Source organism: Microcebus murinus, chromosome 15, assembly GCF_040939455.1.
Source record: "Microcebus murinus isolate Inina chromosome 15, M.murinus_Inina_mat1.0, whole genome shotgun sequence".
Classification (NCBI taxonomy): domain Eukaryota; kingdom Metazoa; phylum Chordata; class Mammalia; order Primates; family Cheirogaleidae; genus Microcebus; species Microcebus murinus.
The window spans coordinates 8,074,017-8,146,105 of NC_134118.1; the positions used below are offsets into that span (position 1 = coordinate 8,074,017).

Consider the following 72,089-nt stretch of genomic DNA (forward strand, 5'->3'; position numbering starts at 1 on the left):
GGCCATCCAATCCATCCTCCAAATGGAAAAAAGAGCATCGGAGGCCGACAGCTTGAATACGTTATTATAGACGTATTTTTCTCACGCTGGGGAGAAAAGTGACTTGGGGAGAGAGAACTGTGAACGCATATGATATAAAGCCAAATGTCTTGAAAATGGCATGCTTTGTTCAACGCTATTTCAATGTAATCGTTAAAAATATTTTTAGGGAGACCAAGGTGTCCGGGTTTCTATGGACTGAGCTTCCATTTGGAGATTCCAGCATCAGGTTTTCAGCTGAACTTTGGCCTTGAACTCTTCAGCCAGCACAAGGGCCTGCCCATCTGTGGGCCCATCAGTGAATATTCGCTTTCCCCGGAGTCCACTTTTACAGTCCTCATTCTCCCTGTTCCCTTCTCCCGGTGCTCCGACCCCTTCCCTGTCTCTGGCCTGCCAGCTCGGCTCCCCCTCCTGCCGCCAGGCGCCAGGCGGGGCGGCCTAGGGGCTCCCACAGGCCGCGTGGACGCCAGGCTGCATGGAGGCCGGCCGCAGCACGGTCAGCCCGTTGCCATGGAAAAGTCAGGATTCTGCTGCTTTAGTGATAATTAGGCCTCCTTTCCGTATGTTTTATTTAAGCAAATGAGTTAAGAATGTTTAGCCTTTATGGAAATGCTAAACCCTCAAACTTATATTTTTGTTTTGTTTTTGTTTTTGACAGAGAAGCTAAGCCCCAAGTTCTCCCTGCCTGTTGAGAGGGAGAGGACTTCCGTGAAGCCTGCTTCGTTTGTTTTCTGAGCAGGTGTGTGAAGGTGAGCACGCACACAGGTTTCCCAGAAAAGCACTCCAAGTGAGGGCAAGACAAGGCGCTTGTTCTCTATGTGAACACAGGTGAGTCAATTCTTAAGAGAGCTCCTAGAAAACGTCTAATAGGTGTGCTGAATTCACGGATTAGAAAGGTGGAGGACTCAGAGAAACACTGGTCTTCCGTTATGAGCAGAGCATGTGTGACATATTGCTTAGGTATTGCCACTTGTGGTTTCCTAAAGTCTTTTCCTAAAGACTCTTTGGTTCTTTTTGTCTTTGTACATGTAGTTTTCTTTCTCATTCCATTCTAACATTAAACCATTTATTTCTGCTCAAGACTTTGTTCAAACCTTTTGTTCTATGAAGTCTCAGAAAGAGTATGCTACCCTCTTTGCTATAAATGCAGTGTCTTGTAGATGCATTTTAGGACTGAGCCTTTTATTAGGTATGTGATTTTAAGCAAGATTAGTGCTTTGGTAAATAGCAAAGTTTTAATAAATACTGACAACTGTCATATAATATTGTAACTGATTTTTTTTTTTTTAGAGATGAGGTCTTGCTATTGTCTAGGCTAGATCCCAACTCCCAGGCTCAAGCAATCGTCCCATCTCAGCCTCCTAAATAGATGGGATGACAGGCTTGTAACTAATATTTTTTAAGTGTTATTATAAAAACTTCAGGCAGGAGTGGTGGCTCACGTCTGTAATCCTAGCAGTCTGGGAGGCTGAGGCGGGAGGATCACTCAAGGTCAGGAGTTCGAGACCAGCCTGAGCAAGAGTGAGACCCTGTCTATACTAAAAATAAAAAAGAAATTAATTGGCCAACTAAAAATATATAGAAAAAATTAGCCGGGCATGGTAGCGCATGCCTGTAGTTCCAGCTACTCGGGAGGCTGAGGCAGGAGGATTGCTTGAGCCCGGGAGTTTGAGATTGCCATGAGCTAGGCTGATGCCATGGCACTCTAGCCTGGGCAACAGAGTGAGACCATGTCTCAAAAATAAAATTTATAAAAATTTATAAAATTGTCTCAAAAATTTATAAAAATTAAAAAAACCCAACAACTTTAAACACAAAAAAGTTGAGAGAATAGAATAATAAGCCTCCAAGTCCCAGAAAATTTGACTACTTCTCAGAATATTATGTTCTTTTTAAGAGCAAAGGATAGGCCAATTTTGAATTGAGTTCTGTACTCTGGGAACTACTAGTAGATTAACAGGGCACAAGCAAAGGGAAGTGCATCCTTGCATATAATATATGGCAGGGGGAAAAGATCATTGCACTCCTTGTTGTAATGAAAAGCTTTAGGTGGGAGAGGTAAGAGCTGACATATCTGAGATTGACTTGGATCTTGTCCCATGGTCCCTTTTATGTTATGTTCCAAGATACTCATAAGCCTCAGAGAAGCATCGTGGTTACAGGCTCGGACCCGGGATATAGGAATGGATTTGACTTGGCTCTGTCACTTATGAAAAATGTAAGCCCTTATTTCCTCATCTGAATGAAAATGAATCAAATAATAGTACTGCCTCAGAAGTTTGCTTTGAGAATTAAATGCAATTAGATACATAGAGTACTTAATACATACTATTTTTCATTGATTCTGAAACTCACACTTTAATGTCTCTGAAATATGTCTTACAATCAATGATGCCATGATTTAATTGGTAGCATTATTTTTCTCTCTTGGTGGTTCACAAAATAATGGTGAGTCTTATGATTAATGGCGTCTCAGATTCCATAAAATATTGTAGTAAGTGCTTAATGGATATTAGCAATAAAGGTGATGATGATTGTAGAGTTGCCTTAATCTGCTCAATTTGCTCTATTTCTTTTGCCATTGAGGAACCATGTGATCTTGACAAGTCTTTTAATTTCTGTTGAGGTTCAGTCTCAAAGTTGAATGAGATGATCATTTGTTTCTTCTTCTAGGCTTGCAGTCCTGAGATGTGATTTGTTCTCTGGGGGCAGAGAAGGAGAGGAGAGGACCGATGTAAGTGTGTAAGAATGTACAGGGAGCCTCCCTGTACTGCTGAGCAGCCTACGGAACAAATGGGACAAGTCACTGTCTCCATGAAGCAGATGACTCTTTCACACAGCTGCTCTGGCACACCTAGGACCTCTGGCCATCAAAGGGGGTGTGTGGGAAGGAAATTCCTGGCTTCCTGTTTGCTCTGATGATGCTCACGTGGCTCTGGGAAATTCTTCTCAAGGAGTGTGGCTATAGTGTCAGGATAGCAAGATGGCAGAGTGGACAAAAACACATGAGTTAAGACATTCACTGGGCATTGGATCTTCTAAAATGCCACCCTCATTTTGTCACCATATTGTCATTATTTTAACCTTTTTAAACTAAAGTTTTTTTTTCTTTTCTTTTCTTTCTTTTTTTTTGAGGCAAGGTACCCCTCTGTCTCCTGGGCTAGAGTGCAGTGGCATCATCGTAGTTCACTATAACTTCAAACTCCTGGGCTCCAGTGATCCTCCTGCATCAGCCTCATGAGTAGGTGGGACTATAGGCACACACCACCATGCATGATCAATTTTTCTATCTTTTTGTCGAAATGAGGTCTTGCTTGTGCTCAGGCTGTTCTCAAACTCCTGGCTTCCAGCAATCTTCCTTCCTTGGCCTCCCAGAGTGCTGGGATTACAGGTGTGAGCCAGTGTAGACTAAAGTTTCTACTATCATAATTGCCTCTCTGGGCTACACACCAAAATTTGGAGCATTGGCAAATGTTAAAAAAATATTCAATGTGACATCTCTGAATGGAGGTGAGAAGGAATGTTTTTCCAGCCTTCTCCAGTATCACATGGACATGAGATCATCGTCCGGCTCACGGACTCCATGGAGAGGTGGAAATCCCTGGTGTTCTAGCCTTAAGGGAATAAATAGCATTCAGAGGTCATGGGGTGATGGGTAAAATGATAGCAGGACAGATAGGGAACATGGTTGGGACTGGTCCTGGGATATTTGACCAAGGAGGGCAGTCTCTAAAAGAGACACCAGTGAGGAAGTGAACATGCTCAGGCAAATGTCATCTGCTTCGTTATTTTGTGTAGGACCATCTTGGATAAACCTAGGTATGATGTCTGTATTTCATTTGTGTTTTCTCAGAGTACGTTCATTTATAACATCTTATTTTCACATAGTTTTTTGAGGCATGTAGGACAACCATGACCAGTGCTGTTCACAAATGAAGAAGCAAATGTGAATTAGCATCACAACAGCTCTGGAATCAACCAGGATTGACACTGGCTTTCCCGCTCTCCCGACTCCCAGTTCCATCCTTTCTGCTCTTTTAGCTTTGCCTTTGCAGACACAGGGCAGGGAAGGCAGCTTCCTCACATTATAATCCAGGTCCCCAAATGCAGAACTGATCTGATGTATTTCTGTCATTCTAGTGCCATAAATTTAGTCCACATTGTCATTATTATGTGTAGTAAAGACATTTTTCTTTCTCTTTTAGAAAATGCACTCTGGTCTTCAGCATACAGACTAGATCTGAAAAGAAATGATCTAAGAGGACTAATGCTTTCTGCTTCTAGAATATGCTGAATTTAGTTTTCTCCTGAAAGACTTTCTAGAAGTGATGGTTTATTTTTGGCATGGAATGTAGCCAGAATTGCAGTGGGAAACAAAGAACTCTGAAATGAGTGAACTCTGTCTCCAGAAAGGGCATTCATTGGTGAGAAAAATTTTGCTAGCAGGGCTGAGATTTCCTTCTTCTAAGCAGGTCAAATCAATTCCAGGCGTCAGTGTTTTCAGTATTCAGTTTTAATCAATATCCAGAACTTTAGGAGAACTATCCCTTAAAAAATAATTAGTAGTATTGGGGGTACTATACACTATTCTGGACGTGAAAATGCGCAGCCTCTGAGGTATGCTTTCCCTGGACGCTAATATGGAGAAGGCTTTGCTTTTCTTTAAAGATTCCCTTATGGTTTTGTTTTTGGTTCATATTTATTATTATTATTATTACTATTTTTTGAGACAGAGTCTCACTCTGTTGCCCAGGTTAGAGGGTCATGGCATCAGCCTAATGCAGAGCAACCTCAAATTCCTGGGCTCAAGCAATCCTTCTGCCTCAGCCTCCCCAGTAGCTGGGACTATAGGCATGTGCTACCATGCCCGGCTAATTTTTTCTCTATATATTTTTAGTTGGCCAATAAATTTCTGTCTATTTTTAGTAGAGAAGGGGTCTCACTCTTGCTCAGGCTGGTTTCGAACTCCTGACCTTGAGCGATCTGCCTGCCTTGGCCTCTCAGAGTGCTAGGATTACAGGCATGAGCCACCATGCCTGGCCTATATTATTATTAATATTATTAAAAACCTTTTTAAAGAGCAGTGTTAAGTTCACTGAAAAATTGATTGGAAAGTACATTAAGTTCCTACATACCATTGGCCCCACATACCCGTAGTCTTCACCACCATCAGAGCAGTACATTTATTACAATTGATGAACCCACATTGATTGACACATCATCAGCATCCAAAGTCCAGAGTTTACATTAGGGTCCATTCTTGGTGTCGGACATTTTATGGGCTTTGAAATCTGTGTAATAGTAAGTATTCATCATTGTAGTATTTTGTGCCAAATACTGTCACTGCTCTAAAAATCTTTTGTCCTGCCAGTTCATTTTTCTCTCCCCTATAACTCCTGGAAACTACTAACCTATTTGTTATCTTCATAGTTTTGTCTTTTCCAGAACAGCATAGAGCTGGAATCATATAGTGTGCAGCATTTTCAGATTGGCTTCTGTCACTTAGTAATACGTATTGTAGTTTACTCCATGTCTTTTCATCGCTTGATAGCTCATTTCTTTTTAGTGCTGAATAATATTCCAACGTCTGGATATACCACAGTTTATTTATCCATTCACTTACCTTAGAACATCTTGGTTGCTTCCAAGTTTTGGCAATTATAAGCTGCTATAAATATCCATATGCAGGTTTTTGTGTGGACGTAAGTTTTCAATTTATTTGGATAAATACCAAGGAGAGTAATTGCTAGGACATATGGTCAGAGTATGTTTAGTTTTGTAAAAAATTGAATTTCCAAACTGTCTTCATTGTGCCTGTATCACTTTGCATTTCTATCAGCAGTGAATGAGGGTACCTGTTACTCCATATCCTCATCAGCATTTGGTGTTATCAGTGTTCTGGATTCTGGCCATTCTAATAGGTATTATAGCAGCATCTCGTTGTTTGAATTTGCAATTCCTTAATGACATATGATGTTTTAATAAGCATAAGTATCTTTTAATGTGCTTACTTGACATCTGTATATCTTCTTTGATGATTTACCTGTTCAAGTCTTTCAATCATTTCAAAGTCAGATTTTCATTTTCTTATTGTTGAGTTTTAATAGGTTTTCATATATTTTAGATAACATCCCTTTATAAGACATGGCTTTTGTAAATATTCTCTCCCAGCCTATGGCTTATTTTCTTATTTTATTGACCTTGTCTTTTGCAGAGCAGACAGTTTTAAATTTAATGAAGCCCAACTTATCAATTATTTCTTTCATGGCTCATACCTTTGGTATTGTACTTAAAACATCATCACTGTACCTAAGGTCATCTAGGTTTCCCTTGTGTTATCTTCTAGAAGTTTTATAGTTTTACACTTTACATTTATATTTATGATTCATTTTTAGCTAATTTTGTTAAAAGTATAAGGTCTAGGTCTAGATTTATTTTTTGCATTTAGGACTGTTTGTTGAAAAGGTTATCTTTGCTTCATTGTATTGCTTTTGCTTCTTTGTCAAAGATCAGTTTGCCATGTTTATGTAGGTTTATATTTGGGTTCTCTATTCTGTTCCTTTGACCTATTTGTCTATTTTTTCACCAATATCACTCAATCTTGATTACTGTGTCCTTACAGTAAATCTTGAAGTCCACTGATTTTGTTCCTCAATATTAAATTGGCTATTCTGGGTCTTTTGTCTCTCCATATAAACGTTAGAATCAGTTTGTCGATATCCACAAAATAACTTGCTGGAATTTCGGTTGGGATTACATTGAATCTAAGAAAGAATTGCTATCTTGACAATATTGAGTCTTCTTATCCATGAACATGGGCTATTTTTCTACTTATTTAATTCTTATTTGATATTTTTAATCTGAGTTATGTAGTTTTCTTCCTATAGACCTTGCACATGTTTTGTTAGATTATAACTAAATATCTCATGTTTTTGGATACTAATGTAAATGGTAATGTGTTTTTAAAAAAGTTTTTTTAAGGAGAAAATGTGGCAGAGCTGTAGAGACAGGCTCCAAGATAAATGAAAAGCAACCTTTCTGGATTTCCTCTGCTCATACCGTAGAACCATCTGTCTCCACAGCAGCACGAAGCAGCAAGAAATGGGTAAGATTTAGGTACTGGTAGTGTTTGTGATTTCAAATTCCACTTGTTCATTGCTGGTATTTAGGAAAGTGCTTGACTTTTGTATATTAACCTTATATCCAGCAACCTTGTTATAATTGGTTCATAGTTGCAGGAGATTTTTTTTTTTTTTTTGGTCAATTCATTCTGATTTTCTATGCAGATAATCATGTTGGCTGCAAGCAAAGACAGTTTTATTTCTTCCTTCCCAATTTGTATATCATTTATTTTTTTCTTGTCTTACTACATTAGCTAGGACTTTGAGTACGAAGTTGACAAGGGTGGTGTGAAGGGGACATTCTTGCCTTGTTCCTCATATGGTATAAGTGCCTGAAGTGGGAAAGCTTCAAGTTTTTCACCATTAAGTATGATATTGGCTGTAGGTTTTTGTAGATGTTCTTTACCAACTTTAGGAAGTTATCCTCTAATCCTGGTTTTCTGAGAGTTTTTATTATGAATGGGTGTTGGATTTTGTCAAATACTTTTTCTGCATCTATTAATATGGTCACTGAATTTTTTTCTTTAACCTGCTTATATGATAGATTATGTTAATTGATTTTTGAATGTTGAATCAGCCTTGCCTACCTGGGATAAATTCCACTTGGTCATTGTGTATAATTCTTTTTATACATTGTTGGATTCAATTTGTTAATATTTTGTTGAGGATATTTGCATCTATGTTCATGGTCCATACTTTCCTTTTCTTGTAATGTCTTTGTCTGATTTTGGTATTAGTGTCATGCTGGCCTTGGAGTGAGTTAAGAAGGCTGCAGAAAGCTAGAGTTGAGTATTTTCCTTCCCCTAGCTAAGTTAGGCTTTGATAAAACTCCAGCAGATTAAACTCTCATAAAATAGTTTCTTCTGAGGGCAGGCCTTGTTAAGAATGGAGTGCTCTGATGTATTTCAAAACGGTTGCTTTTCCCCTCTCCCTGCTAGAAGTGTGAGAGAATTTTTCTTTGATAATTCATTGTGAGCCCCTGGTGAATCTCCTAGAACTAAATTCACAAAAGTCTAGTGTTTCCTATGACTGGACCCCTTGCAATTTTAACTGTTAGACTTGTCCACACTGAGCCTTCAGCAATTCATCGATTACAGGTCAGTTTCCTACCTTAGCACTGGCTCCTGAGGAGGTTCTGCTTGTGGGTTTCTGCTCTGGAAAAGTGTGATACTTTGTACCTGCTTGTTGATCTTTCCAATTTGGAGGTCAGCAGCTTACTCTGTGACCTCCCTTCTCTGACAGATCTAAGAAGAGGTTTTGATTTTTTGTTTGTTCAGCTTTTTACCTGTTTTAGGATAGAGTGAAAGCTTCCAAGTTCCTTTCATGCCTGACTAGAAACTAGAAGTCTCTGTCAGTTCATGTCTTTTCAAAATCTTTTTTCAAACTGTATTTGTTATAAAACCAAACATAGAGTGGTGGGCAGGTAGGAGGGGGGAAGAGGGGGAGAGGGTATACTTACATAATGGGTGTGGTGTGCACCAACTGGGGGTTGGACACACTTGAAGCACTGGCACAGAGGAGAGGAGGGGTGGCAGGGACAATATATGTAACCCCAACAATATTTATACTCCCATAATATAATGAAATAAAAGGAAGAAAAAAAAAGATCATCAAAATAAACAAACAAACAAACAAACAAACAAACCTCAAACATAGACATCAAAGTCCCCACGATACAGTTTTTCTGCCCTATAATATTGATTGCTGCTAGAGGGAAATATTTTGGTGGAATTGTTGGAGACTTTCAGGTCTGATTCTTTGGATGAGAACTTAGGAGCAGAGCAGAGTCAATTTCCCTCCTCTTATAGGAGTTTGGTTCTAATTTTAAAAACTTTTCTTTGAAGTTTTTAATTGAAATATCATGAATGAGTTGTACTGTTGACTGATCTTTTAAATCCATAAACAAAGAAAGATTTGCTACTTGGAGGCCCCCGATGACTCAGCAGAATTTGAATGCAAGAATGGCAAGCTTGCTGGTGTCCAGATGCTGTTAAGGGAGCTCCAAAGGTTTGCCGGTATCTTGACAAATATAGTTAAATAAAAGGTGGAAAAATATTGCAGTTGCCTTATTTTCTTCCACTGTGTGTACTTCAGATGTAATAAGAAAATCACTGGTTAATAATAATCCACTGAGTTTGTTAGAAATGACTTAGAAATACTTCCTAACCTAATAAATCAAATTTCCCAAAAGGGCCAGAAAAGAGTGAAAATTACTAACAATTATAGGTTTTTTTGGTCTCAAGATAGTTATTTGAAAAATCATAGATTACCTGATGTAGATAAAAAAATTAATGTTGTTCTTCCATATTGGCATTTAGTATTAGCATTTAGTAGGTACATTTAGTAGGTACTTAAATGTTGAATGACTAATGAAAATTTACTTCTTAATTAGATTTTTGGTTAAGCTTATTTTCATATTTCTTGAGGCAAGTAGTATAATAATATAGTGGCCAATAATATAGTACCAGGAGTGGTTTGAAGCCCTGCTCCCCTATTGGCTGTGTGTCCGACTGTGGGCAGATTGCTTAACTCCTCCCCCCTCAGTTTGCTCATCTGCAAAATGATGATGATGAGAGTCCTTACCCTCTCGGGCAGTCAGGAGTCTCCTAGACAAAACTAAGCCTCCCAATTATATAACTGACCTGGTACACTATAATGTCTTATTCCATTAAAAGGCACTTTCCTTATCAGGATTCAAGAGTGGAAAATGAAGTTGAGAGGTTCAGAAGTTTCCAGAAGCTTGAGCTTAATTAAGTGATAATACCTGGCATCCTACTCAAAATATTTTTCACCAAATACAAACCTGTGTCCTCCCACAGAGTGAGGTTCATGTCCCTAAACTCCCCTGGACTTGAGGGTGAGTATTGATCCTCCCACCATCCTTACTCTCTCTCGGGTCCAGAACAGGATTCATCTCTTCCTTTTTGTTGTTTGATTCTGTTTTCTCAGGATTTATCCATCAATTAAAAGTCTCATTTACCATTTCATTCAGGAATGTTAGGATCCTCTCAGAAATCTGTCCTGGGATTCCAGTGTTTACCAGATGGGCATGAAAGAATGGGCTCAACTAGGTGCTATAGTAATTAATTTTTTTTTATAGATGAGTCTATGTTTATTAAGATCTTTGGAAAGCAATCCATTTTTCTTACCTCCTGGCAGCTAGCACAGTGTTTTACACCCAGTAAATATTTACTGATGTTATTTTGAGGTCATGGCCACTGAGACTTTATCTCTTTGCACATTAGTTTAATAAAGGACTGATTTTCTAGTTCCAGGAGAAACCAAAGCAAATACCTTTTCTTTTGGGAGAACAGACCTTTTGCACAGAGACAAAGGCTTTCATAATGAAACAAATCTGTCTTCCCAGAGACTCACAGGGGAAAGGGAGGGGAGGTGTCACAATCCCTAGGAGAGTTAAGGGTTATGGTTTCTTTTCACTCTGGATAAGGGTTGGGTGCAGACCCTGGAGAAACAGAGTTCTTTATTGCCCTGTGGAAGGAGAGAGGGCATTTTTAGGAGCAGTTTCAGCAGGTGCAATGGTGGCTGCTTGTACTGTTGCCTCAGGCTTTTGTAGGAAGATAGGCAGAGGGCCTCCTTAAAGAAACCTGCTGCATGGAATCCCCATTCTTATCAAGAAGGCTAGATTACAGGGGCAGGTGGCCTTATCATATCAAGGACAAAAAGTTATTTCACCATATGATAACTAATCCTTTAGAAACCAATCACATGGTTACATTTCAAGCATATCACTGGTGCCTAAATTCACTCTATTATAATCAAGTTACATCAGCAGGCTTTATTGCTAAAGGCCTAGGGTTTCAAATACTCTATGGGATGACCCGAAGACCTAAGAAAGAAAGTATAATTTCACAATAGCATTTACTTGGCTGTGTGTATGTGCACATGCCAGGTCCCAGGAAAGAGAGAATTCTCCCAAGAAACTCTAACCAAGACACCTTAGTAATTTCTTGTCTTACTCTGACATCAAGTTTTCTTCTCATGCAAACATTCATTCATTCACTGAAATATTAGTTGAGTGGCCTCCATGCACGATACATTGTCCTAGGTATTGTGGACATCACAGTAAATAGAACATGCAAAATGCTTGCTCTCATGGAGTCTATGTGGAGGAGTCTGCCAATTGTCTAAACGAACCAGTGACATATGCAAATATTAGACGTGGGTAAGTGCCATGGAGAACAACAGAGAGGAAAGCCAGTTAGGTACTGCAAGGACGTGGACCGGTTGGGGAATGCTGTGTTGAATCTGGTTAGTGGAAAGACCTTATCTGTTAAATTGTCAGATGCTAGCAGCCCTGAAGATGCTCAGGGAATGAATCGTATGTATTATCATAGAGAAGAGCATTGAGGCCAATGGAACAGAAAGTGCAAAGGCTCTGAGGCAGGAATTCTGCTAAGTGTGTTTGAGAAACAGGAGGCCAGTGTGGCCCAAGAGGAGTGCATGAGAGGGCAAGAGAAGAAGATGAGCTTAGAGAGGTAGAGGGGTCCAGGGTACCATTCAGCGATTCAAAGCTAATTTATGGAGCCCTTAGTATCTCCAAGGAAGGCAGGGTATGCTAAAGGGTTTGTATTTGATTAAATATGGTGTTTAAAAGTGTGAATTAATTAAAGGAAAAGGGCAATGTGTTAGGCCTGCTGGGTAGAGATGATTGTGGGGAAATTGAGTAAAGATGTCACCTGTTCTGCTGAAAATGGGGGAGAAATCTGGTGGGCTCTAGACCACACACAATGGTGGAGAGTCATCAGAGGAATAGACATTAAGTAATGATTTCCATTTGGCATTGGAAGAGAGCACCTAATTTTTAGAAAAGAATTTAAACTTTTAAATTAGGTTTTGTTAAATCTGCTAAAATATTTTGGTATTTCTCAATGTTACATATATTCATGGGAGTAGGAAATAGCTCAGAAGTTTGAGGCAGGATTATTTTGTAGCAGGTAGTCTCTAAGTGATCAATGAGAGGTGTCAGTAAGCAGTGGTTTGCTTAGGTCCTTTTCCTGGGTTTTCATGTAACTGAGAGGAGATGGGCTTTTAAATTCCTCTCTTTGGGGCAAGAATAATTTTATAACACATTGAAATTTGAACAAATGAATTCAACTTAATGAAAATGGTGTTTTCATTATCAGGAAATGAAGTAGGTATGTTGTAAGTAAGGAATCCTAATCATGTTCTAACTCATTTCTATTTTTTTTTTAATTTTATTTTTTTTATTTCAGCATATTATGGGGGTACAAATGTTAAGATTGCCTATATTGCCCTTGCCCTCAGGTCAAAGCTTCAAGCGTGACCCCCAGACGGTGCACATCTCACTCATTATGTATGTATATACCCATCCCGTCTTCCCCCCTCCCACCTGCCCGATACCTGATAAATGTTATTCCTACATGCCTCTTAGGTGTTGATTAGTGAAACCAATTTGCTGGTGAGTACATGTAGTGCTTATTTTTCCATTCTTGTGATACTTCATTTAGTAGAATGGGTTCCAGCTCTAGCCAGGAAAATACAAGAGGTGCTATATCACTGTTGTTTCTTACAGCTGAATAGTACTCCATGGTATACATATACCACATTTTATTAATTCACTCATGTATTGATGGGCACTTCGGTTGTTTCCACATCTTTGCAATTGTGAATTGTGCTGCTATAAACATTCTAGTGCAGCTGTCTTTTTTATAGAATGTCTTTTGTTCTTTTGGGTAGATGCCGGTAATGGGATTACTGGATCACATGGTGGATCTACCTGTATCGCTTTAAGGTATCTCCATATTGCTTTCCACAGAGGTTGAACTAGTTTGCAGTCCTACCAGCAGTGTAGGAGTGTTCCAATCTCTCCACATCCACACCAACATCTATTGTTTTGAGACTCGTTAATAAAGGCAATTCTCACTGGAGATAAATGATATCTCATTGTGGTTTTGATTTGCATTTCCCTGATGATTAGAGATGTTGAGCATTATTTCATATGTTTATTGGCTATTATTTCTAACTCATTTCTAAAATAGGCACAGTACTCTTCAACAACACAAATTTGAACTGCATGGGTCTACTTATATGCAATTTTTTTTCAGTAAACATATTGAAAATTTTTTGAAGACTTGAGATGATTTGAAAAAACTCAAAGATGAACGCTGTTGCCTAGAAATGACAAAAAATAAGACAAAATTAGGTATGTTACGAATGCATAAAATATATGTAGATACTAGACTATTTTATCATTTACTAACATAAAATATACACAAATCTGTTATAAAAAGGTAAAATTCTTCAAAACTTACACACATACACACAAACTTACAGACTATATATGGTGCCATTTGCAGTTGAGAGAAATGTAAACAAACATAAAGATGCAGTACTAAATCATAACTGTATAAAATTAAGTATAGTACACACTGTACTATTACTATTGTAATAATTTAGTAGCTACCTCCTGTTGCTGTTGCCGCTAGCTTAAGTGTGAGTATCTGCCTAAAACGCACTGATGCCAACTCCGATAAATTTTGTAATGCAGTAAAAAGTGATCCCTCCAAGTTCTCTCGTATTTTTCCATTGCATTTAGTGCAATACCATAAACCTTGAGTAACACCATGGGGCCCATTTGGAGTGCCACTAGTGATGCTGGACGTGCTCTTGAGAAGCAAAGCCATGACATTACAGGGAAAAGTTGGCTTGCTTAACACGGATCATAGAAGGAGGTCTACAGCTACGGCTGCCCCCATTTCAGACAGACGGTTCATCTTGTAAACAGATTACGTAAACTTATGATGTCGATAAATACAGTACTGGAAATGTATTCTTTCTTCCTTATAATGTCTTAATAACATTTTCTTTTCTCTAGCTTACTTTATTGTAAGAATAAAGTATATAATACACATGACATACAAATATGTGTTAATTGACTATGTTATCAGTGAGGCTTCTGGTCAGCCATAGGTTATTGGTAGTTAAGTTTTTGGGGGCGTCAAAAATTGTAAGTGGATTTTTGACTGTGGAAGATCAGTGCCCTAAGCCTCGTGTTGTTCAAGGGTCAACTGTGTTTCTATGTGTCTGTCACACTCATTTGATCCTTAGGTATTTTATGCCAGGAAAAGCAAATACATTTCTTCTAAAGTCACCCAATCTCCCTGTGGCCAGTAAGATTTTTCCAAAGCACTTTTTGTGTTCTCTGCTTGTTTCTTTATAGAGCTTCCCTGACGTTTGCAGATCACCCATATCAAACATTAGTCTGCAAAAGGGAAACTCGGCTTGCTCCAGAGAGACTCAGCACGTCTGTGTTTCCCCTGATACTGTGTTTCCCCGAAAATAAGACCTACCCATAAAATAAGCCCTAGCAGGATTTCTAAGCATTTGCGCAATACAAGCCCTACCCTGAAAATCAGACCTAGTGATGGGCGTGGCTACGCAGCTCATCTGCACAACCCATGCATTTTGTTGTGGAGTGGTAAAGAAGATGAGCAGCTCTTCTCATCTGCCCCATCGTGACAGCTACTGTCCCAGAGGTGACCGGAAATGTGTGGGCAGCCCCACCAACAAGGTTGGCTCCCCCTGTCAGGTCCCAGCCATCCTGTGCATGTTGCAAGCTGAGGCTTTGAGGAGAAAATAACACATCCTCTGAAAATAAGCCCTAGCAGGTCTTCTTGAGGAAAAATAAATATAAGACCCTGTCTTATTTTCGGGGAAACACGGTAGCTCAAGAGGACTCCAGGGATTGGGTTGAAACTACATGCAGTTTTCTCTACTAAAGAATAGAAAAAATTAGCCGGGCATGGTGGCGCATGCCTGTAGTCCCAGCTAGTCGGGAGGCTGAGGCAGAAGGATCGCTTGAGCCCAGGAGTTTGAGGTTACTGTGAGCTAGGCCTAGGCTCAAGCAGTCCTCCTGCCTCAGCCTCCCAGAGTGCTAGGATTACAGGTGTGAGCCACCGCGCCAGGCCATGGGCCTATGGTTTTAAAATGTGAGTTCTGAAATCGTACTCTTTTCCTCTTGCTATTTTAATAATTAGATAATTTAATTATATAACCTAATGATAATATCATTTCTAATGCTATTAATATAGTGCCTCTGTATAATATGTGTGTATATATTATATATTACATATTATATATAATATGGATTATATACATATATGTATATATGTAGATATATGTATATATAATATATATACATATATGTATATATGTATATATGTATATATAATCCATATTATATATCTGTATAATATGTGCATATATTATAATACAACATAGAATATGTAATATAATAAGATATTAACATAATTTCTAATATCATAGGCAGCAGGCCAAGAAGGCAGATGACCACACAAGCCACTGGCCAAACAAACCATTGCTTGTCCAGGGGCAGCCTAATTTTAGGTTGGGAACGCCTGTAATTCTCTTCCCAGTTCTCTCATTGCCCCAATCAGAAGACAAAGGACACTGAGCTCTGCCCTCGGGAGCAGGTGTATCTGATTCTCCTAGGAGCTCAGGGAATACTTCTGGCTTTGTTGACTCTTCTTACTTTTATTTACTCTTTGCAACCCCTTTCCAGGCCCCTTTGTTTTGTGTCTCTCTCTCTTTTTTTTTTTTTATCACATTACCTTTATATTATGATTTATAATAATTATAACTGTTATAATTTCTCTCCTGTGTATGGTCTCTGCTCTGGCCTGTGGCTGGACGGCGTCTGCCTCGCAGTCGTCTGTGCTCAGGCTCCCCCGGTGATTCCTGGGATTCCTCTCTTCAGGGGCTCCCTCTCTCTTAGGGCCAGGGCTTCCCAGTGTGGCACTCAGAATCTGCCCCGATGCCAGATGACTTTGGCTGTTGGTTAATCAAACTCAACTTACTCCCGCCTTTGTTCCTTTGTGTGGGATTTTAGCCCTGGTCTTCTGAATCTCAGCCCTATCTCAAAAAACTTCTGGCATAATAGCCTTTGGCTTCCCTGACCCCTTTACGAAAATGGTAGGGGTCTTTGCCCGCACTGTTTCTCTTCCTAGAATTCTTTTCCTTCTGTTCCTCACTTCCCTCTCCTTCGAAACTTAGTCTAAGCCTCACCTTCTCCAGTAAGACTCCTCCGAGGGCTCTCTCCCTGGGATTCCACGGCGCTGTGTGTTCACCAGTGTGGTAGGAGCCCATATTGCACTGGCCTGGCTTGTGTCACGGTTTCTCCTTCCAAACAGAGTCTGCCCCAGTCCTGTGTTTCTAAAGTGGCAAAACTGCTGTGTCCCAGCATGAGCGAGCCTTGCCGTGGCTGCTTGTTTTGTTGAGGACTGCGTTGTGAATCTCATTACTCTTTCTTGCCCACCCCCGTTCTTCTCCTTGGCTTTTTGCCTCATTTCCTGATGGTGGCTTCTGACTTACCGAATCTGGGTATTGTGCTTCTGGTCTTGGACTTGATTGGTCTTGGGTCTGATTTTTAATTCCCACTCCCAGTGAGTCTACTTCTAACCCCTTTGGGTAACAACTCAGCATCATATAGAAGTCTCTTCTTATGTCAGCACTAACTCACAGGCTCACACTCACATCTGGTTCATTTCAGGCTCTGTGGAAAAGAACCGAAGAATTTATCCAGAAAATTAATGTACTGCAATACGATTATGGAAAACAGTGAGAATATGGGAAGGTATGATACAAATAGAAAGAAGGATTATATGTGATGCTGAGTTAATCTCGTTGTGTAGACAGCAAGTACAGATGGCTGCGGGAAAGGGAGAGAGTGTCCTAGACAAGCATTGGCAGGAAGGTGACCAGAGTCCAACTTGAATTAGACCAGGAAGGCTGGATAAAGACTGCAGATCTAGAAAAATCTGCCCATGTGCTAATACAATAGTGAGTGCAATGTCAACATCTGAGGTAGTCTAGTTTGTGTCAAAAATATCATCTACATCCAAATTTGATGAAACTTTGGGTTTCTGGTAAGAACCATCCCCATTTGAATTCTTCACTTTGCTTTCATTGCTCTCACGGGCACTGGCTGGTGACTTTATTTTGGGAGCCATTTTTCACAAAGGAAAGTTTGTTGCAGCTCTTAAGAACTTGGGCTTCGCATTCAACCTGGGTCAAACTCCTAGAGCTCCTCTGCGTACCAGCGGGGTGACCTGAGCAGGTTGCTTACCCTGTTCATGCCTCATTTCCTTTCTCCATGAAATGAAATACTGCCCATAAAGCTCTTAGCACACCCAGCTTGTTTAAGAGTAAACACTTAAAGGTACCAATTATTATTGCTATTTCAGAGAATTACTGTGTGAAAGACAATTAGTGGAGAACAGCACATTCCCACTGAGATTCCATGTTGGGTGGTTGGAAAGACTCAGTCACTGACAGCTGATGGGTCCCTCCACACACCTGTGGTTCGAATCTGTGGCTTAGAAAAAAAATACAAACTTTGACATGTCATGAACCTTCATAGTCATGCACAGTGATCTGAAACCTCACATGTCAAATCTGCCGGTGGCGAGAGTCCACGATACTTTCTTCTCTTCTGTCAGTTGGAAAGAACAGCTGGACACCAGGCTGCATGTACTTGTAAACAAAGATTAAATTACCCTGTAGACTTGTCTTCTCCAAGCAGGATGAACTCGGTTCTTTTATCCTTTCCTGAGCATGGTTTTGATTTTCCATCTCTTTAATCATCTCTGTGGCTCTCTTGTGAACCTTCTCCAAGCTCTCCATGCCCTGCTCTTCATTTTGCTAGGGAGCACCTAATTGCTCAAAATCCTGAGCTAAAAGTTTTCACAGCATGGACTCTACCCATCCTATTTCTAGATGCCCTGCTGTATGGCAAAGGTAATTTTCAAAGGACTTTCTTACATGCTATTTCCTTTGATGTGCATTATATTCTAGAGAGAAAGGTGCTACCATCCCCTTTTTTCAGTTGGGGAAACTAGGGTTAGAAGGATTCAGAGGCTTGTGTGAGGTCAAAGTGCCAGCACATGTTATGGCTGGGCCCTGGGACTGAGGTCACTAATTCCCACGTTCTTTCCACTGTACCCAAGCTCAGGCCTATAAAACATTTGTGAAGTACATGGTCATCTAAATAATTTTCGGCTATGCTTCTTGAGAGGTCTTTTTTCCCATCGCAGTTGAGTTGGTTTCATTAATTCTCCCTCATCAAACCTTTCCAAATCTTTTTGTTTGACTCCCTGGTCCCTCGGTGCTTTGCTGTATGTGGGGCTGAGTGGCCAGCGGGTGAGAGAGTGGGCTCATGTTGAGTGTGTCCCATGGACAAGGACCTTCCAGCAACGCTTTCGGAAATACAGCTATTTCAAAGGTACTGATTTGGAGTTTTACTCCTAATGATCCACATCACAATGAGAAATTTTTGACCATAGGGCTCTTTGCTCACTGTTCCCATTAAAAAGGGCATTTTATTGTGGGGGAAAGGTGATTACAGTTCCAGTGCATTCTTCTCTTGTACAGCCCGGATGCCTGGCGCGTTTTCTGAGCAAGTGCGGCTTCCCCTGTATGTGACCGTCGTGTTTGGAGAGTAAGGACGCCGGTCAGGTGCAAGGCCAAGGACACACCTCTTAGTGTTTAGGCAGATTGGCTTTCCCAACCCATAGAAGTAATAAATACTGAATTCCAAAGAGGCAAGCGCATTTATAATTCTGGATCCAGGATTTTTTCTGTATGATTTATGTTCCACTATCAAAGAAGGATTTGGGAAAAGCCTACTCACCTAGGATGTTGGATATTTTTTTAAAAAGTGAACTCTCTAGATGTTCGACTGAATCAACATATCGATTAAAATGTTTTAATGTGTTTCCACACTGATTTGCAACCACAGTCAAAGAGGTTCTTTTTAAATAAAAACGCTGAGGCAGAGATTAGGAGAGAGCGGAAACAACTGGCACGGTTCCCAGCCACGGCTGCACATGAGAACCGCCCGGACGGGGCATGGAGGATGTAAAACACACATCAATCTCCCCACCCCTGCCGTTCAGATTTAATTAGTTTGGGGTGGAGCCCTGCATCAATTTTATTAAAGCTCCCCAGGTGACTTAACGCAGCCCTGGTTGAGACCAGTGACAAGACAGCATGAAGAGACTGGTCCGAGGGCCACTGCAGGCAAGTGCCTCCCAGCCCCTGGCCCCTGGCTCTGAGTTGCCCAGCTCTGAGCAGCTGGCCCTGGTGTTAGGTAGCGTTAGCAGGCCCGGCTTGCACCTGGCAAGCGTGGGCAGTGTCTAGACCGCTATGCTCAAGGTCACCATCTTGAAGGACCTGGAAGCAAGTCAGGCTCTCCAGGTCTTGGATGTGATACCCTAGCTCCATCTTCCAATGCATGTGGTCCTCCTCTACTGCCCACAGACCTGGGACTGGGGAGTCCCTGGACTCTAGCACCAGTGGATTTCTAGTACTTTCTAGGGACATGTTATGGACTGAATATGTCCTTCCCCCACCCAACCCCCCCAATTCATATATTGAAATCCTAACTCCCAATGTGGGGGTGTTAGGAGGTGGGCCCTTTGGGAGGTAATTAGGTCATGAGGGTGTGGCCCTCATGAATGGGATTAGTGTCTTTAGAGTCCCTACAGGGATTTCTTGTGTTCTTTCCATCATGTGAGGCCACAACCATCTGCAATCCACAAGGGGGCTCTTACCAGAACCCGATCATGCTGGCACCCTGATCTCCAACTTTTAGCTTCCAGAACTGTGAGAAATAACTTTCTGTTATGTATAAACCACCGGTCTATGGTACTTTGTTATATGAATAGCAGCCTGAACTAAGGGAGCATTTCCTAAACAAATTTAGACATAAAAGTTTTTTTAAGGTGTTTGTTAAGTATGCATATTCCTAGACCCTTCCCCTGGAGATTCTGATTTGAGAGTTATGGGTTGGGAAACTATAGTCAGTTTATTAAAAAGTCAGTCTTACGGTCAAGGAAATGTAGGAAATGTAGGAAATGTAGGAAATTCAGAACATATCAGATTCAGTTGGGGAGCTCAGGGGATGTGCAGATTTTCTAAGGCCACCCAGGATCAGATCAGTCGGCCTGGGGCAAGGCCTAGGAATCTGTATTCTCAACAATTACCCTGTACTGTTCGGGTGGCTCTCACGTGGGTGGCTCTTATGCGCACGCTTAGAAATGCCGTGCAGAAGAGAGCTGCTATTTATTAAGCCCTGTCCTGTCCAAGGTGTTCTAAACCATTGAGCTCACTCATTTCCTATCGGAATCTTCTGTCTTCTGTGTATGCAGGGCCCATGATGTTCCTTGAGGCCCGGCTGGTGTTCGGAGCCTGATAACGGTGTGTTCAACTCCTCTATCTTCCCGTCTTCACACACTGCCAAGGTCCCCACAGTGCTCACGACCAGGCCCGCGGACCTTGTATGGACGTCTTTCCAGACAGTTGAGAGAGAAAGGAAATTATGTTGGTATGTAGATCTCCTAGTTTGGAGAATGATAGCATGCGGATTCTCTAGAAGTAAGCTTTGTTTCCCTCTAACATGAAATTCAAAGAGTAAATTCACCAGGTGGATTCATGTTTAAAGGATAATAGTAGCATAATGCCTTCAAGACTGGTTTTCCAGAAGATACGGAACATACACACCGCAGTTTTCTACATCAACCCTTGATAGTGGGTGCTAGCTTAATGGTGAGTCACAGTCAACCCGTGCAGTTAAGATACAGTAGGCCACGCATGTCATATAACGCAACTCTACACGGGCTTAACGGGATTTATTAGCCCAAGAAATTGGAAAGCCCACCACTCTAGGAAGCCTCAGGGGTGCGTTGGTCAGCTCCCCAGCTTTGTGTCTTCGAGATTACTTTGGCGTTGCTTTCTTCTGGTTTTTGGCTTCATCCTCAGTTTGGATTCTCTCATGGTAGGAAGCAGGTGCAGCAGCTCCAGCCTTTTTATATGCAAGCCGCACCTTCCCAGAGGAAGGGAGAGTGGCTCTCCTCTCAACCACTAAACGAAATCCTGGACACCCCTGTGATTAACTCAGCTTGGGTTACGTTCTTACTCCTGAACCAGTAACCAAACCGACCAGTGCAGGATGTGCTGGAGATGGGTGGGGCGATACCCCGGCTTCCTGACCGAGATTGAGATGAGGTGCAATGGGTGCTTCAAAGGAAACCGATGATGTCCATTACAAAAGCGATATATTTTATTCCACTGCATAAATAAGACGTTATGTTCCAGATGTGTTGCTTTCTATTTTTCTACTTTAATAGAGGATGATGAGGGATGCCTTTGAATGGGGTCAACATTATCTCCCTAAATGGTTGGACTAAAAGTAGATGAGACTCCAACATCTTATGCCACATAGTGTGGAAGGTCAGCCAACTCCAACAGAATGACTGAACCAGTTGTGCATAGAAGATCTGCCTTGGTGATTTTTTGGGGCCTAATAATACTGCTATCATCTATTACTATTATGCTAATTATTTCCCATGATTTATCCTATTGACCTTTCTCGAGGTAGATATATTGACTGAGGAAACAAATGAGGCTCAGAGGAGTTAAGTAAGTTGCCTAAGGTCACACAGCTAACGACAGGCTGAACAAGGCTGGACCAAGGCCCAGGTACACCTGCTTCTAAGAAAGAGAAACCCGGGCCCTTCCCTCTCTGTGGTGGTGCTGCTGCCTCTTAGGAAGCTGTGAGACAGGATTCAGAAGGAATATTAATCCTTCTTGCCACCTAATCTCTTATTTTTTGTCTCTGAAGCAGAAATGAGAAAACATGCCAGTTTCTTGTGGATTCAGCAGAGGATGAGTAATATTTAAGCGTTTACAATTTGAGGAATTTTTGTATAAGCAATAATAAAATATTAAAAATGTTGAACAGTAGCAATGTTCTTAAAAGCCAAAGACTTGGAGACCAGAAAAGGTATCTTTATGGCTATAAAAGGCATTGCTAATGGGCCGCTTCCCCACATTATCTTCAGAGAATCTAGACACAAAAACAGCACAGCTGTGATGAGGTTTGAATACGACTTTATTTATCTAGTTTTTTAGCATAGGGGGTGCTGGCTAAAGAAATGGTCAAGAAACAACGGCAGCTAACAGGTTTATATAATTAGCAAAAGAGAAGGTTCTCCTTACAAACAGGAGAACAGATTTGATGTGAAACCCTAGGGTTGGGCACCCCTTCTGAGAACCTCACTGAACCAGCCCTTTTGTGGAAAAATCCACCAGCAGAGTGGGCCTGCGTCCTCTTCCGGGGCACACCGCCCTCTCTCCTTGTCCCTGAAACTCCACACTTCCTAGCTTGTGCTCCAGAAAATGTGAGGAGACATGTAACCTAATCGATTTGCAACTACTGATGACCAGAGTGGGGGTGGGGGTAACTTATTCTCACTTTTTAAATGTGATTTCTGCTTCTTAATGACTTGAGGGTTTAAAAAAAAGAAAAGGAGCTTGCCTCGTTCATTGAAAATTTTCCTTGTCAAAGGCTTTTCTCCCCAAAGAACTTAAGATTTGGGGAGAAGTGGGAGAGGAATGAGATATCATTCACGCCACTTAGGTTTCCAGTTACCTGGCGAGGTTAAGGAAGAAGGTGAGGAGGGACCTCAGACGTCTGGGCACCTTCCAGAGAGGAGAGCCAGACTGCAGATGGGCGGAGTGGCTTCTCATTGCCACGAGGCTGGAGAACAGGAGGCCATTCATGCCTCCTTCCACAAGTTATCTGCTCTGTGCAATACTTTCCCAGCAACAGCGGAATTGACAAAGTAAATAAATTGATATGTTGTCATTAGACTGAAACACGGGACAGGCAGGAAGCTGGGGTTAGGGCAGAGTGCCGATGCAGCATGCTTTCCACGAGCCAGTCAAAGGAGCTCAGGTTTCAGAAAGCGGTATCCTGGGAGTTGCACAGGCTGAGAGCAGAGGGGCCGTATCTTTGGGCGTGGTGGAGGTGGCGAAGACATCACATCAACACACTTAGGTGACTTCATGCAATAGGGCTGTTGTTTAAGTTTTGCAGAGTAAAAGTCCTACACTTAAATGTTACGACAATTCCTTCTAAAGTTTCAAAAAAAAAAAAAAATTAAGACAGTATAGGCCAAATTACCTGGAACATGTAGGGCTTAGAAGGATAGTCTTAAGAACTTGGCATTATTTGAAAGTGCTTAAAAAGGCCCTAGGGCTTCCTTAGGATATTAAGATAAAACACAAAACAAAAATAAAAACAAAGTTAACTTTACCAAACATAGCATAATATTGTAAATTTGGCCTAAGATGTAAATATCATGAAGCTTCGAAAGAACAACAAAACCCTAATCTAAATCCCTTGGGTCTTTCACTTTCCCTAGAAAAATAGCGAGGCTAAATCCCCAGTTTAGGGATGGGAGTGTCCACCCCACCCTTCAGATTAAGCTAGAGTCAGCCAGAGGAAAGGTGTGATTTAGTGATTTGGTGACTCAAAGAGAAGAGGCTGTGCTCACTGCCTGGCACTCTGAGGCCAGGCTTCTGTCCACACCCTGCGTGTCACTCACCACACCTGGGCCACACCCTCCTGTCCACTCAGACAGACTCTAAGACTTCATGCTTGCTGTCCATATCAAAGCATGGCTTATATTTTTTTTTCTGACATTTGATTTTGTCCAGTGAAAAAGGAATATGTACAATTTTGAAGAATTCGTTTTACTTATTCTTAATTGCCCTTTTGAAATGGAAAGAACAGAGAGTCCAGATGGTCTGGTAATACTAACTTGAATATTCCACTCAGGCTCGAAAAGATCTGGCTTAATTCATGGCTTACTAGCTGTGTGACCTTAGGCAAGTCACTTAACTAGTCTGACAGATCCTTGTGTATGAAAGTGGGTGTCTGCAACAGGTGGATTCTAAATTCCCTCCCAGCTCTAAAGATCCTGACCCAAACCCCACAGGAGAGACATTTTGGGCTGACTTCACCTGCCCATCCCTGCCTTAATGGAAGATCCAGTTTTGCTTCCTTAAGAGCAATAAACTCAGCCTGAGCAGGAGGGAAAGACTGGGGAAGGAGGCGCTTCCTGTCTTCATTCTTGAAGAAGATGAGGGACTTGTTACACAAAGGTTTTATACTTTTCCATTTTTCTGAATTCCCAGGAACACTGCATTTTTGACTGATGTTTCCTGAAGCTTCACTTTTTCTCTCAGAATCAATAATCTCAACCTTCTCTATCAATCTCACATAGAAATTCTGTCTTAAAAGCTCACATGCGGAGTGGTTTCTAATTTCATTTCCTACATACTGAGTCTCACTTTTCAAATCCACACTCGCAAATCCCTTTCATCCTTCTCTGGCCCCTCAACTAACAACTTTCCCCCCCAACATTGTAATGGTTAGAAACCACAGACTTAAGTCTATTTCCTTTCTGCCACCTTGATGATCAGCTTCCCAACCACTCACTCGGTGATTACAAGTAAGCAAGTTAAAATCTGGCTCTAAGAATCAGTTAACATTGCTTGGACATTTGTGCACTTCTAATTACTGACTTTTTCCTTTATATTTGGCCTATCTTGATTGAATGACGCCTGAATCATTTAGTTTCCCAGGGATCATAGGGAAACCCAACCTTCCCTGCCCAGGGATGACTGTGCAGCATTTATATGAGCTTTAGATGCCTTTACATAAACTTGGGGTTCTATATGAGCTGCAGCATTTGGAGAAATTCCAGACCATCTCAGTTTTTTGTTTTTGTTTTTAATGTAAATAGCCCATAGAACCTTGAAAGCAATTTTAGTTACTATACAAAGTCTCACCGAGCCCTTGCCAGTATTTGTGTGAGTGCGGAGCAGAAAGCTCCAGGAGCATTTGTTCTGAATGACTGGTATTTCTGAAAGCAGATACTATTGTAAAAATGTGGCTTAGGGTAGCTCCATTTATTTATCAATGCTTTCATGCAAAACAAGTATTCAGTTAAAGACAGCATGCTTTGGGCTTCTGATTAGATCACAGAGGTATAAATATCACGGGGCTTTTATGTCTTTGCATGATGTGAACCAGCAAAGTTCTTTCCTCTGACCCTTTATTTTTAATATAAGCCTGTTTAGAGAAGCATACTATTTCTCGCCACTGTTCTTGCTCCACATGCTGTTTTCTGGTTTGCATTATTTGAGTAAGTAGGAGGTTTATAGATCAAATAAAAATTGAAAAACAAAAATAACCCACCAACCTTGAGAGATTCTGCTGTATATCACTGACGCCGAGGAATGCTTGTTCCCACCGGGCGGCAGGGCTGAGTGGTGCACGGGACTTATTCGGGGGTGCTGTGAACACAGCCCACCGGCTTCCTTCCCCGTCCAGGACTCCTCCCAATTCACAGTCTAGCAAGCTCTCCTTTCGTAATGGCAGTGTTAAACTCCTAGGCTGGATTTAAGTATTTAAAAAATATAATGGTTTGCATACTGTGCAGTGATTTGTAAAATGTGAATGCCTACAAAAGCCGTGGTTACCCAGCATAACATTATCTTATTTTTAGTTACACAACCAGTAAAACAGCTGGAGGTCTAAAATCATGGCCTAACACTAAATGCGTTACTACATTTTATCCATGCAGCAAGGGCCTGTCCTTTTAGCTAGATGATAGGAGAAAGTAGGGTGATTACTGGCAAATTAACACGTCTAATTTTAATAGCGAAGCAAAGCCTGCATAAAAGCATCGGAATTAGAATCTATGTCAGTTAGACATTGTACAGCGTATAATGGGCATTGAAACCACACTAATATACTACTGCATTTTATAATCAAATGAACCCTTATTCATTAGCAGGAAATTATATCTTCCCAAGTTGAATAAAGAAGTAAGGAGAAAAATATTTTACTTTATAGCTTCTTAACATTGTTAATAGAATCATCTTGGCAATAATAACAAAATATAATTGGCACTTAGAGAGCTATGCTTGTTTTTGTTTTCTCTGTAAAAGCATGAAGGAGTGTGTAATACTCCATCCCATTTATCTGTAAAACCAAATTTTTCAGCTTGGTCAGTAATTTTCATATAGCAGATCCAGAAAATATTAGGGTCCATCATAGGAAATTGCTGACACTGACTTATTTGACCACAAAGATGGCAATTACATACAGTTGAAAGTAAATATTTTTGATTTTTCCCAATGATGTTCCCTAGCTGGTTGTGTCTTCCATCTGCCAGGCTTGCAAGCCAGACTATAATACAATAAATCCAAGCAAACCATGTTTCTATTTGTCATAGAAAAATGGTGAATAAAAGCATCTTTGCTACATTTATTGATCTAAATGAAAAAATACAGATACAACTTCTTTTTTTTTTTTTTTTTTTTGAGACAGAGTCTCGCTTTGTTGCCCAGGCTAGAGTGAGTGCCATGGCGTCAGCCTAGCTCACAGCAACCTCAAACTCCTGGGCTCGAGTGATCCTTCTGCCTCAGCCTCCCGGGTAGCTGGGACTACAGGCATGCGCCACCATGCCCGGCTAATTTTTATATATATATCAGTTGGCCAATTAATTTCTTTCTATTTATAGTAGAGACGGGGTCTCACTCTTGCTCAGGCTGGTTTCGAACTCCTGACCTTGAGCAATCCGCCCGCCTCGGCCTCCCAAGAGCTAGGATTACAGGCGTGAGCCACAGCGCCTGGCCCAGATACAACTTCTTGACAAGTCCCATGGACCCTTCTCCACTCCTCCTACAACCAGATTTACCATTGAATGAGCACCTTTCAGAAGGAAGTGATGCTGTGGTTGCTGGTGCCTTGCTTCCCTTCGGCCACCTGCACCCAGCCCTGTCAATACCTGGAGTGGCTTCACCGCTGGAATCCTCAATTCAACCATCCGTTGTGACCACGACCTTGTGTCGGTACAACTCAGCCAGTTGTTCTCTCCAGTGCCTTGTCTTCTTTGAGACATTCAGTGCCTCATTCACTCTACTCATCTCTTTCTCCATCTTTTTTTTATTATTGTAAATAATACTATTTTAAAATTGTATTTTCTAATTATTTGTTATTCTTTTTATTGCTAGTGTATATAGAAATGCAATGAATATGTTTTTGGCAACTTTGCTGAACATTAATGCCCAAAATTTAGATTCTATGGGGTTTCCTATGAAGAAAAATGGTGACTTTTTTCTAATACATACTTCTTTTGAATCTTTTCTTGTTTTACTCTCTTATTGCACTGGTTAGGTCCACCAGTACAGTTATGGATAAAAGAGGGCATATGTGTCTTTTTTTAATGATTTTAAAGCCAGTGCTTTTAACATTTCGCCTGGTAAGTATGGTATTTGCATTAATTAAACTTCTTGTTATGAGGTTAACAATGTTCCTGCCAATTTTTAGTTTGTAAAATGTTTTTTTATGATCTATTCTCCACTAAATATTGAGATAATCAAACATGTTTCTTTTTGAATCAATTTATTTTTTTCTTTACTTTTTTCTCCCCTGTTTTTCTTTTTTAATCAATTAAAGTGCTGAATTAAATTAATAAATTTCCTAAAAATAAACCAACCTTTCAATCCAAAGCTAAATCCAATTTGGTCTGTATGTATTATCTTTTAAAAATATTTATTTGTTTTCATAATATCTTGCTTAGGTTTTACCTGTATGTTTATACATGAGAGTTGCCTGTAATGTCTCTTTGTTATATAGTTCCTGTCTGGTATTGGTATCAAGCATCATAAAATGAATTGGAGAGGGTTCCCACTTTTTCTCTTTTTTGGAAGATTAGATAAAACTGGAGTGATAAATTCTTTATATTTACTGAAGTTGCCACAAAATAGTCTGGGCCTATTCTCTTTGTGAGAAAACATTGATTACATTAATAGTCATAAAACTAATTTGGCTTTCTGTTTCTTTCTGAGTCAATTTTGGTAAGTTGAATTTCTTTCTGTGAATTTCTTTATTTCATATAAGTTTTGGAAATTTATCAGTATATCTTTTTTCTTTTCTCTTGATTAATCTTACAAGAGATTGTCGATTTAACTAGTCTTTTCTAAGAACCAACTTTTGGTTTTGTTGATGTCTATTGTATGTTTGTTTTATTGATTTCTGTTCTTTTCTTTATTTTTGCTTATTTTCTGCTTTCTTTAGTTTGATTTTCTTGCTATTTAGCTAACTTCTAAAGTTGGATGTTTTGTGTATTTTCAGCCTTTTACTAATATAAACACTTAAAGCTAAAACAATTTAGGCAAGTAACATTTCAGCTGTACCCCATGTTTCAATATGTGTATTTTCATTATCTTCTCATTTTGACTCTCCTAATTCCCTTTATATATATATATATATATATATATATATATATATTTACTCATAAGTTATTTGGAAGCATGTCTTAAATTTCCAAATGAATTCTTTTTGTTATTGATTTTTAACCTAATTTCATTGTAGTGAAGGGACTTGTCCAAATCATATGAATTCTTTGAAATGTTGAGATTTGCTTTATGATATATCATGTGGTCCAGTCAAAAAATATGCTGAGTATCTCAACATGAATACATATTCCTTAATTGTTGGGTAATACATAAAGCCATACTTATCAATTGGGCTGTTAAAATGTCTTATAATTTTTGCTTTTGTTTGCTTGATTTAATGATTATTGGTAGGGTTGTGTTAAAATATTCTATAAAGATGGTTGATTTGTAAATTTTTCCTTATGATTCTGTTAATATTTTTTCTCCTTTAATGTTAACTATATTTTTAGGATCTATTATTAAATATATAAAAATTAGGATTGTTACATATTTTTGGGGGGGTTGAAGGTTTTGTTAATATAGAGTGATTCTTTTATCTTTAGTTATATTTTTTCTTTAAAATATTTTTGTTCTTGTTCAGTAGTAACATAGGTAAGTCACTTCTTTCTTTTGGCTATTATTTTCTTCATATATTTCCCAACATTTGCTTTCAACTTTTCATGTCCTTGTGCTTTGAGTATGTCTCTTACAAACAGCTAATGGCTGGATTTATATAGGCTGTCAAACTTTGGCTGTGTGTGGATTTATTTTTGCTATTTTGTGTTTTTTATTTGCCATACTTTCCCACATTTTTTGTTTTTCATCTTTTGCTTTCTTTTGGATTAATTTATTTTTCTGACTTTGTTGTTTTTCCTTCTATTAGTTTGGAAGTAATAAAATTTAATTTTAGTCTTAGTTACCCTAGACATTTGGCAAATCTACTTCATAAGGCAGGTAGTGTTTGTACCCTCCTTGCAAGTAGTGCAAATAATCTGATCACCCTATTTCAACCCATGTGCTATCTTAATTATTCTTTTTTTTTTTTTTTTTTTTTTTTTGGAGATGGAAATTCTTTCCCCCCAGGTAAAGTGCAATGGTGTCATCATAGCCCACTGCAACCTCAAACTCCTGGGCTCAAGTGATCCTCCTGCCTCAGCATCCCCAGTAGCTGGGACTACAGGTGTGTGCCACCACAACAGGCTAATTTTTCTAGTTTTTAGGGTCTTACTCTTGCTTAGGCTGGTCTAGAACTCCTGGCCTCAAGTCATCCTCCTGCCTTGGCCTCCCAGAGTGCTAGGATTACAGGCTCGAGCCACCGTGCCTAGCCTATTTTAATTCGTTTTATATTTTTAATATTACAAACTAGATACTCCATTCTTTTTGTTTTATACAGTCAATGTTTGTTTAGATTTCATTAAATATTAACTACTTTCTTTGCTTGACATTACTTTCTGTGTCTCATCTTTATTCTGGGCTTTTCTTTTTTCCTTCTGATGTTCTTATGTAGCATTTGATTTATTTCTTTTAATAAGGACTTGCTGATTATCAAATTTCTCATATTTTGTTTGTTCAGAAACATTTCTATTTTGGCTTTGCTCTAAATATAATCGACACAGGCTGTACGATGTTAGATCGACAGTCATGTTTTTTGTTAGCACTTTAAAGACACTAGTCGGCTGTCTCCTGGTTTCTACCGTATCCTGTCTGTAGAATAATTGTTCTTTTTAATAATGTACACAGGCTTTTCTTTCTCTGAATCCTTCTAAGATTTTCTTTTTTTGCTTTATTATTCTGTAGTTTCACTATAATTGTCTAGGTGCACATTCTTTTTATTTATCCTGCTGAATCTGAGTTTTGTCCATCAGAGCTAGAAAATTTTCAGCCATTTTATCTCCAAATATCCTTCCCCTCCATTCTCTTATGCGTTTCTGGAGCTCTGATTAAATACGTGTTAGGTGTTCTCTAGTTTCTGCCCCTTGCCTTTTCTCCCCACAATCTAGTTGTCTTTCTGTGCTGCATCTGGGTCATAATTTTAACTTTATCTTCATGTATGAATCCTCCTTTCAGATATGTCTACTCTATTTAATCCATTTATTGTATTTCAAAATTTCAATTGTTATCATTTTTCATTTCTGTAAGTTCTATTTAGTGTTTTTCCAAACTGCTTGGTAATTTTCATAGTCTTTTTTTTTCTCTTACTCATAATTTTAATCCCGCTTTTTATTCCTTTAAACACAGAATGAAACAGTTGCAAACCATAACACTTTTCTTTAATCATATATATTTTCAAAATATATCAACTGATGTCTTTGCAGGTCTGATTGTGCTGTCTGTTATTTCTGCTGACTTTTCATGGTGCATATTTTCTCATGTACTCAATGATGTATGAATGTGGTCAAGTTCAATTGAATTTTACTTATGGAAATTCTTTGCAATCTAGATGAAGTAGTATTCTTCTAGAGAGGAATTTGCTTCTGTCAGGAGCCTGGGGATCACTATGAACCTATGATTCTTTCTTTCTTTTTCTTTTTTTTTTTTAGACAGAGTCTCCCTCTGTTGCTTCTGCTAGAGTGCAGTGGCATCATCATAGCTCACAGCAACCTCAAATTCCTGGGCTCAGGTGAGCCTTCTGCCTCAGCCTTCCAAGTAGCTGGAACTACAGGCATGCACCACCATGCCTGACTAATTTTTTCTATTTTTTTTTGTTAGAGACAGGGTCTCACTCTTGCTCAGGCTGCTCTTGAACTCTTGACCTCAAATAATCCTCTTGCCTTGGCCTCCCAGAATGCTAGGATTACAGACATGATCTAGTCACTTTGCCTGGCCTACCTATGATTCTTTTAAAATAAATTCTTGGCTTGAAGATTCTTTGGACCGCCATTTTTTTTTTTTTTTATTTAAATAGATCTAGGGAGTGCAAGTGTTTTTTTGTTACATGGATGAATTGTACAATGCTGAAGTCAGGGTTTTCAGTGTACCTGTTACCAGAATAATGAACATTACACCAGATAGATCATTTTTTATCACTCACCCTCCCTCCTGCCTCCTCCTTCTTAGTTCCCCATGTCCATTATACCACCTTATGAGCGTATATACCCATTGTTTAGCTCCCGCTTGTGAGAACATGTGGACCACCATTTTTATGAAGAAGTTTTTCATCAGTTTAACCTCCTTAGTCAGGTCTTGTGTTTTATCTGTTGTTCCTCACCCCTCTGTGGCTATTTAGCTAAAAGCTGAAGATTACTAAAGAGCAGAAGATGCTTAAAGGGCGGCAGTAGTGTATATCAATGTTATCCCTAAGTGATTAGCTTCCTTCTGATATTTCCAGGATTATCCCCACTTTCGGTTTCACTCCTATCTCAAACAAAGCCTCTGTGTTCCTTTTCATCTTCTAGAACTTTTGTCTTTGGACTTTCCTAAGGCTCAGTTCTTGGAATTCTTTTTTTATCTATACTCATCCCGTGGATGACTTTGTCTAAACATATAGGTCCAAACCTATTAAAACACTGATCATTCTCTATTTATGTCTCCAACTCAGACCTATACCCAACTCCTTCCTTGACTTTTCCACTTGGCTGTCTAATAGCTGAAACTGAGTGTCTGATCTTTGCCCCAAATTGAATTCTTCAGTTTTCCTCCTTTTAGCTAATAGCAACTGTATCCTTCTAGTTCTTCCAGTTCACTGCATCTCTGACTCCTTTTTTCCCCACCCCATACTTAATCCATAAATAAATCTTTCCAGTTTTATCATCAAATCATGTCCAGAATCTGACCATTTCTTTTCACCCCGTGGTGATCAGTCTTATCCATGACTCTATGATCTGTCATCTGAATTACTGCAATACTCCTCAGTGCTCTGTGTCTGCCATTGCCCTCTTCAGTCTATTCCCAACCCAGCAGCCATGGTGGTCCTAGCAGGATGTCATTAAGATAATGTCACCTCCCTGCTTATAGTCCTCTACAGCAAAGGCCCCAGTCTTTGTAATGGTCTTTAGGCCCTATAATCTGGTTCCCATTACTTCCCTGACCTCATTTCCTTTTACTATTTCCTATCTTCTTTACAGCCATACTAATCTTCTTGTTCTTTCCTTGGACACAGTAGGTATGCATCCCCTCCAAGCCTTTGGCCTTAATGTTCACTCTGCCGGGGATGCTCTTCCCCTGGTTCTCTGCAGAGCTCGCTTCCTCATCTCCTTAAGGGGTTTGCTTACATGCCAACATCTCAGTGAGATACGTTCGGACCATTGTGTTTAAGATAATTACTCTTCCTTCCAACATTACCTATTCCCTTTCCTACTTTATTGCTGTCCGTAGCACTTAGTCTTCCAACATATTTATTTGTTTAATGTTTGGCACTCCTATTAGAATGTAAGCTTCCTTAGGTAGGACAATTTGTCTATTTTGTTCATTGATAGATTCCTAGAACCTAGGGCAGGACTTGGCATACACCGAGCATCCAGTATATTGTTGTTGAGTGGATGAATGAATAAATGGAATAATTAGCATGTGGATAAAAATTGACAAATTGAGAATGTGGAACATGAAGTGATAAGTAAGAGGCCTCAAATACTCTCTTTTCATGGAAGAAGGGGAGGAATGGAAAAAGGGAAAATTATGGGTGATTTTGGATATAGCCTAAAAATGTAGCTAATGTATTTAAAAGAATTTATCATGTCTTCAAAATCATTATGGAGACGTTCATTCTTCATGATGTTTTTTAAGCTATGGAAAATTATCCCTTACTTTATTCCTCCAAATTACACCATGATCTTAGTTATTTTTCATTTTGTCTATGTTTTATATAGAAACTTTCTATGTTTCTATTTTTTTCCATTTGTGGTACTCAGTCCCAAATAATTTCATATTAACAAAAATGTGATCATTACAAAAAAACTGACAAAAGGTAATTACTTTGAGATGTCTACATGCTTACTTAAATTTTATTGAGCTTATTTCTTAAACAACCCTGAGAGTAGCCCATGAGGGATGACTCATCCTCACTCATCAAGACACTAAGATATTTTTCAACATTCCTTGTTGTGAGGCTGTTATGTATTGTTATTATATTTTCCTGTTAGTTTAGTGTAGTGTGTACATAACCTTTACTCTCCATGTACTTGAGTATGCAAAAGACATAACTTTAAAATCTTAAAAACAAAACAAAACTCCACTTAATTTCTAAATTGAGCCCTTATTTCACTAATGACAGGTACTACAACTTAGTCAATTAGGGGTAAATTCTCCCTGGGCTGTACCTGAGATGCAGGGAAGGGCTATGTATCATCAGTGAATTGGAGGGAGGGGTGTCTGGGCTTGTGTCTCCATTGTCCACGCCTGAAGCATTCACTGAGCAGTGTATGGCCAAACCACTGTCTCTGGCTGTGGTCCACACACTCTGAGCTCAACTTATTCTGATTTTGAGGCTCCTTTCGGCTCCCTCATCTTCACAGCCCTTTTGCTCCCTTGCTGGAAGCAGAGAGGGCGTGAGGCAGTGTTGGATGCTCTCTCCTTCCTCTCTGGGCTGAGACTCAGGGAGCTGCCTCAGACCTACCCCAACAACTCTTTATCTGCTACCCCATGCTGGCAAAAGACACTTCTCTGTGAGGTGTCTCACTTCCCAGGCTTCCCCTAGGAATCCCAGTCTTCTGGGCACTCAGCTTCCTATCGGTTCCCCTCCCTCCAGAGCTTGTCTGGTGTGGTGGGGGGCGGGGTGGTGGTGTGAGCAGCCACTGTTGAGTCCTCACTACGTACCAGGGTCTAGAGAACTTTCCTGCAGACCTGCATCATCATCTGGTTTTTATTGCCCTCCTCTCCTATCTCCTACCCTAGCCCAGGAAGTTGTAATTTAGTTTTCAGCTGTATTCTTTCCAGTCTATTGTTTATGTCATAAACTTTATGTGCTTCAATAGGCTCAGTCTATTGAAACTCAAAAACCCAGCTCTTAAAATGCAACCTATTATCTGTGTTATGAGTCTCACAGATCACAGTTTTAAAACTCAAACCTGAGTATGATTGGGTCCTTTCTGTTGACATTTTTTTTTTTTTTTTGAGACAGAGTCTCACTTTGTTGCCCAGGCTAGAGTGAGTGCCGTGGCGTCAGCCTAGCTCACAGCAACCTCAAACTCCTGGGCTCGAGTGATCCTTCTGCCTCAGCCTCCCCGGTAGCTGGGACTACAGGCATGCGCCACCATGCCCGGCTAATTTTTTATATATATATCAGTTGGCCAATTAATTTCTTTGTATTTATAGTAGAGACGGGGTCTCACTCTTGCTCAGGCTGGTTTTGAACTCCTGACCTTGAGCAATCCGCCCGCCTCGGCCTCCCAAGAGCTAGGATTACAGGCGTGAGCCACAGCGCCCGGCCTCTGTTGACATTTTGATAATCTTAATATTCCAAGAGGCAGTAGGTGCTTCTGATTTGATAAGTTTTCAGGAATGTGGGTAGGGAAAATTCAAAGGACAATGGCAAAAAGGAAGTATGGGGACAAAACTCCTCCCTGAATCACAATGAGTTAAAAATAGGCTGGGCGCGGTGGCTCACTCCTGTAATCCTAACACTCTGGGAGGCCAAGGCAGGTGGATTGCTCGAGGTCAGGAGTTTGAGACCAGCCTGAGCAAGAGCGAGACCCCGTCTCTACTATAAATAGAAAGAAATTAATTGGCCAACTAATATATATAGAAAAAATTAGCTGAGCATGGTGGCACATGCCTGTAGTCCCACCTACTCGGGAGGCTGAGGGAGAAGGATTGCTTGAGCCCAGGAGTTTGAGGTTGCTGTGAGCTAGGCTGACGCCATGGCACTCACTCTACCCTGGGGCAACAAAGCAAGACTCTGTCTCAAAATAAAAATAAAAATAATAAAAAATAAAAATATTTATCCACAAGACTGCAAACATCTGTATTTAAAAAAAATTCTCATAAAAATATTTTGAATCCTAGCACTCTGGGAGGCCGAAGTGGGTAGATTATTTGTGCTCAAGAGTTTGAGACCAGCCTGAGCAAGAGTGAGACCCTATCTCTACTAAAAATAGAAAGAAATTAATTGGCCAACTAAAAATATATATAAAAAATTAGCTGGACATGGTGGTGCATGCCTGTAGTCTCAGCTACTCAGGAGGCTAAGGCAGGAGGATTGCTTGAGCCCAGGAGTTTGAGGTTGCTGTGAGCTATGCTGATGCCACAGCACTCTAGCCCGAGCAACAGAGTAAGACTGTTTCAAAAAAAAAAATTTTTTTTTGCATTTTCACCCTGCTGCCTAAGGAAGCAGTTTATTTCCTTAGGGCTGCTCCTCTTTGCACAGTTTCAAAATAAATATTTGTTTATTCATAATTATTATTCTGTGTTTACTTTTCTCTGCTTATGAAATAACCACAGAAAGTTTTTCCTTATTAATCTGTGATTGTTTTTAATACCAGAGGGTGTGTGAAGATCATCTCAATCTTACTAAAGAAAAATCTAGAAATAACATGGGAGATAAAGACCATCATCAGTAATCAACTGTGTATTAAAAAAATTGACAAAGATTAAAAAACAACAACAACAACTTTGGGTCTCCCAAAAGCATAAAGAAAGCAAAACAGAGGTAAACATATACTTCTATTCCTATTTATTTCTTTTGGAGCTGATGATTTGATTTTCTGCTTACTGGTCATAAAACTACTAAATATATAACTTCCTAGGCTGAGAGAAAAGAAGACTAAGACGAAGTGCCCTTTCCATATTGTGCCCTGGGTCTCTGCTGACAGCCTAGAGAGTCATGTGACACAGTCACACTTAACCCCTTGTGGCTGCATCAGGCCATGTGTTGGCTCAGAACTCAGTACTGCCTGGGCACACATGAGTTCTGGGGGAAGCGATGGCTCCCAATAAGCCCCGGTAATACCCTCGAAGCTCAGAAAACCTCTACATTATGAGCTTCCTGCAGCACCCTCCTTTCCAGATTTGCTGCCCCAGAGGGACAGACAGAAGCCCTTATAGCATGTGGGTTCCTGGGAGTGAGGGGCTGGGTGAGGGTGCGGTGGATGGAGAGGGAAGCAGAAGAGAAAGCCATGCATTCTGTCTTTCATATCTGCAGTTGCTCTGGAGATCTCAACATTTCTAATTTAAATCCGTTCCTTCCTAAATGGGATGGGTTCGAATCCTTCCCCACATTGTAGTATGAGAAACAAACCGTCAACATAGAAACAATTCTCAAAAGTCAGGGACTTAGCAGGAAAGGGTGCCATATTTAACTCAATTTCCAATCTTTCTTTAAAGAAGTCAGTTCTTTGGGATTCTCTAGTTATTATCCTTTGTTCATGTCCAAAGCCTACTCTTGTGTTCTGATACAATGAATAAGACCAGACATATTTTCCTCATTACCAAAAACAGCTGGGACAAACGTTGCTTTGGTTTCTATAATTTCAGAAACTGTGCAAATACTGGAGGAACAATTCATGGTAACAGTGAAGGCAAATAAAAGTTGGTTTAAATATAGTTATCCCCTCCTTCCCCTCTTTCTTTCCCTAATAATAGAGCATTTATTGGATGAAACAAAGCAGGATCCGGCTTTTCCAGGGTGGGTAACGTACACAAGCAAATCTCTAGTTTCAGGGTATAAATGTGTGGTCTCCTTGCAATCTTTATGAAGGCCTCAGCAGCTCAAGATAAGAGTTTACATTTCAGAATCAGTTAAAGCAAATTTTAAAAAAAATGATGCCAAAGTAAATGCAAATACAAACTGCCTTTAGTTTATCGCTTGGAAGTTATATATTTGGTACCATAAGAGGACCAGAAAGACACCTGAAGGGAGCTTATCCTCCATCACAGAGACATGTTTACGACTCCACCAGAGCTGCTCCGTCCCCACATGTCTGCGGTGTGGTCTGGACATCTGTTTTTAATAGTTTCCAGGCATGCCAGTGAGAACATTATCACAAATGGGTTGAATATGATTTGCACAAGGAGTTGGGGGACGCGGAGAAACAGACAGCTAATAGATGTTCCACAGGGTCTGGAGAGTTCTTACTTTTCACGAACAGCTCTGAGAGTGTGATGTTGAGCTTGATTCGATCCAAGCGCAGGGTGCTTGTTAATAGGGGTAGTCTCTGAAAACTTTCCATTCTATGATATTTTTTATACAAAGAGCACCCAGTTTAAAATGTTTTTGTTTCTTGCCAAAGTAACATTACCAGCTGTAGGGTAGGTAGGTAGAAAAGGATGTTGTCCCTCTTTTGTCGTTTGCCCAAGTGTTTGTCAGCTGACCCTCTTAATATCGCCATCTGTACCTTAAAATCAGCTTCTTCTTCCTGGGATAAGAAGGTGAACAGATCCAGAAGGATGTACAGAGGGAAGTGGCATTGGCAGGGGCTCCGGTGACAGTTGAGACTGTACTGGGCTTCATTACAGGCATGACTAGGACAAATGGCCTTGGCAAAGGCCAGAGGCTTCTGGGGCACCCCACAGACTCTGCTGTTGGTCACGTTCATTGTGGACAAGAAGGCACCGTGGCCAGAGACTGCTGATGTCAAGCCACATGTTTTTTCTTATTTCTAGACTCAAACTTGAATCTAGGCTAGAAGCAAATGCAAGAGGAAAGAGAAACAAATCTGTCAGAAAGAGGAGGGAGTCAAGAATTATTTTGAAATAGTACTGTGCATTATGGATTCACCTGCATTCTTCCTATAATTTTTCTTATCTGTATCTACAGTAAAGATTTTTCTAAGTTATTATTTTACCAACCACCCTTAGGAGGACAAGAGAAAAAGAAAAATTTGGCATCTATAGTTTTGTCCCATTGATTCATTGCCACTTTAATTGAAGAGAATGTATCATTTGATTTAATTTTCAGTTATTCATTCATTCACATAGTATAAAATTCAAAAGTATAAAAATGTATACATGGAATTCTTCTCACCCCCATTTATTAGCCAACCAGTTTTTTCTTGAGGCAACCAGTTACTTATTTATCCCTTCAGAGATAGTCTATGTAAGTCTCATTTTAGACCAGAGTATTTTTCTTGGCAGAATGAAGAAATACTGAGACAGTTTTCAAGCCCTAATCTGTTATTGAAACATTCAATAACATTGAGCAAGTATGTTTCATAAACCAGGTTACACACTCCATAAGCTTAATAGGGACCACAGAAGAAGTCCATGGCGTAGTCTCTGGCCTCAGGAACTTGAGATTCTGACAACCAGAAATATCTTATGTAGAATGTAAATGTATTTTACCGAGCTAAGCATAGTGCACTATAATTTCCTTGTCTTTGATTAGGAGAGTCTTGACAACAGACTTTTTTATATTTATATATCTCATTTATATTTCTACACATGAGTCCTTGCTTGGTGCACAAACACAAAATAGATAATAAATGGTTGTCGAATGAAAGCATGGATTAATGAATGGATGGAGAGTAGATCAAGAAGGCAGGGCAATGCTTGAGAGAGGAAATCCTACCAGTGGCCTGGAAGAGGAGGTGATAGTGAAACAGATAGTACCAATCCACTGGCATTCTGAAGGTCTCTTACGACAAAGAAAGGGGGTCAGGTTCCATGTGGGAAAGGTGGGCCTTCCATCCTGATGCACAGGAGTATGCAAAGAGGAAAAGGAGTAGGGGTGAGAATCATTCCAGGTGGGGTAGGTGAGCAGCAAAAGAAAGTCATTGCAGTAGAAATGCACAGGTTGCTCCAAGGCCGGCGAGGGCATTGGCTTGATGTAAGCATAGTCTTCCTTTTGAGATTTGTTGAAAATCTGGGGAGGCGCAGCGATGCTGAATTGTGATGAGCCCAGAATGTCAGCAGAGGGGTTTGAGCTTTATCCCCAAAGCAACAGAAAGTGATTAAAAGCTTTTGAGCTGGGGGTGCTTAGGAAGAGCAATCTGATAAACCAGAAACCAGGAGACTGGCTCAGTAAATATTGTGATATTCGATATTTGAGGCATTGCATGATACTTGTTGGAAAAGGATACAGTTCTGGGAATGGGAAAGGAAAAGCTGATTTAAAAACATTTTTGGGGTATGTACTAGGGGCATTTGATAATTGATGGGACAATAAAGGAGAAGAAAAGGCACAGTTTTTGTTTAACTTCAATTATCTAGAATGCCACTAATTCAATGCACTCACACATACTGTGTTCAAGGCCTTACACATTGCACAGAGCAGATTCCCTCAGACAAGCAACAGAACCCCACTAAGAAGGGCGTTCGTACAAACATGCTTATGGGGATATTGGCTAACCATAGGCCTTCTCCAGGTATCGATCACATTTATTGGCATCTCCTATTTGATTTTTTTAAAGGGGGAAAAAAGAACTGTAAAATGCTCTTGAAATCAGGTTTGATGGCAATTAGAATAATTTGTCTGCAAGGAAGACCTGTTTGGTTGTGCCATCTTCCTTCCCTCCTCCTTTGGTTCTGACATGTTCCCAGTCATCCCAACCCCACGAGTTTTCACTCCCTGGCTGGGTCTCTCTGGACTTGTTTGCTCATAAATCCGGTGCTCTTTTAGAACTTGTGGCTTGTGAAAGATTGATGGCTGGTGTCATGTCCCCTCCCTCCCTGGCCCACCCTCTGCGGTCGTTCCGTAGTGGTATATAATAGTGACACATCAGAAGCCACAGAGAGAACTGGGAGGATTTACTTGTTAACAAAGAAATTATAGCTGCAGAGTGCAAATGCCATTCTGAGCCCGAGGAGCCCGCCACTTGGCATTTGCTCGGAGTTCTTCATAATCTGCTTCAGTCAGTTTTGGTTTTATGAATTTTTTGTTTTTTGAGGGTCTAAAATAAACCAGTTTGGGATGCATTCCCCTCTCCAAGCCTCTTTAATTCCATCTGAAGGTATACACACACACACACACACACACACACACACACACACACACACACTCACGCCCTAGTAATATGTACCTTAGCATTTGATTGTCTACAACAAAGTGGAAATTGCCCCAGAACGTGACATGATTTAAAAAATAGTTAAAAAAATCTGGATAAGGTTGAACAAAAACGAGAAAGAAGAAAGGGAGAAGAAACACTCCCTCTTAATCAAATCCTTCATTTCCCCTAGAGCAAGCAGTTCTTAATTATATTTAACAGACACAACAATGCGCCACAAGCTGGTCCAAACAGCTGTGGGAAGGCTCCATTTGGAGGCAAACGCGGCCAGGGAGGCAGACTCAATTGGCCAATCTGCACGTTTCCTTGCTTTAGATCAGGGTCACTTCTGAGGTTTGCTTGGGGGTCTGTCGGGGATAACCGAGGGTCACTCCCCTCCCCGCCAGCTATATTTTTCTGTTGGTGTTCTCTTGCAACTAAATATTTCAACCAGGCATTCAGTGGGTCCTTCCAGATCTGTCATCTACTCTATTTTACTAATAGTTGACTGTGGATAGATTGGCATTTCCGTGAGTTCACTCGCTGGGCCAGAAACCTGCCGAACTTGTATCCAGCTGCAGAACAAGAGTTTTCTTCTCTGAACCTGTCGCTTAACTATGGGACTGGGAACAGAAACTAGAAGGAGCCCACTCTGCAGTCTTTCCTTGCCCACCCACCCCCAATTCCAGCTCCACTCTAATCATATCTGCTTGTTTCCTTAGCTGTGTGTGCCGGGTCTTTTATGTTAACAAAGGAGGACAAGCATTTAAAAATAAACGTTATCGCCTGTTTACAAGATATTTTTCAGCTAGAAGACTGAAACTTTTTCTTCTTTTACTACTTCTTTATCTTTGTTAATCTATCGTACATTGTAACCACAACCAATTTATAGTATGGAAAGAAACACATTCTGCAATTTGAGTTTATTAAATTTCCTGTCATCTTCCTTTTATGTCTCTTTCAACAGACATTTTATCATCCCGGGGGATCTGAAAGATTTTCCCATGTAAATAAGCATCTAAATCACCAAATTCTCCATTCTTGTTTCTTCTTATGTAGTTTATTTCTTTTTGTTTTCTCTTTTCAATTTATAAACTTGCAAATAAAATAAATTACCAGTTAAACTTTAAATCATTGAACCATCGAACCATCATTCTACTCATTAACTGATAAACTTTTCATATATTTATGTCATTATAACTTTCTTTTTGATCTAACAATACTTTTGATATCAGCCCATATGCTTTGTTAAAGACAGAGTTTTTGCTTGGATTTGTTTCTGATAGAATTTTCACTACCAAATCCGTGTCCAGTAATTGTCTCTAAAATGCTGTTTAGTACACTGATGTTCTCTCCTTATTTCTGTTGGCTTAACAGGTAGTCAAAGATGTTTTCATTTGTTGCTGTATTAAAGACCCATTATAAATTAATAATGAGAATAGCAGCAAATTTCCCCCTAATATTTTCTCAATCTTCTACTGATTTAACACTATTCTGCACATACACCAATTCCATTAAAAAGCTCCTCCACTCCAGTGTAAACAGTATTCTATTAATAGCAAGGATGTTCGGGCTGCGGCTTGCGGCCTTAGGGTTCGATTCTATTATTCAACCCATCGGTGCCTCTCCTAATGTATTAGTGAGGGGGCATCAGGCAAGATATTTTAACCCTTGTTTCATGCTGTCTTTGAAAATGTGGAAGATGGCTGTTCACAGAGATGCAAGATAAAGATGATGCGAGATGGAGCCATGCGAAGGGTGCTAGACCCTTGGATTGAATTATACAATTACCAATGTTCCAGCTCCTCAGGAGCTGCTCAGTCTCCCACCCTTCACTTGGATTAAGTGGTCTTTGCCTTCATTGCTTTAACTCCTACCTTTTGCCACCACCTTTTGCAGTTAACATTGGCTGCTCTTTAGACTCACCTGTGAAGCTCTTTGCCCACCCGCCCAAGCGAGAGTGGTTTGTGAAGTTCCTCGAGGGATTCCAATGTGCAGCTAGGGTTAAGAGCCAGTGCCAGGCCCAGTCATGCAGGGATTAAAGTTCCTGTCCTTAAGTGCCTTTCTTCCCTTTGAGAAATATCATGGGTTTTGGAGAAATGCTTTGAGTTCAACCTTAAATAAATAAATAACCCAGTGCTTGTGGTCATACCTATAACCACTTCGGGACGGCGCTCACGGGCCACCAAACCTAGCCCACGGCCGCACCCACGGCCCGCACGGCGGTCTGTGCTGTGCACTGACGGCAAGTCCGTTTTGCTCTTGTGTGACGAGGAAAGCTTGAAAGCTCTGAAAGCTTGTTTTATTTTCCAGGCAGCTTTCCTTGTAATGTAAATCAGAATAGGTAACATATGCATATATGTTTTCATTATGTTATTTTTAAATGTTCACAATTTTATTTTGATAAATGAAAAATTAGAAAAGTCATAGCACGGCTGTTGGTTAAAGTCGATGCTCGGCTGTGCGCCCTCATATCACGGCTGTCGGCTAAAGTCGCTGTGGCGTCCATCTGTGGCTGTCAACTATAGTCAACGCTGGTACTGAAGTGGTTAAAGGTCTGTGGGACTCCTATCTCAAAGGACAAAAATACCCTGAGAAGGTAAACACATAATCTGGGGAAAAGAAAATTGAAAAACTAACTTGAATGGATTTAAGTGGCCCTCTTTGTGCAGTCAGTTAACCAGACTGCCTAGAACTTTCTCTCCTTTTTGCAGCTGGGTGGCTAACAGCTGGTGGAGGTGCAGTCTGTGTGCAGGTAGGGCACGAGCCTGCAGTGCAGCCGCTGGTCCCGTTGCCCTTAGCTGGGGATTCATTGAAATCCCCAAGTCCAAGAACTCAAGCCCACCCTCCTGCATTCTGGGGTCTCATGAGTCCTGCTGGTTTGTGAAAATACTGGGTCTAGGTCAGGCGTCCTCAAACGATGGCCCGAGGGCCATATGTGGGCTGCCTAGCACATTTATCCGGCCCTCCGGGTGTTTTTGCTGCCGCTGCCTGTTCTGCTTAGCAGCCAACTCGTCCCGGGCCCACAGTGCGCACTCTCCAAAGGTCTAAGGGACAGTGAACTGTTTAAAAAGTTTGAGGACCCCTGGAGGTCATGCCTGGTGAGGACCACAAAAGCTGTGGAGGGACAGACTGTTCAGAGCCCCAGCTTTCAACTGTGTTCTGGAACCTCATACTTTTTGGAGCAAAATATGCAAGTATGAGAAGCACTTTCTTAGGAAACCTATCATATGGCTCAGCAAAATGAAATGCTATGTGAAAGATTAGTTTTTTACTATCCTTTTTTTTTTTTTTTTGGTTCTTTTAGAGTGTCTTTGTTTCCTTCTTCTCCTCTCCCTTCTTCACGTTTATTACATCTTTTCTGGTAAAAAAGAAGAAATAGAGATTTCTAACTATCAAGAACTTGAAAAATACTTACTATTCCCCTATCAAAAACAAAATAAAACAAAACAAAAACAATCAAAGACACAATACTAAAAAATCATTACTGTTACAGTTTATTTTTTTCCAATCTTCTATATGCACGTTGCTTGTTTATATTTATCATACTGAACATCCTCTTTTTTCCTACCTTTTCCTGTAACATCATGAAATAAGCATTTCCCCATATTAATCACAGCTTTCCAGAAACATTTTTTCAATGAATGATATCCCATCAGATGAATTTAGCATAATGTACTTATTATTTCCCTATTAGATTTAGCGAGCCTCTAAATTTTTATGTTTATAAATAATACTTAAAGTTAAAAAAACCTTAAAAATATAGGTAATAAAAAGGCAATATAAATGGAATAATATCCTTAATATATAAAGAGCTCATATAATCAGTAGTGAAGCATAAATTTTTTAAAAAATGGACAAAGGACATACATGTACAAATGTACAAAGGAAGTAGTATTCATTGGTCACTAGATATATGATATGTACTCATAACTATTAATGAACAAAAAAATGACAAATAAAATGGCAATAAGATACTATTTTTTACCTAGTAAATCAGAAAAGGCTTCCAAAAATTGTAGGGTATATTACTATGGGAGTTGTCAGACACCCTTAACAAGAAAATAAATTGATGAAATGTTTTCTGGAACACACTTTGAAAGTATGAGTCAAGTATCCTTAAAAATTGTGTACCTTAAAAGAGGCATCTGTCCTAAAAAACTGAAAGTTCTCAGGAATCAAAAGTTCAGGCAGAGATTTATGTATAAAGATGTTTAATGTATCATTCTAAAAGTAATTAAAAGCAGAGGCAAATTAAATGGCCATATACATCTATATGCTATAATATTATGCAGAACACAAGTAACATGTGGAAGAGGATGGAAAAATTCTCACAATATTTTGCTGAATTAATGCAGCATGAGATGGAATTGTATAATAGGATTTTTTTTTTGAGATAGAGTCTCACTCTGTTGCCTGGGCTAGAGTGCTGGGGTGCCAGCCTAGCTCACAGCAACCTCAAACTTCTGGCTCAGGCGATCCTACCGCCTCAGTCTCCCAGAGTGCTAGGATTACAGGCATGAGCCACCATGCCCAGCCTATAACAGGATTTTTTGTATGCATGTCAAAATGACTGTAAGGAACTAACTGCTGGTTATCTCTAATTATTATGAGTGAGTTTAAATTTGTTAAAAATGTTTACCTGTATATTCCAAGTTCTCTTCAATGAAAATATTATGTAATGAGAGAGGGAATGTAGGTTAGAAGTTGAGAATGAGTTCCTGGTGCCAGTTTGACTGTGGGCAAACAGTTCAACAGTTATTGAACCTGCCTGTGCCTTAGTTTCCTCAACTGTAAAATTGCATAATAATAGTGCATCCACCTAATAGGATTTTTATAAGGATAAATTATCTAATCACACAAATTAGTACAGTTTCAGGCACAGACTAACAGCTATAAAAGTGTTAACTAGTCTTCATTTTTAAATAATCAGAAAATTATTTTAAATTGTACGATCTGCTCCTTGCTCAAAGAATACTTTGGTAAATATGTATACATGTATTCCTCCACCGCATACCCATGTTCTATGTTATTTCCTTGGGGTAGAAATAGGATTCTTAGGTTCTTGATAATTTCTGCTAAAATTCTTTTCAAAGCTGCTATAAGACGTTTTCAGGCCAGAAAAACATGGCATTCCCTGTTTTAGCAAATCCTTACTAAATATTATTATTTAAAAAATAGGTATGTGATAAGAGAAAATGGCTCACGTTTTTAATTTAAACTTCTTTAAGAACTTATGAAGCTGATAATTTTTAGGCTTACTATTGCTTAACTTTCTCTTTTGCAAAATTATTTCTACCATTAATTTACTTATTGTTGTTTAAGTGTTTTTCTTATTGACTTGCATAAACTCTTTGTATAGTAGAAACATTAAGCATGTTTCTGACATAGCAGCTCTTAATATTTTTCTCATTTGCAAAGCTATTACTTTTTTTGGTTTGATGTAAAGGAGTTTAAATATTTTATTGTCAAGTCTATCCAGTTTTGCTTTGTAAATGTTGCCATTACTTTTAAATTTAACAGTTTCAGATGAGAAGATTTTTTTGACATAATTCTATACTGTTAGCTCTTAACAGCTTTTCAGTGATTGCTATAAGAAATGGTAGTTTTTAGTTTTGGAAGGTAACTTTTACTCACTAAGGTGACACTGACCAGGAAGTATTAGTGAACTTACTCCATTAACCAGGATGAAGGATTTTTCAAAAGTCCAGATTACCAGGCAGAATCTTCAGGATGGCAGCTTACTTGCTCCCTTGTCCTCCCAAAGTGTGAAAACCATAGATTTCTCTCACTAAACCCTAGACACATGTGGTCCCCAGGGTAGGCAAACTATAACGGAGGCCACGCTGATCTCTGCATTGTCAGATTAGGACGGACACCATGTGGCATACCTCCCTCGTGGTGGTTTGATCAGTGGTCAAGTCCCATGCACAGGACTGTGGTACGTGATACTCATGGTTCTAGGAAAAAAGTGGATGTGCCAACTGTGTCAGGTGAAAACCTGGATTTTTTTTGAGTTTTTCATTTTGTTTTGTTTTTTTATTTCAGAATATTATGGAGGTACAAACATTCTGGTTACATATAATGCCTTTGCCTTGCCCAAGCCAGGGTTACAAGCGTGCTCTTCCCCCTACTGTGCACTCCGCATCCACTAGTTGTGAGTTCACTCACCCCCCCCACCTGACCGGCACCCGATGAATATTACTTCCATGTGAGCACCTCAGTGTTGATTAGTAAATAACAATTTGATGGTGAGTACATGTGGTGCTAGTTTTTCCGTTCTTGGGATACCTCACTTTGAAGGATGGGCTCAAGCTCTATCTAGTATAATATAAGAGGTGCTAGTTCACCATTGTTTTTTGAGCTTGAGTAGTATTCCATGGCATACATATGCTGCATTTTATTAATCCATTCATGTATTGATGGGCACTTGGGTTGTTTCACATCTTTGCAATTGTGAATTGTGCTGCCATAAACATTCGAGTGCAGATGCCTACTAGTTGGACTGCTGAATCAAATGGTATTTCTATTTTTAGCTCTTTGAGATATCTTGCTCTATTGCCCAGGCTAGAGTGCAAAGGTTTCATCATAACTCACTGCAACCTCAAATTCCTGGGCTCAAGCAATTCTCCTGCCTCAGCCTCCTGAGTAGCTAAGACTATGGGCATGCGCCACCGTGCTTAGCTAATTTTTTACTTTTTAATTTTTTGTAGAGACCAGGTCTTGCTATGTTGCTCAGGCTGGTCTTGAACTCCTGGTCTAAGTGATCTTCCCACTTCAGCCTTTCAAGTGTCTAGGATTACAGGTGTGAGCTACAATGCCCAGCAGAACCTATTGACACGAGGTTAAGTAAGTCTTTTTGTGCATCAAGTTCTTTAGAGAAGCCAGAGATGTAATATTAAAGTCCTTAGGACAAGACAAGTTGAAGTACTCAAGAACTAAAGACAGGAAATTTGGTTTGAAACTTGCAGTGGCTCACCAATACTGAGTGACTTAGGTCAGTTTTGTTTTGGCTCCTCAGTTTCTCCATTTGTTGTCTTCATGCTTCTTCCTCTAGTTGTCATTTCCTTCCAGAAATATCCCCCATTCTCACTGTTAAGTAATAGGGAATGCGTGTTAGAAAGCAGTCCTTGCCAAAACAAAAGTTTATGTATCACAACAAAAAATCACTTACTTCATCGGTGTCTAAAGAAGTGGCCACTCACCTGGACATTTTAGTGTAAACAAAGGCACTTTCGTTGAGTGTCAGTCCTGCGCCTTGCTGCCTGTGGGATGTCTATGTTACCTTTTTTCTAGCCATTGTTCTCTAAACTGTATGAACAAACTTGATCTCTTCTTAGGCGTTTTATGGGATGATGACAACACATTACAGAAATTGGTCTGGAAAATATTTCTTTTTTGTCTCCAAATATTCTCCCCCGGCACACCCATGAGTCCTTTGACAGCACTATTGGTGGGATAGCGTTGACACTCAGACCGTCAGAAATGAATGGAAGCTGACAACATGCTTTAACCTAAATTGTAAAGGCTGTTGTCTGGCTATTCAAGTCAAAACCAGAGTTTACATAACCACCTAGCATGGTTTCTGGTTATGTAAAAAGCGACTGAATATCTGGATCCTGGATCAAAAGCTTCCTCCACATGAATGATTTTGTTAGGAGGGGGGAAAAACCCAAGATTGAACTCTGCCAATGAAAGCATGGATCATTTCACATTTTGCTTTGTGAAAGAGCAGAAAGTAAAGACAAATGAGGAATATGCACGGGGCACATCAGAACACCAGGTCAGTGGAAAAAATAAGCCTGCAAAATGTGGGGGAGAGGAGCGGATGACTCAGAGGACAGTCACGAGGACCTGGCAAGCTTTCAGGAGAAGTTGAATAATAGGGGAGGAGAGACGCTTGACTTGGAGACCAACAACCCCAAAACTGTAAACCCAGCTCAGGGTTTGCTGAGTGTTTTCTAGTGGGTGTGCATCTTGTAGGCCCAAAGTATTCGGCACAGGGAAGGTGTAAAGCAAGATGTGTTTTCACGCTTGAGGTCACAGGGTGTATACAGGTTGGAGAGCATAAAGCCTTCGCCGGGGAAAAGTCAACATGAGAAGGGGATCTGATTGAAGACTACAAATGCCCAGTGTGTGGGAGGGAAGATGCATACCATGGGCCATCAGGAATAGCAAAGATGAATGCTCATTCTTAATCTGAGATGGGCACTGACATAATGGGGACAATTTGGACAGATGGAAGAAACAGTGTCTCAGAAAGGAGTGCCTAGGATGTGCATTGTGACCAGATTGAGGATGGCGTCCAGTGGTAGGATAAACAGTTGGGCCATGAAATGATCAGTAAAAGAAACCAAAAAGTCACACATGTAGTGACCCTTGATGTACCGTAAGGGTATAATATTTGCTGAATGATAAAAATGGAGCAGAAACATGGAATGAAAACAGATGCTTGTGGTCATAAGCATCAGTGAGTGCTCAATGCATCATGTGACCCACAGCAAATCATTAACTTCCACGGGCCTCAGTATTCTCACCTGTAAAATGGGCTAATAACTTATAAGGTTGTTAAAACAATAAAACTGGGTTAACATATAAACACACTTATAAAGGATAATGCAAATATAGGTTATTAGGGCAGTGCTACGGTGAAATGTAAAAAGCATATGCTTTGAAGTCAGATAATCTTGGGCAAAGATTCTTGTTCCTCCCCTTACTAACTTTTTGTCCTTCGACAAATTATTTAACTTCCTGAAGCCTCAGTTTTATCATTTTTAAATTGGGGATAATAATATCTACCTGGAGGGCAAACACATAGTGACTAGCATAAAACGAGCCCTTAACAGAGGTAACTGTTGTTATAAGTAAGCCCAGGTAGAGGAAGCTGGCTCCTGATTAAGGAAGATTTGTCTACTGGCTTTTTTTTTTTTGTTTTTTTTTTGCATGGAGGGAAATTGAACAGAGGTTAGATAAGCTGTTTTAGATGGTTAAGTTTGAATGGGGAGTGAGACAGGCTAGTCGTGTCCCTTAAACAGCTCACGAAGGGGACTGAGGCCAGCGGGGTGTGTGTGTGGGATGCTCAGAGCACACATGAGTCCAGAAATTCTACGTGGAAGGAGCATGGAGTGGTAATTCAATTAGAAAAGGGACCGAGAAATTGAGGATTCATCTTTCAGGTAGAAATCATATTGACTTGAGCTGGGTGGATGTTTATTTGGGGGAGGCTCAGGGGAATGACAAAGGTTGTGGAAATCCCAAAGCCTCCAAGAGACACCCTTGGTCCTATCACCTTTCCAGAGTGGAAATGTACAACAATATTAGATCTTTCAGTTACAGGGCATCTAGGGTGGACCAGTCTAGAGCTGCACTTGTCCCTTGAACAACACGACTTTGAACTGCGAGGGTCACTGAGATGTGGATTTTCTTCCATCTGTGCCACCCTGAGACAGCAAGACCAGCCCTCCTCTCCCTCCTCCTCCTCAGCCTGCTCAACGTGAACGTGACGAGGATGAAGGCCTTTATCATCGTCCACTTCCATTTAATGAATAGTAAATATATTTTCTCTTCCTTATGATTTTATTAACATTTTCCCTCTAGTTTACTTTATTGTAAGAATGCAGTATACAATACATACAATATACAAAATATGTGTTAATCATCTGTTTATGTTATAGGTGAGGCTTCCAGTCAACACTATGCTATTAGTAATGAAGTTTCAGGGGAGTCAAAAGTTATATATGGATTTTCAGCTGTGTGGGGGTTTGGGATCCCTAACCCCAATGTTGTTCCAAGGTCAACTGTATACGTGTACGTGGTAACAATCTGAGAGTTTGATGACCCAGTGTTTCTTTATTTCTTCTCCCCTGATACGATTTATGATCTATTAACATATTTCAGGTTTCTATTTTCCTGCCGGTAGTTTCTCCAGACTTACATTAGAATCACTTTTCTAGTCTCTTGTCTAATTTGTCTTATCATGTATACATTCTGGATGAGTTCCTCAACTTTATTTTAGAGACCTTAAATTTCTTTTTAGGCAATTATACTTTTAATCCCTAAAGTTCTATTTCTTATTCTCTGATGATTCCATTATTCTTATCATTACTTTCTAGATGTAATAGCTTCTTAGATCTCTCTTTATAATGATTGGGTTATTTAAAGTGTCTCTTCTACTTTTGGAATTTGTTCTGTTCCTTCTGCATTATTTATTTGCTTAGTTATCTTGGTCCTTTGTGTGTGTGTGTGTGTGTGTGTGTGTGTGTGTGTGTGTGTGTGTGCACACGCCGTTGTGTACTCTTTCTAGACCTAGTGGTCCTTGGTGGTTGTTTTCATTTAAGGAAAAAGCTTTGGGTGGTTTGTTGGGTTTCCTCCGGCGTGTGGACATGCAGTGACATCCACTGGGCAGCTGGCAGACTTCCCTCACGGCAGAGTCTTAACTCGGGGATGATGGGCAGTCCCGAGCAGAAGCATGGGCTTTGCTCAGTACTTTGCCCAGTGGCTTTGCAGAAGCGTTGGTATTTTACTCCAAAGAAAACTTGCTCCCTGAAAAACAAGGGTGGAAAGAGGAGGGGAGGATGGGTATTTGGGCTGGTGTATGTGTGGAGTTCAGAGAAATCCTACTAATCTCCCACTTCTCATGCTCACCGGAGTAGAATCTGCTGGCTCCAAGCCCAGAGCCCTCTTTAGGGTTTGAGCTGCTGCTGGGCAGACTCCACCCAAATCCTTTTCTCCTCCCGGAAAGCTAGTGGCTTCCTGAACGTTTCTCCTGTCTGCCTGTCCCGTCCACATTCCATAGTCCAGAAACTGTTGAAATTGGTTGAAATCTCTCCTCTATTGGTGACTGTCCTATTCACTACACTTTTAAGGTAGTTTCCTTTTCGTAACTCCATTCTTTTATTCAGGGGTCCTTGGAAGGGGCCCGTGGCAGAATTCTTTGTGTGGTCTCTGCACTTTGAATGGGAGGTACCACAGGGAATATTTGACATCCCAAACTGCAACCATGCCAAGCAGGTGCACCATTTTTATTTCACAGATGAAGACACAAAGGGATCAGTATGGCTAGGTAATGGATCCCAACTTTACACAGCTAGCAAATGGCTAGGCAGATGTTCCAGCCAGTTACAAGACTTCTAAGTACTATTATTTCTCTCCCAGGGGGCAGATTTGTAGAAATTATTTCCTCAAAATGTGTAAGCAAAGATACTCTTTTGTTGTAATTATTAGAAGACAGGGATGGGCCTTGAGAGGGAGAGAAAACAGGGGGACATGTGGGTGGGGTCTGGTTTCTATACACTTCTGGAGTTAATTCCCGAATTCTAGTGCTTTAGACTAGACATTCTGCCAACCACACAGCTTTTGGCCCACTTTTAGCTTTGTTTCTTTATCTAGAAAACAAAAAGTTTTGATAATCTAGTTGTTAATGTTTCTTTCACATAGAACATTCCAGAATTCTCTTGAATTTTGCTGCAGACTTTGAGAATTTCCTAATTGTTGGTTTCCAAGAGAAGCAGAGTCATCTTCTTTTCTTGTATGCAAAAGCCAAGATAGAGCAGAAAGAACTTATAGGAATGTAGGGAAATCTCTGTTTCTTGGCAATCAAAGGGATTTATGAAGTACCTACATGGGCAAGGTGCTCTATGCCTTAGAATCCCACCCCTTTTTGGATAGGAGAAGCAATGGATTTTCCATGGAGCTAAAGAAACTTAAGCATCAGGACACTCCCAAAATTTTATTTTTAATTTTCTATTCTGAAGGAGTGATCCCAAATAGAATACATTTCAGGCCCTACAAAATCAGCATCTTCCCACAGTTGGCAGGAGGATGGTGTGTCAGGAATGGAGAGAGTATCAGCTTTGTTGTGGTATGGCGTCCTGATAAAGCGTAGTACAAAAGGAAACAGGAAACTGGCAATTACCTGGAAAGGGTGATTTGTGGGCCAAGTCAAATAATTCAGATGCAGTGTCTAGTTCAGTCTTTATCTCCGTGGCCCTATTCTCTATTACTATGGCTAACTCCACCTCCATTTCTATAGATGAGGTTTGTGCTGAAGCCAGGAGGCTGTCCACACTGGGGAGAACCGGGAGGTACTCCTAAGGAGCTTCTTTTTTTCTTTATTTTTGGGAAACATGCTTAAAGCTGAGGACCAAGCAGAATAGTTTAAGTTGGAAATGTAAAGTGGCAATTCTCCGCATTTAGCTGATCCTAGCCCTGCGGGAGTAGCTTAGCTGAAATGTGGTAGAATATTTTCTCTTGGTAGATTATAAGTTTCAAAAATACCTTCCATGCATCAGAATTTTCTAAATGCATCCCTGCTTACAGTGAGGCCGAGAGAACAAATTTCACTCAGGAAATTTTAGTCATTTGAAAAAGAAATTCTTAGGGGACTCGCTAGAAAATTGGAAAAGAGGCAAGATATATCAACATATGTATTAGAGTCTGCAAAATCATCAGGCTCCCTGCCTGTAATGTAGTATGATAACCGCCAAAGCAAATATGGAAGGAAGGCAGTAGGTTTTGTATTAAGCCAGGCTGCACAACAATTTCTTTTTCAACATTTCCTTAGGTAAAGCACCCATGCTAAAGTCAAATGTTAAGATTTTAAGACAATGATTCAGGGGTACTTTTACATAATGCTTGAGGCATTAATTGTTGTGCAAATCATTCCCTACCATGTAAGGGTCCCTGCCATTGCTGATGTCTTGGTTAGGAATAATGTTTTGGTTACAAGTGACAGAAAAAAGAACTCTCATTGGCTCATACATAAAAGTAATTTATTGGCTCACAAAAATGAAGAGTGTAGGGTAGCAGGCTCAGATGAATCTAGCAGTTCAAACAAGGTCATTAGATGAGATCCTCTCTACCTCATCTCATCGTCTTTTCCATGTATGGGTGTTAGTAGTGGTTCAAATTTGTTCACTGAGGTACTAAGTTTAGGAGATGCTACTGAAGCAATTCAGGAAGGATTTTGTGTTGGAAAGTATCATTTAAGACTCTGCCTGATGAAAATCATAGAAAACCCATGTTAAACTAGACTCAGCAGAAACAGAACGCGTTGGCTCACATAAAAGGAGCCTACGGAAGTTTTGATTTGGGGTGCAATTTGCTTGAAAACTCTAACCAATCCCGGAGGATTCCCTCCTCAGCTGCGTTTCCTGTGGGTACCAGCTGCTTTCACCGTTCACAGGAGCAACCTAGGCCTCATGTCCCTACGCTATCAAGCCCAGAAGAAATTGGTAACCTTTCATGGATTCATGTTCATGTTCATGGGTTCATGGTTCTGGGTTCATGTTATTCTTGAAAGACTCATTTTGCCAAGCAGATGGCCTATATTGACTAAAGCAAGACTGTCATGGTCTATTGCTGGAACTGAGCCCAACCCTGGAGACAATGCCACCCAAACCTCCCAGTTGTAACCAGAAGGAAAGGGCATGGAGAAGTGGGCAGCAAACCACAAATGCCTGCTGTAAAACAAATGCCATGGTAAGAGGCATGTTTATAATAAGACCATTAGCAGAGAAAAAAAGTCAAATAGGTGTATTAGTCAGGGTTCTTCAGAGAAACTGAACCAAGAGGATCTATCTATCATCTATCTATCTATCTATCTATCTATCTATCTATCTATCTATCTATCATCTATCTATCTATCTATCTATCTATCTATCTATCTATCTATCTATCTATCGGTATATCTAGAATGAAATTTGTTATAAGAAATTGGCTCATGCCAATTATGTACGCTGAGAAGTCCTACCATCTGCCGACTCCAAGCTGGAGACCCAGGAAAGTCAGCTCTAGTCCAAAGGCCTGAGAATCAGTAGTGCTGATGGTGTAAGTCCCAGCCCAAGGGCAGGAGAAGACCGGTGTCTCAGACTCAGCAGTCTAGCACACACAGGCAGTTCCGTCTTTCTCTCCCTTTTTGTTGTATCTGGGCCCTCATGGATTGGATGAAGCCCACCTGCACGGGGGAGGCAATCTGCTTTAGCCAGTCCACCAATTCAAACGCAACCCTGTTCCAGAAACACCCTCATGGGCGCACCCAGAATAATGTCTAACCAGATCCTGGACATCTGGGGTCCAGTCAAGTTGACACAAAATTAATAATCGAAAGGGGGAAGGAAAAAAGGAAGAAAATAGGCACAAAGTGCCTACTGTATCAACCGTGGGTCAGGCATTCTTAAGTCCTCTCAATAACTCTACTTGCAGACGAGATGAAGCATCACACGCCAAGAGCATGTAGCCAGAAGGGATGGGCACAGCCTTCAAACCCAAGACCGCCTTCTCCAAAGCCCACCAGTGATGCGCTACTGAAGAGCACGAGAGCCTGGATTTGAATTATGCAATGACTGTATTAAAGGCATCCGTATATCATCAGGCCAGTGTTTCTCAAAATGCCTTCCAGGGCATTTGTGAGGTGCGCCTTTTTCCAACTACGTCTGTGTGGAGCCGGATTTTCTCTGGCTACTTCAACCAAAGCAACACATCGCAACAGATTAAATGCAGACCCAGATATGAGAATCCAGCTGTCTTCTAGTAAGCCAGACATTAAATAAAGGCATCATGTAAGATTTGCAAAAAAATGTAAAACAATAACACTCTTCTCTGTAAATTTTCTTTGGTTTTGGAAAATAGTCATTTTAAAAAATAAAATTTAAATTATTTGTGTTGATATGTAATGGGTTTGTTGCAGTTATTTTAAGTGATTTAATAGATACAAATTTAAAAATTCCTCTTTTCATTTCTAATAAGGTAAATATAGATAGGTATAACCTCAGTAAACAAAAGCTCTTTGAGTTCCTCTATAAATATTTAGAGTACAAAGGGATGCTGAGACCAAAAACTTTGAGAACTGCCTCATATACAGGTGGCAGCTCTCAGAAAATAATACTAAAGCAGAAGTTGCCAGGTATTTGACTTTATCATTATGTTCTTCCTCATTGACTTTCCTTTGCAAATGATTGGACTTCTGTGTTTTAAAAATGAGTAGGTCCATTTTCCAAGGTAACAATACACTGGAAAACTAGAGCGTGAATTCTTGATAGCCCTCGATTAACTACTGGGTTCAAATCACTTTCCAAGCCAACTTTAAGAAAAGACAGAATGCTCTATTTGTCCTTTGGGAATGGAGTTACTGAGACATGGAGTCGGCAGAGTAGGTTGGGAACATTGTGTGTCCTGATGGGACAGCACCATCACAGCAGGAGATGTTTCACTTTTTCAGTGAAAAGGGGCCAAAAAAGAGTTAATGTCATGATGAAACTGATGACTGTAATATTGCGTTTTAAAATTTTATTTCATTTTTCACTTTCATTCTCTGTTCCACTCAGCCTTTGCCAGAGGAGGTTGCCAAGGGAGAAAGCAAGCATGGAGAAAGAACAGGAAGCCAAAGAACAGCAAACCCACAAATTATTAATAGATAATAGTTTCTTGAATAATCAAGAATTGTGTGTATTTCTAGATTGAGAAGGCTGGCAGATACTTAAACTGTTTTATGAAAGCTCTGTCCAATGGTAGAGCTTCTTTGAAGATGTCTTAACCATTGGAGTATTATTTTCCAGCTTAGCAATTTAAAATGATTAAGAATGGCTTAGCCTTCAAAGCAAATTCCAGATTGTTGAATTAGTCACACAAAGTGTTAGATGTTTCATCCTTTAAGAAACAGAACTACTTACTAGCTTTTGAGCTTAGTTAAGTCCCTTTCACGTTTTTGTGAAAAGGCAAAAGTCCACTTTATTTCCAAGTTTGCATCTGAGGCAAACGTTTACCAATGTTTGGCGTTCTGGACAAAAAGTGCAAACTTAGGAACTTAGGAAGCAGAGTCTCAGCGGGGCTTGCTGCTGAGGAAGCTCCCAGAGGGCTGTGGCTGTGAGCTGGTCTCAGGCCCCGGAGGTCTCGAGCCAGGTCGTTCCCACTGACATTGAGCATGGAGAGTGGGGCCTTTACTCCTTGGTCTCAGGATAGAGCAGCCTGCGGGATTTGGGGGAGGAATCAATCGACGCCTGAAGGAAGCAGAGTGACTTGAAACCCTCAGTGGAACATACAATGTGATAGAAATAGGGTATATTTTAAGGACAATTTGGGCTCAGTGAAAAGAAACCCAGAACAATTGCTAACTCTATTGCATCTCCAAAACTGTTCTTACAATTTAATAACCATTTAGAATTCAATTTTATTTTATATTTTATAAAGTACCACTGCTTTCAAGGCTCTGTATGCGGTGTACTGTGGGAAACAAAATATGGTACTTTATAAAATACAATAGAGGATTAATACTTCCTTGGTGGATCCATTATTTTATATGCCAGTCATTAATGATGGCTATTTATGTGTCTATTATTTCTCCACCTAGTTCCACATTATAAATTCCTTGAGAATATGGACTTTGTCTTATGCATCTTTGAATCCCAAATGCCTGCCTGTGAAAGAGACAAGAGCATTCAAGATGTATACAGAATGCCTTGACCTCCACAAACTGGCACCAACCTACATTCCCATCATTCTACACACACACAAATATTAATCCTGCAGTGGGGAGAGGGGCTGTCTGGGAAGGCTTCATGGAGGAGATGGCAATGCTAAGAACTTTAAATATTATTCTTATTCCATGAAAGAGTTTTGAGCAGGACAATAAAATGAGTAGATAAATTAGGGAAAGGTGACTGGCCTAAGAATAGTTCAGTGAGGCTGTAACCAAGGAGGTTAGTTACAATGGCTGGGAGGATAATTCAGCAGGAGAAAGGTGTGGGCTTTTCATCTCACAGTTGTATGCCCTGGCCTGTACTAATGATAAGCATTTGAATTATTGAGATATTTTCCAGTCTGGGCTCAAATAATTAAAGGAAAACTTAACACACTGAGAAGGCAAAACAACAAAATTGGCCTTACCCAGAGACAGTGCAGGCTGTCACCTATGTGATATTTTTAGAACCTGTATGGATTTTGGAAAACCTTCATGCCAGTAACTATTAGCTTAATTAATTCATTGCAGGTGCCTGAAATCCCTTCCCTTGGGGATCCCTTGCTTGGTGGTTGGCACTGGCCTCTTCTGGTAGTCAAGATCATGGGGAGGAGGGTTGTCTATTCCTAAGAGACTGTTAGTACAATACTCTATTTGTGAAGCCTCTTGGCTGCAAGTGACAGAAAACCCAATTCAAAACGGCTTAATCAGAAACCTGGATCATTGGAACCAGGTGCTGAAGGGATGTCAAGAGGGCGACTCCCCTCATTTCTTGAATCTGTTTTTCTCTTTGCTTGCTTCAATTAGACAGTCTTGTTTCCAAATGGTGGCAAGATGATTCTCCCAGCAGAACCCGTGGAAGGAGAACAGTGCTTTATTCATAACCTCTGGAGAAGTCCTAGAGGGAACCTAGATGACTTTGCTCACGTGCCCTTTCCTCACCTGTGACTGTGGCCCACAGGTTGAACATGTGTCTTGGGCACCCAGTCTCGGCCCCACCCTGGATTCTGGGGGTGGAGTCTGCCCCGCCTCAGCCACAGGCAGAGAGTGAGGAAGGAGGGGTTCTCCAGAGCAGGGGTCCTCAAACTATGGCCACGGGCCACATGCGGCCAGACGAGGGCATTCATCCACCTGCCGGGTGGTTTTGCCGTCGCTGCCTGTCCTGCTTAGCAACCGATTGGTCCCGGGCCCACAGTGCGCATGTGTGGAATGTGCGCCGCACTCTCCAACGGCTCTCCAACCGTCTGAGGGACAGTGAACTGGCCCCCTGTTTAACAAGTTTGAGGACCCCTGCTCCAGAGGGAGCAGAGCCGTTACCAGGAGAGAGGGGAAACAGAGCAGGCAAAAGAACCAGTTCCACTGTGGCTATGAACATTTGTGTGCAAACGTACCTATTGCGTTGCCCTTCTGGGAGGGTAGTGGCTAAGGACCTAGAAAGCTGTGGGGACTGCTAAGAAGTGTGAGAGGCGAGCTGGAGGCCCAGGAGGGAGAGGTTGGAGCTGCCAAAGCAAAAGTTACAAATCTGCCTCTGGCAGGTCAAAGTCTGAGTGAGTCCCTGAGAGTTACTGCTAATACCCCAGGAATAAAACACCCATAAAAGTCCAGAGGGAGAATTAAAAATTTCCAAGCAAGTAGAAAACTCTCTACAGGATGTATCAGCTGCTCAGTGAGCCTTGAAAATATTCTTAATTAATTAAAACTTTTTTTTCTTGATTCTTTTGGATTTTTGGTATCTGTCGGTTATATGTACGACCAGTATTCTTGCTGCAGGTGTGGTTTGATATTAAAAAGGACAAGAATTCTTTCCTCTTGAAGGTTATTTATTTATTTATTGTTTCATTGTTTGTCTTTGTCCTGTGGAAATTAGGGGAATTTTTTTAAGTCCTTGTTTCCTTATTTTATCGTCTTATTTTGTTTGTTTTCATTTTGCCTGCAGTTTTGGCTCGGTTTGGTGTGTTTGTTATTAATATGTTGTTTACACTTGCCAGTGAGAAAGAAATGTTAGTCAAACCAATTCCCCCAGAGCGGCCCGGTCGTGGGAGAAGCCCTCCGGGTCCTGAGCCTGTGCCTGTGGCTGGAGCCTGGGAGTTGCCGTGGGCTGAGCCCAGAGGGGGTGAGCCTGCATGCACCTTGTAGGGAGTCGCAGCCAGGAATCTTGCTCCTGTTTTCCTAGCTGAGGAAAGATGTTCAGGCCGGGTGCGATGGCTCACGCCTGTAATCCTGGCTCTCTGGGAGGCTGAGGTGGGCGGATTGCTCAAGGTCAGGAGTTCAAAACCATCCTGACAAAGAGTGAGACCCTGTCTCTACTAAAAATAGAAACAAATTAATTGGCCAACTAAAAATATATAGAAAAAATTAGCCGGGCATGATGGCGCATGCTTGTCGTCCCAGCTACTTGGGAGGCTGAGGCAGAAGGATCGCTTGAGCCCAGGAGTTTGAGGTTGCTGTGAGCTAGGCTGACGCCACGGCACTTTAGCCCAGGGAACAGAGTAAGACTCTGTCTCAAAAAAAAAATCATGTTGAACAATTGCAAAGATGTGGAACCAACCTAAGTGCCATTAATTGATGAGCGGAAAAAAAAAATGTGTACACACACACACACACACACACACACACACACACACACCATGGAGTACTACTCAGCCATAAAAAGGAATGAAATAATGTCACTCTACCCTAGGCAACAAAAAAGAAAGCTGTTTAATTATGCCTCGGCTGGCTAGGGGTCCTTTAATTTTTCAACAAACTTTGGATACTGACAATTGGGTTCTTAAGACTAATGATTTTCCCTTAAGCAGTGTGTCATCAGTTTCCCTGCCTGCCACCAGGTGAACCTTGGTTTCTGGTGGTGCTGGCCATTGGCCACTTTTCTTCCTTGAGTAACTGCCTTCTACCTAAAGATTTGCCTCTTGGCTTTAGCTCTGGAGTTCTCAATTTCAGTGTTGCTCGGAATGCTGGCAACCGTTCATCGAGACCTGTACTTAGACAGTAGTGAGAATCTACTTGTAGTTATTGCTCATTTGAAATGTGTTTAGTCTGAACTGAGATGCACTGCAAGTATAAAATGCACACCTGATTTTCAAAGACTTAGCTACTATGAATTGAATTGTGCCCACCACCCCTGCCACCCAAAATTCATATGGTGAAGCCCTAACCTTCAATGTGACAATATTTGGTACAAGGAAGTAAATTAAGGTGAAATGAGGCCATACGGGTAAGATCCTGATAGGATTCGTGTCTTTATAAGAAGAGACACAGAGAGCTGTCTCTCTGCCTCGTGAACACACAGCGAGACGGTGTCTGTCTGCAAGCCAGGAAGAGAGTCCTCACCAGGCCCGACCCTGCTGGCACCTTGATTTTAGACTTTCAGCCTCCAGAACAGTGAGAGAATAACCTTCTACTGTTTAGGCCACCTAATCTGTGGCATTTTGTTTTGGCATTCCTAGCAAACTGATACATAGTATGAAAAAATATAAAATATCTAGTTAATAGTTTTATATTGATTACATGTTAAAATAATATTTTGAATATATTGAGTTGAATAAATATATTATTAAAGTTAATTGTGCTTATTTCATTTCATTTTTTATTAAATAGCTACAACAGGGCTTGGTGCAGTGGCTCAAACCTGTAATCCCAGCACTCTGGGAGGCTGAGGCAGGAGGATCACTTGAGTCCAGGAGTTTGAGGTTGCAGAGAGCTATGATGATACCACTGCACTCTATCCTGGGCAACAGAGAGAAACCTTATCTCAAAAAAAAAAGTGACTACTAGAAAATTTAAAATTATGTATGTCACTGGCATTACATTTCTGTAGGACACTGGTGACTTAGACCCTTGGGTTATTGTTAAATTGTTTTCAATTGCCCCATCAGTTACTGCTCAATTCCTGTTCATAGGAATTTCTAAACTTCTCTCTGTTTTATGTAATTTTCTATTCATTTTCCCTTTAATAGCCAGAACATTAAAATAAAACAAAATAAAATGAAACAAATACAGAAAAATCAAAGCAACATGAGCAACACAAAACTCACTATATTTCCTGATGCTTACATTGTTTTTGATTAAAGACAGTTCTTTCCTCTTGATCTGTTTCCTGCCTTATTTCTTGCATGGTGAAGCCAATGTTGGAATAAATTTTACTGTTCATGGTACAGAATGGCAAATCCTCTGGGGAAAATCAGTCTGAAGGAAGTTGGAGTCTCGGCACTCTCAGCCCTGCGTCATTGGCGGTGGCCCAGATGGTTAATGAAACAAGGCAGAGGGTCTCCTGTTTTCTTTTCAGTGGGCCAGGGCTCAGCTCAGCTCTGGGGAGGGTCACCTGTCAGGATCTCCTGCTGGGAGTAAGGAAGGTTCTATCCAGCTGTGTTGGATGCATCCATGGCAACACTGAATGGGCCTCTGAATTGGCCCAGAAATTTGGGGACTTGTAGCTCACATCACTATCATGAGGGAACTATCTTGCCAACAGCAGAGCAGAGTGCAAAATGTCCTATTAATCCACACGCTTTGGGCAAGTCTACATTTGGTAAGGAAGTTTGTGGTAGCAAATTTTGCAACTGGAATTCATGGTCTTCACAAGGAGAGGGATTGCTCTTTGTTCTGAAGTATGATTTCCTAACATAGCCTCTGCTTTTTCTTGAATTTTATCTCTGGCAACAAAAATTGCGAGCTATTCACCTTGCCCTGACAGACTTATTTACTTGATTTAAAAAAAAAATCTGTCAAGTAACCAAATCTGAATAGCCATAGTCTGTCAGTCATCCTCCCAAGTAACCACTGTGTCCCGTGAAAACATTGACTGATTGAGCTTGCAGCTCAAATAAATGCTCACGCAAGGCAAACATCAAAGTACTGTGTGTGTGACTCCCATTTCTTCAAACAGAATATTTAAAAAATGTGTACTTCAAGTGTTCAGGTGTAGCAAGTTCATTTTTACCACTTCATCAAGGTCATTAGCATAAAGCCCCCCTGGGACTGGAGTGAAGAACGCAGTGACTTGCAGTTCAGTCTGGTGCTATTCCTTGATTCATGCTGAGGGGCCATTGGTTTTACCTCTTGCTTTTGCACCATCAGTGCAAATGTCAACAATAGTGAAAAAGGCAAACAGCACCTTCATTTTATTATTAAAATAGTTTTGAACTCCAAGACCTCCGAAGGGGGCTCACGGCCCTTTGGAGTGTGCAGATAACACTTTGATAAGACTCATATTTTGACAAGTCATTGTTGGAAATGCTGAAGCAAACTCCAGACCACCTGGTTGGAAATGTTGTCTAGGGAATGCATGCATCTATCTCTTGTTACGGTGTCTTTCAATGTTACAATTTTTGTGCTATGTGGCGGTGACCACAGTTTCCCAAGGCCACTTGGGCCACAATTGGAGTTAGGACTGACGTCTTCGCCCTAGTTAGGAGGGAAGGACAGGGATTACTCTTTAGAATCCCTGACTGAAAGTTCTTCTGTTCATGAGAAATCCACTGGGTCCTGCAGCCTTAATCTCTGAATTTGCTTGGATGATTTAGAACAGCCGTCGTTACCTTGGCTAATGGACTCCCTCGTTATTTACAGTTACAGGCTGAAGTAGGGGGTTCAACCAGGCACAACTGCCTCATTAGGGTTGGAATGTGGGTTCTGTACGACTTGAGAAGAAGCGGCAAGGGTCATATTCTCCACTCATCCACACATGATGCCTAGAGAGCGTTTGTTTTCTCACAATGTTTTAATTAAAGATACAAATTGGTGACACATTGCTTTAAAAATTGTTTAGTATCTCATTTTGGAAAGTATGTGCCTGTATCATATTTTATAATAAAGGAATACATAGGCAAAAATGGAAAAATTTTCCATATCTGTATGATACTGTACATTGAGCTTGTACATTGCCCTACACATACAAAGTAATGAAATGAGGAGTCTAGGATGCAGTCCTAACTAACATGTATATACATAACTATCCCTATTCATAAACTTCAGTGACTCTTTTAATACATTGTTATAAGATATACTTTTCCTGGCATAGGAATAATTTTGAACTTTTCATTAGGGTGTTCTTAGGTCAGACTTCTGCTTCGTTTTGCTATCAGGGATGCAGATGTTTCTCAGTGTCTTAAGATAAATCCTGTATGTATCCTTAAAATGATTTTTATTCTGATATGTCCTTGGGGAGACTGCCTTTAACTTTAGATTTAAAATAAGACAACAAGCATAATGGGTACAGATACACACTATGAGTAGGAAGGTTATGTAAGTCCTGAATTTGGACTGAATCGAAAATTTTATCTTCTAGAAATCATTTTCATCCTTTCTGTTTATTTTGGTCACCATTAGAACAGCACATAATCCTTAATCTTTTCTTTTGCCTTATATCAGATTATACATCTTCTGAATTTTATACTGTACATAATTTTGTTTTTTTCACACACTAATTTCCCAAGTAGATATTTCTAGATATAGGCGATAGTATTTTTTTTAAACCAATTAGCCCACAGAAGGAGATGGGTATTGTGGAAGAAGTTTTTAACATAAGTTTTCTGTTTTTCTTTTTGTTTGTTTCTATGCACTCTCAAACCCAGATTTACCATGTGCAAGTTAAAAAATACCTGCACAAATGGAGAATTTGGATGCTTTGCTGGTCTGAGATCCATTGGAAAGTACCAAATTTGCACCAAAAACAACGCTCTTAAAAAGCCTGGTCCTTTGTGTCCAACTTAGCCAATGGAGTTTAGCCTTAATTTCCTACTTGAGTTGCTCTACATACGTAAGCTTTTGATTCATGTTCCCAGAGTCCATCCTCAAATGGCCAGAATTCTACCACCCAATCTTCCCCTCAATCTAGTTACTGGACTGTTTAACTAGAAGTCCTTTGAAGGCAGCATTAATATCATCCTTATCCGGATGAATTTATGAGTCGTAGCTCAATGTAATGCTTTAGATTAACAATGAGGAACTTCTCTTAAAGTTAAATGACTTGTACAGACAATAGAACAGGAAACTAATTATACCCGTTTTGCAAAAGAATAACTTCATGATTTTAGGTAAGCTACTGACTATGGTAATAGTTTTATTACCTATAAACGGAGAGATTTATTATTTCAGACAAATTCTCAATCTCATATGTTATGAAATAAAACTGTATCTATTAATATTTTCATTATCACCATTATGCTGCCTTTGGCATTGAGTGGTATAGTTTTTGTCCACATAGGGCTAAAATAATCAGCAAAGTGAATTTGGTGTTAGTTATTTGATGGACGTAAATGATTATTTGACTGAATCATTCTGTCACTTTGGCCAATAACGTGAGTTTAGTAATGTCAGGGAAAATAGTCATAATATTTCTCAGTAGGCTAATTCAATGCCCTCAAACCCTTTGAAGAGCTGTTGATGTTGTATGTGACATCTCTCACATATTGAAGCTTTTAGTTCAGTGAGGTGGGGCTGATGAATGGACCTTTTGAGTGGAGAACTAGGGGACGCCATGGATTATGTCTTCTTCTCTCCCCACCAGAAACTATGGCTGACTAGAGTGAAAATGAAGCATCTGTAATTGATTGGAAATGAATCTGGTATGCAGGAGGATAGGTCCCGAGGTGGCCTTGGCTGACCTGGTTCTTCCCGCTCCCGTTTGTAGTTCTCGGGACAGCTGTAGAACGCGCTCAGCATGTAGTAGCTTGAGATAAGGGGAAACTGTCTGGAGCAGCCTGGGCTTTGTCCTAGTCCTTCCTAGAAGAGGTTGTCCAGAACACTTTAGCTCAGTGATCCGAGGTCCCCTGTGGCAGTGGTCCTCAACCTTTTGGGCACGGGGGACAGGTTTCATGGAAGACAATTTTTCCATGGGGTGTGGGGTTCCGGGAGTGGGGCGGAGCTTAGGCAGTGATGGGAGCGATGGGGAGTGGCTGTGAATACACACGGAGCTGTGCTCCTTTCCCTGCCGCTCACCTCCTGCTATGCAGCCCAGTTCCTAAATTTCATGGAAGACGATTTTACCATGGGGGTGGGGCGGGGTGCAGGAAGGTTTTCTCGGGGGAGGTGGAGCTCTGTGGGCTCTTTACAGGCCACCAACTGGTAGCAGTGAGCAGCCCAAGGACTGGGGACTGCAGCTCCGGGTATAAACCCAGTGAGACTCCATCTGCCTTAGGCAGCTTTCCTGAGCCTTGGAGAACTGACTCACTGTAGATTCTAGACTTCTGTTGATTCCTGCTGCCTGGCTGTTAGCAACGAGGTGCTTTGCAAGACTCGTGTGAATGCTGTCTCACTGGACTCATACCCTGGCAGTTGAGGTTATGCAAAATCCCCTGTTAGATCCAGTAACCTTGGCAGAAATTGGCAAGGTATTTAGAGTTCTCTGGAACTGACACCGGTGTATATTACAGGCGAGGTGTTTAAGTCCTCCCTGGAATTGATAACTGGTGCATGGTCTTCTGTTTAACAAGATAAGTCTTCAAACGCAAAGGGAGGTCCGTATCTTCTGATTGGGGATTCCTGGATTAGGTCGTTCAATTTCTAAGAAAGAAGGATTTGACTTTTTCTAAACCATTTAATTTATTCTTCATCCAATGCCCTAAGATCAGTCGAACTGAAAGTATATGTGGGATAATTATGTCCATGATATTGAGGGAAGGGACTTTTTTCCACTTTCTGGGGAACCTGCTACCTATGAGATTCATAATGGAAAGTCACCATTTGTCTGTTTCTTGTGGTGCCACTTATACAGGAAGCTACATTGGAGTAGTTTGATGGGAAGATTGAATCTACTGACTTAAATGAGGGCTTGGATAGAAGGTTGAATTTACTCATGCTTTTCTGTTTCCAGGTGGATAACAGATAACTGTCTGGAGACGGTTATTTCCTTTATGTGAAAATTCATAGCTTGGATCAGAAGAAGGAGGAATTAGAGTCAAAGAGAGTCGTTGGAAGGTTATTATGATCTCAAAATTCAAATGTACAATATGAAAATCCAAAGACTCTGGAAAGAAAAAAATATTTAATCTCAAATGTATAATATATGATTGACTGTGAGTACATTGGACAAATGGAATATAATGTTCGTGGGTGAGTGTTGCTATTGAAATGATTGGAACAAAATTGTATCTATTTTCATCAGGCTCCTGTTACGCTGTTCTGGTAACCCTTCATTTGTCAGTTTTTTTCTCTCTGTCTGGGTCAGGCATTGTACTGGAAACACAGAGTGCGGTTGGGGAGATGGATATGTGAACAAATAATTGCACTGCAGCATATAATTATTATAATACAATGTGTGGAGGAGATTCTGTGCAAGTACAGAGTAGAGCACAGACTGCTTGGGGCCCCGTGGAGACCTTCACAGAGAAGATGGTTTTTGAGATCAGTCTAGAAAAGTAGAACGAGACAGAGATAATCTTCTATGTAGCCATGAACAGCCATGGGGTGAAGGAAAATGAGCGACTCAGGTGTGAGTTGCTACTGGTTTTGTTTGGAGAAGGCACTGCAGGGTGGAAGGCTCTTACCAGTAATTCAGGCAGGAGAAAATGCAGCGTGGGGTTCAGAGCACTGGCAGTAAGTGGCAGAGCTGACTCCAGAGCCTCCGGTACAGCTGTGAACCTCAGTTTCCCCAAAGGTTAAAGGAGGGGTCATCATAATAGTGTCCATCCCTGTTCTGACCATTTTTCAGAGGCAGCATGGATTCTCCACCCAACTTTGGTTTGGATGTGACACACACAAGACAGTGTGAAAAGATGAACCACTTATGTAATGAGGTTTTCTGGAGAGTGCAGGGCATGCTTCCCAGCAGGGCTGAGATGGCTGGAGTGAACAGGGAAAGGAGACTGTCTTGGCGTTCTTACTGTGGTTAGGGGGTGGGGCTGGGGTAAGTGTTCCTGCGTGTAGACATGGGCTGGTGTGGTTTGAATCTCCCACAGGTGCCAAAGGAGGAATCTCTCAGCCTTTCTTATAGGCTTGTCCCAATGTGGGGCAGGAGGGGAAGAGGGAGGGGGAAGCTTAAAAGCCATCAGCCAACAAACATCAAAAATCAGAGTCAAATTCTCTATTACAGCACAATTTTTTAAAAAATTTTTATTTCAAAATATTAGCGGGTACAAGTGCCTTTGTTACATGGATAAATTGTATACTGCTGAAGTCAGGGCCTTTTGTGTGTCTGGCACCAGAATAGTGTATATTGTACCCGAGAGGTAAGTTTTTTATTTCTGCTCCCTCCCACCTTCCCCCATTCTTAGTTTCCAGTGTCCTTCACGCCACTTTATGACTGTGTGTACCATAATATAGCTCCCACTTATTAGTAACAGGTGGTTTTTGTTTTTCCATTCCTGAGATACTTCGCTTAGGATAATATCCCGGCCCGCGGGACCTTCTGTTACTCGTGGGGTCAAGGGGGACCGTGCCTGAAAGAGATGGGCGAGAGAAAGGAATGAGACCAAGCAAAAGGTTGTCAAGGTCTACTTTACTTGGATTCTTTGTAGGTTTTATAAGCATACAGAAACAAGGAAGTAGAAACAGAAAAATAGAGTGGGGTGACGATGAGTCTTGGGTTTGGGGCAATCAGCCCCAATCAGCGTCTTATCGGTATCGAAGCTGTTTGTGACTGATTACTCAACCCCAACCTGGCAGGTGGTCGGGAACAATTGCAGTCAGCACACCCTGGAGCATTCCATGGTCAGCACGTCATGGAATGCATTCTTCTCGGAGCTATAGCTGGAGTTTTCCAGGGCGAAGCCCGTGCGTAGGACGAGTCATAGGGGAGTTGAGGGTCTTTGGGGGTCCTTGCCTCCAACAGGATAATGTTCTTCAGTTCCATCCAAGTTGCTGCAAATTACATTATTTCATTCCTTTTTATGGCTGAGTAGTACTCCATGATGTGTGTGTGTGTGTGTGTACACACATTTTCTTTATCCACTCATCAATTAATGGCACTTAGGTTGGTTCCACATCTTTGCAATTGTACAACATGATTTTATTTATTTATTTTTTTGAGACAGAATCTTACTCTGTTCCCTGGGCTAGAGTACTGTGGCATCAGCCTAGCTCACAGCAACCTCAAACTCCTGGGCTTAAGCGATCCTACTGTCTCAGCCTCCCAAGTAGCTGGACTACAGGCGTGCACCACCATGCCTGGCTAATTTTTGTTTTAATGTATATTTTAGTTGTCCAGGTAATTTCTTTCTAGTTTTTTTATTTTTTATTTTAATTTTTTTTTAATTTTTTAATTTTTTTTTTTTAGCAGAGACTGGGTCTCGCTCTTGCTCAGGCTGGTCTATACAACGTGATTTTTGAAGACTGAGCTAAATATTTCTGGTAAAGTACTTAACACATTGTTTGGCCAGAGTAAATGCTCAGTGAGTGTCAGTTGGGGTAATGCTGATTACAATAATGATAAAACCACAGTCAACACAGTGGCTATATGAATGATGGAGATAAGTGTGTGGATTGAAAAAGTTTACAATTGCTTTGCTTCGTCCCTCAAACTTAATTCAAATTGTGCTTTGGAACAGCTCTCCATAGTCTCTAGTTTTTGAATTAGTTTAACAGAGCTATATTAAAGATGAATTAATCAATAAAGATTAATTGAGTACCTACTATGTGTAGGGTGCTGTGCTAGCCTTGTTGGAGGAGTTAGATGTAGCCTTGTTCCATAGCATCTTGTAGCTACTGAGATTCGGTTGCAGTTAGATCATGAAGAACATTGTATAGCAGACTAAGAGCTACTTGGGAGGGAAGAATAGATTTCCTTTAGCTCTTAATAGCTAAGTGTCAATTCTATTTGTCTTTTGGTAGCAGTGATTGTGTTTTTCACACAACAGTTGATCATTATATCCTCTGAGGAGCTTTTTCACAAAGTGGGCTTAACATCAGGCTATTCTATAAGACCCCATTTTCTTGCATATAAAACATTATCAATTGCAAGAGGCACTGTCATTTTATGTATCACTAAGAGAAAAATACTGCTAATCAATTATTGAGACCATGATTGATTGTAAGATGCATTCTGATTTCAGAAATGATAAATGTGAAAAATTATCAGTCTTAGAGTTGATGAATTTGGTACTTATGTAGAATTCTGTTTCCCATATAATCTAATTCAATTCAATGCACACATATTAAACGCTTATTATGTACAAATACTATAATATTTACTGTAGAGGATGCAGGGATTTCTACCCTGATAGTGTTAATTTTCTTTTTCCCCCTACCAAAGAATACAGGAGAAAATGGGATCATATTAAAATAACGTTATAAACAAAGTACTTTTTAGGATTTGGGATTAATTACTTCTTCCTTAGACTTCATGGAAATGTGATATATTGAGCTGAGTTTTAGGTGACAGTTAATGAGAAGGACCTATAGGCTGGAAGCATTAATAGGAAGTGTAGTGGGAGTATGCAGTGATGTGAAGCTGTGGCTGGACTTAGAATGAGTCACTGGGACAGTTGTAGGTAAGAATGGAAAGGTGGTCAAAGCTGAATTGTAGAGGACCTTAAATAAAATACCTAAAAGTTCAGACTGTGGACAAAGAAGAATCATCAAAAATTTGTGAGCAAGAAAATGATGTGACCAAGCTTCCCTTGGGGATAATTACTCTAGCAGCAGAGTGTCAGGTGGCTTGGAGGAGTAAGACCAGGGGAGAGAACAGAGTGGAAGGTCCTGAAAATGGTGAGATAGCAGGTGATGAGGGCTGGATTCTGGTTGTGGTCCCAGTGAAGAAGGAGGGGGGACGTTGCTATGATGTGGTCAAAGAGGAATGAATAGGGTTTAGCAAGTGTTCAGAGGCAGGTGGGGCAGAGGAGTCAATGAAAACCTTGGGTTTTTAATCTGGAGTGACTGATAGGGTCACAATAGCATTAATAGTAATGGACAGGGGGAGGACCAGGAATGGATTTGAGTGGTGGATTGATGGGCAAGGGAAACAATGGTTTCAGCTTTGGAAATGTGTTTGAGGTATTGGTAGAACATTCAGCAGAACCTAGGCAGGGAGCGTGGGCCAGGAATACAGATTTGGCATAGCGTTGAAGTGAACACTGTGGGAGTGTGGGGGATTGGCATGTCACTGAGGCATGTGTAGGGCTCACTGTTGAGTCAGAGACCTATAAGTAAGCAAATAATTAGAATTCAATGCCGTGAGTGCTATACTATGATGCCTATGGGTAATGACTGTGGCAATGCAAGAGAGAAAATAGGGAGAGTCAAGGCCCGTCTTTAGTTGGGTATTAAAAGCTGGGCCTGCTAGCTTCCCAGGGAAGGAAGCTCATTGCAGACAGAGGGAAAGGACACCCAAGGGCACAGATCCAAAGCACGCTCTGTGCGTGGAGAGAGGCAGTGGTTTGGTCTGCTGGACACGGGGTTAGGATGGGAGAGAGATGGGAAATGGACACAGCAGAACGCCCCACTTGAGTGTTGGGAAGAGGGAGAGAACACAGTAGCAGGAACAGAGAGGAAGAGGGACAAGGAAAACCAACCAAACGTGTGGTGTCTCAAAAGACACACTCAGCGACAGCCCTACTGAGTGGAGATGGAGGTGCATTCCATGAAACTGGATTCCTCTCCTCAGTTCTCTGTCCTTACTCGGAAAGGAAGGTTTTGAAGTAGTGATTTTGGAAGCCCCTTCTCATTTTGAGGTTCTGTCTGCCTCTCCAACTTTGGGAAGCTTTATTTTCTTTTCGGGTCACGTTGAATAATTTAGTGTTCTAGTAACTAGAGTCTAATTGGAAGTCTGTGACCTGGAAGAGTAACACACACTCTTACAGGGGCGACTTCCTCTTGGCGCAGGCTTCCTCCTTAGACCTCCCAGGGGCCTCTGCCTCATGGTCATTGACCACTTGGAGTGGGAGGGACATGCAAATATTCAGAAAGATCATGTTGGAAAATATTTTAAAACAATTGAACTGCTAAACATGTATTTAACATTTCTAGTGTTTGGAATGGAAAAGGTACTTTTAATTGTCCTTATTCTTCCTGGTGTTTAACCAGCTCTTGACATGCCTTGGAGAGCTTCTTCCCAGCAGCAACAAATAGCAAGAAGTTGCTGTTCACTCTTTGTGATTTAGGTGAAGGCTCGATTGGGCTACATGTTTTCAGATCCCAGTAATCTTAAATAAATAATCCAAGCCCACGGCATTAATAAAAGCAGTAATTCTGTCAAGTGTCCTTGCTAACTTCCTAAACTTCTGAGGGGCCAGAGCTGGTGATTTATGAACACTGCCAGCATCTGAGCCGTGGAGTTTTCAGAGGATTCACTGGGAGGTACACTGTTAAGGGTAATTACCATGTGTCAGAGAGATGCCGTAGCTCCCTTGACACTGTGTGCTCCATTTTGTTTCAGAGGTCAGATGGCAGGAGAATTATATGTGAAAGGGTAGCCTTTCAACGTTTACAAGTAGAAAGTAAATGTTGCAATACGCTGGGCTTAATTCCAACTTCACATAGTAGTCAATTAACTCTGTGGGTACCTTGCTGCCACAGATCACTTGAGTTGAGCAGTGTTGACTGCAGTCCCACCACACTCCAATGGAAGACAGACATGTACGTCCACTCTCCGCACAGCACGGCACCATGCAGGGGTGTCATACAAAGGTTCTGTGGAAGCTTGCCCAGCGTGGGAGGGGGAAGAAGGCACGTGGAGGGCAGGAACATCTTTCCGGATGAGGCCTTGCCAGAGCTGGGTCTTACGTGATCAGTGGTGGTCACCCAGGTAATGCACAGAACGGGTGGCAGCAAGAGAAAACACAGGAGGCAGCAATCGTGCCGCGTGGGCTATCAACAGGCCTCTTGGTTGGAACAGGAGGGGTGAAGGTGACCTAAGCAAAAGGGTGGGAGGTCAGCCTGCCAGTAGAACGGAAGTTCCTTCTCTGCTAGTGAACTTGCTCTTGAAATCTGCTGCTTCCGCACTTGATGGATCTGGCCATGAACATGGACCCTTGAGAACTGTGTGAGGACTGGTCCCTTGTCTCCCTGAGTTAAAGCTCTGTGCATGGCCAGTCTATCTTCTTCGCTCCCGGCTCCCACTCCAGTTCTGGAATTGGATCTCGGATCTGCACCGCTTGCCTAGGCAAGTAGGTTGTTTCTCTCTGGACTGGTCCTAGGTTCTAATATCCATCTCATCAGCTGACATGGGTCTTCCCAGTCCATGACCCAGAGATTCAAGTCATGTTAAGAAAATCTCACTGAAGGCCTCCCAGCCTCCAAATAATCCCTTATAGATGGGGCCACTCCAAGCCATGCTTGATTTTGCTAAATCTCTTGAACTTTCTGTTTTAGAGCACAGCTTCTCCTTGCTTTCCCTTTGGTCCTGATTATTTTTCCTTGTTCTTCTTTGCAGCCAGCCTCAGTCGGCACTCTTTTCTCAGCTCTAAGCCTCTCGCCAGCTGAGGGTGAGCTGATTAATATGCCAGATGTCTTAGTCCTTTCAGACAGCTGCAACAGAATACCATAGATTGATTGATATAAACAAGAGAAATTTATTTCACACAGTTCTGGAGGCTGGGAGGCCCAAGATGCAGGTGC

At 40.8% G+C, this 72,089-nt stretch overlaps 1 long non-coding RNA gene and 1 other non-coding gene across 2 annotated transcripts; one reads left to right on the top strand and one right to left on the bottom strand.

Moving 5' to 3' along the window:
- Window positions 1–4,260: 4,260 nt before the first annotated feature.
- LOC105865259 (uncharacterized) lies at window positions 4,261–49,689 on the top strand. The gene is made up of 5 exons (XR_012923293.1): window positions 4,261–4,463; window positions 7,011–7,144; window positions 20,369–20,544; window positions 35,711–35,877; window positions 49,478–49,689. It is a non-coding gene; the product is annotated as an uncharacterized LOC105865259 (long non-coding RNA).
- On the bottom strand, window positions 7,025–7,159 carry LOC142876814 (small nucleolar RNA SNORA55). Its single transcript, XR_012923631.1, has one exon. It is a non-coding gene; the product is annotated as a small nucleolar RNA SNORA55 (small nucleolar RNA).
- Window positions 49,690–72,089: the final 22,400 nt, after the last annotated feature.